Below are 56,498 nucleotides of genomic sequence, written 5' to 3'. Positions count from 1 at the left end.
TTCTGAGTGTGATGGAGCAGCCGATCGCCACTCGGTGGCTCCGCTGAGGCATTAGCTGTGTCAAGATGAGGCCCTGCCAGTGACTACCCACCTCCTGCTCACTGGGGCAGCACCTCTTGCTGGGAGAAGCTGCTACTGCCCAGCTGCTGACTCAGCCTTTGTCTGGATAACTTGGCTTTTCCTTCCTTCTGAGCAACAGTCCTGCAATTCCCTGTCACTCCCACAGCGACCCATGGAGCACTCGTGTTCTCCGCCACAGGCCCCAGCTCAGCCACATCCTCAGCGGCTGCTGGTGGAACCCAGGTGCCCCCTCCCTCTGGTTCCAGCCCGGCTGGGACCCTCCCCCAGCAGCTCTGAGCTTTCCCGTCCCAGGTCTCGATGCTCTTTCCTGGACTGCATCCCACACCTCCCTCTTCATTTGGCTTCACTGGCTATGACCCCTAAGCCGTACAAGTGACTGCCCTTCCCAGCAGCCTCTGTGTGACCAGCTTCCGTCCCTACTTACAGATCCATCTGCTCCTGCTGGCAATGAATTTCTCCTCCCTGCCTCTTCCTCCAGGTACGGCCTTGGCCGTGGTTGGGCCCAGTTGCCCACCTCACAAGCCTGTGTTGGGCAGATGCCCTGGCACAGTTTCCTTTTGGTTTCATTCATTCTGAGGACTGTAGCTTGTTCTGGTCTCTGAATGTGTTTTGTGGCTCTGACTGTTCAGTTCTTGATCTAGAATCTTTCCTGTGGCCAATCTGAGCAGCCGGGGACATGTCAGGCTGCAGTTCCAGGTAAGAAACCCCTCATCCTCCAGACCCTGGCCTCTCTGGGAGCCCCAAGGTAAACTCGTAAATGAGCCTTTTGGGGCAGAAGTCACTCCATGGACCTCTCATCCTTAAGGCCAGTTTCTAACCCCGGCTGTGGGGCTGGTGTTAGCCTGGCTCACTCATGTCTTGCTTTGGGGGCGTTGGGCCAATGGATGGGGCTCTGCAGCTGGGAACTGTCAGTGACTTTTCTGGGATGTGTTGGTCCTTTCTGCAGTCCCCACTGTGGTAGGGCATTGCCTGATCCTGGGCTGGGTTCTTTTCTGGGGCTTCCGGCAGCTCTGCCCCCTGCCGGTTGAATGTTTCCTGGTCAGAGGCACAGGCTCCTTCCTGTGCCTGGGGTGGGCCCTGATGCTGCTGGGTGAGCGTGATGAAGCCAAAGTGCTGTGAGCTCCATCTGAACCAAGTGGCCTTTGTGTGTGAGATTCCTGAGCCCCCTGGCTTTGGGCCTGGTTCTCCTGCCCAGCACAGGCCACTGTGAGCAGGGCCCTGCATATCTGTGATGTATTGTACCCTTGTGTGTTCAATGGGAACAGAACCCTGAGCTTTGCAGGCTGGGGACTGATCTCAGCTGAAGGATCGGTTTGCTCAGTGCTGGTACATTTGCAGAGGAAAAAGGTAAGTGTTTAAATCTATTTCAAACATCCAGGAAAATCCCCAAATGTACTGAAGATGAAAATATATTTCCCTTAAGACAACCATCTGTGAAGGAGCACCTGGGACTTCTTCAGCTGCAGTCAAATGCTCCACCACTAAGCTGTACTCTTTACCAGTGGTAAATGCTGTCGAGGCAACTGTACCTTTCTCAGAAGGAATGCGTGTTTGCCAGTATCAATAGCTAATCTCCAAGGAGTCACAGGTGACCAGAAATTGTTTATCTGCAGGTCCCATGGGGAGGGAAGCAGACAGGAGAGTTTGACAGAGGGTGTGTGAGAAAGGGAGTTATGGGGTCAGGTTAATGCCTTTGGCTCTTTCATGTCTTTTTTAGAGCCTCTGGAGGCCAATTTGGCATGTAGAAAATAATGCCAGGAACAGGATTTGAACCCATGCCTCCTCCGGGAGACCAGAACACCCAAAGGAGAGAAAGACAGTGCCTTGAGTCTGGCGCCTTAGACCACTCGGCCATCCTGACACAGCTGTAAGCAATGCTCTCCCCACACTAGTTTTGCTTTATACTTTATGAGTCAGGCAGGCTCAACTCTTTCTGTACTCATCTGGAGCACAACTCTTCCAACACCAAAGAGCCATTCTCCAGCACAGCTGGCTTTCATACTTAATAACCCCCGTATGACCTAATGCTTGGAGGTACTTTGTCCTTAGCTGAAAAGTAATGGATGAAGAAGGAACTGCCTGTGAAAAAACAGATCAACAGAGCCAGACGTGTGCCACGAAGCCTCTTGCTACAGGACAAGCCCAAGAGAGAAACCAGCAGAACACCACTAGCCATCACCTACAGTCTGTCCTCAGCTAAAACCTCTACAGCGCATCATCAGGGATTTACAACCCACCCTGGACAATGATCCCCCACTTTCACAGGCCTTGGGAGGCAGACCAGTCCTTGCCCACAGACAACCTGCCAACCTAAAACAAATCCTAACCTATACATCGCACCACAGTCACTCTAACTCAGGGACCCTTCCATGCAACAAACCTCGTTGCCAGCTCTGCCCACATATACACACCAGCAACATCATTACAGGACCTAACCAGATCAGCCACACCATCGTGGGTTCATTCAGCTGCACATCTACCAATATAATTTATGTCATCATGTGCCAGCAATGCCCCTCTGCTATATACATCGGACAAACTGGACAGTCTCTACGTAAAAGAATAAATGCACACAAATCAGAGATCAGAAATGGCAATATACAAAAACCTGTAGGAGAGCACTTCAATCTCCCAGGCCACACAGTAGGAGACTTAAAAGTAGCTATCCTACAGTAAAAAAATTTCAAGACCAGACTCCAAAGAGAAATTGCTGAGCTACAATTCATCTGCAAATTCAACACCCTCAGCTCAGGATGAAACAAAGACTGGGAATGGCTGGCTAAATACAAAAGCAGCTTCCCCTCCCTTGGTGTTCACACCTCCAGATCAACTGCTGGTAGTAAGCCTCATCCTTCCTGACTGAGCTAAGCTTGTTATCCCCAGCCTTGCTCAGGCTTATTTATACCTGGCCCTGCAGATTTCCATGACCAGCATCTGATGAAGTGAGTCTGTGCTCACGAAAGCTCACGCTCAAAACTTTTCTGTTAGTCTATAAGGTGCCACAGGACCCTTTGTTGCTGTTACAGATCCAGACTAACACAGCTACCCGTCTGATACTTAGGTTTTTTAGATAGCTCCTAACCTGTTCTTTCCCCACCAAAGGCTGTCCACCTTCATCCCACAATGCATCACTCATCGCATTTGTCCAGGAGCTGTCCTTGTCCGTGAAGAGAGGAGCAAAGAAAGCATTAAGTACTTCAGCTTTCCCTACATCATCTGTCACTGGGTTACCTCCCTCATTCAGTAGAGGCCCCACACCCTCTCTGATCACCTTCTTCTTGCTAACATGACTGTAGAAACTTTTCTCGTTATCCTTCACATTCCTTGCGAGTCACAATTCCAGTTGCGCTTTCGCCTTCCTGATAAATGTCCTATACTCTCAAGCTATACCTTTACGTCCCTCCCTAGACATCTGTCCAAGGTTCCACTTTTTGTAAGCTCCCTTTTTGTGCCAAAGTTTTCCAAGGATTTCCCCAGTAAGCCAGTCTGGTCTCCTGCCATATTTACCTCTCTTGCTGTGCATCAGGACGGTTTCTTTCTGCGCCTTCAATAGAGCTTCTTTAAAATACTGCCAGTTTTCCCTGGACTCCTTTTCCCTTCATGGTAGCACCCCAGGGGATTCTGCCCATCCGGTTCTTGAGGGAGTCAAAGTCTGCTTTTCTGAAGTCCGAGGAGTATAATTTACTGCACTCTTTCCTTCCGTATTAGTACAGCAGAAGCTCTACTATGCTTCACCCCCAGGGCACCAGGGTGCCAAATAATCAAATGTGCCAGACAGAGAAGTTACCTACCCTGATGTAAACCCAGCCACAGCTGAGCGGTGGGCTTATGTCTTTCTGTAGGTTTTCTCCTACTTCTTTATCTTAACTCATGAGGCTCCAAGCAGATGGGAGAGCTGTCCCACACATGCAGAAAATCTGTCTCCCTGAGTGATGGAGATGAACCATCAACATTTGCCAGAGCCATTGCATATAAACCTAGCAAACCCCTCCCAAAGCTGAAATCTGGCGACACAGGGAAACTGACAGTTGATACTGATATGAGGAGTTTTGTGTCTCATTTCTATAAAAAAGTGCTCATTCATGGTCTACCATATGTATCACACTCAGTGATGAGGTAGCTGCATACTTGGTAAATGTGTGTGTACAGAGGATGTCAGTTACTCTGGGACTTCACAGCCAGGGCCATTATGTGCTTCCTCAGCCAGATATTCATACGCAAGTTCCACCAAGCTCCCCAATCTCTGCATTTCTGTAAATTCTCTGCAGGCTGCTTTTCGTAAAAGAAAAATGAACCTGTTTGTTCACTCTGGAGGTTTCAGAGAAATGTTGCCCTCCAGCCAGGTGGAGTCGGCAGCAAGAAGGGCTGGGCTCAATGGCTGTGGCCACACTTGGCCAAAACTTCAAAATGGCCATGGCCATGCAAATGGCCATTTCGAAGATTACTAATGAGGCGCTCAATTGAATATTCAGAGCCTCATGAGCATTAAGACACTTCTGTCTGCGGTTCTTCGAAAGCGCCACTTTTGAACGCTCGTAGCTCAGCGCAGCTACATGGGGGTCCTTTTCGAAAGGACCCTGCACCTTTTGAAGTCCCCTTATTCCTCTCTAAAACGGCTAAACTTCTCTGATCCCGTTGTGTAAATGGTAGCACCCAGGACTCTGACTTCCGAAAACAAATCTCTGTGGGACTTCCTGGTGCTGTGGTGGTTTGTTGAAAATGTCCCTATCTCCAAGGGCTGGGCTTCTTTGCACACAGGTGTATCTGAGTTAGAGCTCTTTATCCTGCTAGATGAGTGAGGCCCGCTGGAGCTAGGCCTCTCGTTGGGCTGACTCACCAACATGCCTGTAACAGTTTGGGGCTCTGGAACTCATCAGACTTTGTGGAGATACAGGAGGACTGAGATTGTGCATTGTGGATGGAATTGAGGGGTGGGAAAGCAAAGTAGTAAGAGCGTCTGTAGTGTAGCTGTTATCTAACTGGCCTTCCACCCAAAAGGTCTCTGATTCAAAATGAGACAGAGGTGTTAAAGTTTTCATTATTGTGCATTCCCTTTGTGCCCAGGATGTCTCATTTCCTTCTGCCCTGGCCTGTCCCTCTAATGAGTCCAATTCCTTTGGGACAGAAGATGGTGACATCAGCTGAGCATTCCCTTTGCTGTCAGCATGGGGAAACTACACAAGTTAAACCAGTCATTTGTAGGAGGCTTGTGGCTTGGACCGCCTGCCCCTGGAGGTTGGCCCCAGGAGACCAGGTCTTTCTGCTGGCCTCCTTTGCTTGAGTTGCTGAAGGAAGAAGTAAGGCAGGAATGGGTCAGAAAAAGGAAGCCAAGAAGAGGAAGACAAGAGGAGAACAAAATGGGAAGAAGGGGGTTTCTTATTCGGGGGGGTCATTTTGAGGGGCCCCAGCTCCATGGGCAGTGTGTGTTTTGAATCTGGCACTTTTGAAGCACATGTGGCCACCATTATGCTAATGATGCGCTTCATATTGCTGGAAGCGTCTCTGTAGCATCTTCTGAAAGGAGGAGCTAGAGTGCCCACAGCCAGAGGATCTGCCCTATTGCTAGATTCTCCAAGAAGCACATTGTCCGCTCCTCTGAAAGAAGCACCCGCAAGCAGCTGTTTTCTATGACCTAATGGATAGGGAGTCTGATTTCATAGCAGCCAATTGCGGTGGGTTTGTTCAGAGACTTTCTTCTCACCTACCCTGACAAATGGTCTGGCTCCAGCTGAACTTCAGGAAGGAGTCACTGGTTGGTTGTTATCCCTGGATGCTCTCAGTGGCCCCTTTACTGTCCTCCACTTGCCAAAGGAAGAGGGTGGTGGATCCAGGCTGATGTGTAAGACACTTTCCCTCTTCCAAGTGGGCACCTGGCTCTTTTCTGAGCCCATCGAGTGGGAGCAGGGACAGAGGTGCCGAGGGCAGGCCTGGCTTTCCTGCCATCTCCCAACACCAGTCACAGAGCGGCAGCAGCTTCCCTGTGTGCTGGTCAGTGGGAGGCCTTAGGTCGCTGGTTGCTGTGCCAGAGGGTGGAAGTGAAGCAGGTGTGGTCTGTATGGCTGTCTGCAGCCCAGGCATAGGCTTGGTCCTCCCGTCCTGTTGCCCGGCCCTCCGCTGCTCTGTGGCTTTTAAGTCTCTCCTTGGAGCTGTCAGTTCCAGCTGCTCCCTGCTCCAGGTGCCTGGAGGAGGAAAGGTGTCTGGGCTCCAGCCTGGGGCCCTTTCTCCCTCTCACTTTCCCTGACTTTGGATTCTGGTCCTGGTCCTCCTTCGCTTTAGTGCCTGGGGGGGGGCAGGGGCAAAGGAACTCCCCCAGCCTCACCCCCCTTTTTGGACATAAATTCATCTTTTGCTTTATTTCTAAAGAAGTTTGGTAAAAAGATAAACCTCTTAATCTGTTTAATTATTTTTTATTTTTATTACTAATAACTCCTTTCATAGCAATTTTAACAAACCCCCCTTCTGTTGCACACCTAATAGCCTCATGTGAATAATTCAGTATTTAAGGTATTTTGAAGCAAAAAAGAAAAGGCGTTTGCCATCGGGGTGGTTGGCTGGTGGCCCAGGAGAAGGTTTGTGCTGAGTCGGCTGGGCCAGGAGTCAGAAAGTTCAACTTTCACTGAGTCAGATAGTCTCAGTGCTCTGTAGAGACAAGGACAGGGGAGGTGACCAACCCCTGGGTGGGTGATGTGGAACAGCCAGCACCAAATGGTCACCAGGCTCAAGGAGAAACTTGTATATGAATTCTATTCAAGCTGCAGCATGTTTGTCAGGATGACCGAGTGGTCTAAAGCAACCGACTTAAGATAGCCCTTCCTCAGTAATCTGGTCTCTGATTAGAGATGTGGGTTCAAATCCCCCTCCTGACACCTCCTTACTTTAGCCTCGTTGTGACCTGGGGGCTGATGGGCCCAGCAACAGTGGACATAGGGGAGTCAACATTGCACCCTCAGAGCCAGGGAGGCCAGGAGCATATTGGGGTGCCTGGGCAGGAGAGTTTCTTTCAGATCAAGACTTCATTATCCCCTGCTTGATTCAGAACTGGTGAGGCCACAGCTGGTGCTCATCTACAGGAGCCAGGTCCTGGGAAGGGGGCATGTAAATGAGGCAGATCTGTGAATTGCAATGAGGTGCTGTATTGCACATGCAGCACCTCATCGGCATAATTCTCACAGGGCAAACCCCAAAGTTCTCTCACTCCCAAAACATGGACTGAGCAGCAGGTTGTGGGGATGTGAGACGTGGGTGGTAATGAAAGACTCAAAGAGAAGGCGACTGGCCTTTGAGAGGAGTCGTAGCAGAAAGCTCCAGAGAACAGGATTGCTGCAGAAACTCCTGAAGGAGGAATTACACAGGAAGGTTCTGTTAGCCAATGGCCGGGTAACGAGTGGTCTGTGAGCCTTACCACAACCGAGTCTTTAACCGCTAGGACAGACCGTCCCTTCGCAGCGGGCAGCCAGTGTGGCTGACGGGTGCCCCCGAGATTGGTGCAGAGAGCTTATTCCATCTGAGTCTTTAACCGCTAGGACAGACTGTCCCTTCCCAGTGGGCAGCCAGGGAGGCTGATGGGTGCCCCAAGACTCTGCTCTGTGGAGGCAGCACGACTCAGCGCTCAGCTTTTACTGCACCTCACCACTGACCAGGCTGATGTAGCCAAGCAGCTGAGGTTCTTTGTTTGTGTTCGGCCGAGTTACAGCAACTGGAAGGAGTCAGGCTGAAAGCTTAAATGGTGGCTATTTATTAAAAGCAGAAACAAGAATGTTAATGGTTACAAGGTTATCGCTCTATCTTCCTAACGACCAGTAGGATGATATGTATGACATGCTAATTAGATTACAAGCGAAAAGTTACCCATTTGAGGACCAGACGCCTCAGCCTAAAGAGCTCCTACTATTAAATGTGCACAAAAAACTTTCCAGGTATAATTCTCCCGCCTGCGTCTTTCCACTCCCGGCGTAGCCAACGTCGTTCACTCAATCCCTTGGGAAGAACAGTGCGAGCAGGGTGTCCCCTGGGTCCTCGGGAGGCAAAGACCTTACCTGACCGGCAGGTACAGGTAGTTGGAGCTCAGTTAGAGTGGTCTGCCGGACGCTTCTTTATACCCCTTGGCTCACGCACATTCTTCCTTATCTAAAGGTACCACTTATGCTGGTTCGTCTTTGTGATGCCGGTTCTTTCAAGGCAGTTGCAATTTAATTTACACTTGTAAGACAGAGATCAAAAAATCATTAAAACAGGACATTCTTTTTGTATGGGCAGGAGATTCCTCTTCTGGGACAAAGTGTGGGAGCTTCAATTTTCAGTACCAGCCAAGGGCAAGTTGAGGCCCTGTGGTCAACAGCCAGCCTGTTAGCCCCCTTGTCTGTATTCTTCAGTCCAGGGTCATGCTGACACTGCACATCTGTGTTTTGAAGCATCACAAGACTGGGCTTGAGCGAAGTGCATCTGTGCTTTCAGACACTCTGAGACTGTGCTGTTTCTTTGTGCTTTGTGCTCAGAGGCACCTAAAAGGGGCAGGATAGAGTAGAGCACGGGGACTCTGTCTGGCTACAGGACCCCACGGGCTACAAGGGGGGAGAGCCACATGGACACCTGCCTCAGGCCCTGTGGCTGGTGCTCCAGACTGGTCTATTGCTTTCAGTGTCAGAGAGGGGACTGTGACATTCAACCCCACGGGCAAGTGTCTGCCCCTTTCCCAGCTGTGCACAGCCCAGCTCATCCCAGCTGCTGGGAGAGACCAGAGCCCCTGAGGCAGCCTTGGGGACAGGCCCTTCCCTCACAGGCAGCTGCCCATGACAGTGGCTGCAGCGGAGCCAGGGCTGCCCCCACCTTTTCCCTCTGCCTGGCTGGGGCACTGCACCCCGGCAGTGTTTGGGGCCCTGCTCAGCCCAGGAAGCAGCACTGCAGGGGACAGGAGTGAGCGTAGCCCTGTTGGGCCAAACCTGCCCCTCCTGTGTCCCTGGCCGACCAGCGAGGTGCAGAAAGGTTCCTGGCAGGGTTCACTTTGGGACTTATGGAAAAGTGGGGGCCAGAGCAGGTGAGGTGGCCAAGTGGTGAAGACAATAGGACTGCTAATCCCCTGCGCTCTGCGTGCATGGGTTCAAATCCCATCTTCATTGCATCTTTCTTGGTTGATTTTGAGCACTATTGTGGGATGCTACTTCCACCACACCTCAGCCTGCTGCCTCCCAGCTGCTGTGTTGGGCAGACTCCAAGCACAGGACACCTCTGTGAGGCTGAGCTGAGCTCTGGCTGCCAGAGGGGGGATGGGATGATTTCATTTGCCCTCAAAGTGCCAAGACTGACTCCAGAGTCAGCGGCACTCACCTCTGCTGCCTGGGGCTGAGCAGGGCCCCAAACACAGCCAGGGCTGTAGTTCCCTGGCAAGGAAGTGGCAGCCCTGGCTCAGCTGAGGTCAGACACAGGTGCAGCTGCCTCTGAGTGAAGAGCTGGTTCCCCAAGGCTTGATGCAGTGCTCTGGTCTCTCCCAGCTCCTTGGCCGGGCAGTGCACAGCTGGGAAAAAAAGCAGATCCTTGCCAAGGGGGAATGAATGTTTCTCTGCCCCTGACAGCAATAGATGCAGCCACAGGGCGTGGGGCAGGTCTCCATTCAACTGTGCCACCCTGAGCAAGTCCTGAGTTCTTCTGTGCTTCTCAGCAGCTGGACAAAAGCCTCTTTGGGACTCATCTCCTGCCCCACAGCTGAAAGGAGGACACAGGAGCTGCTGGGTTCAGCTCCCAGAGGTGCCAGGCTGCTGCCTTCTGAGGCACCTGGTGTTGGCCGTGACAGGACATGGGGCTGGAGGGACCTTTGTTCTGAGCCACTATGGATGTTCTGAAGGTTCACATGCTGGTGACAGGCCAGTGCTCCAGCCCTCCTGGACGCTCCTGTCCTTGTGGGAAAGGGGCAGCTCTGGGCTCTCAGCTCAAACCGCACGTGGCGGCTGCCACACTCTGGGGTGGCTCTTGCAGTGCTGCTGAGCCCGGCTTTGTGTGCTGTGTCTGAGACTGGAACCCCCCAGCCCCTTTGGGACAACGACTGCAGCAGGACAGGTCACTGTCCTGGCCCCAAAGCAGCCAGACCCACTGAAACGCCGGAGAGTCCAGGGAAACCCTGCACTGCCCTGGGCTGTTCTCACCGGCTAAACCCCCTTTCAGCATTGACCTGAGTGAGACACTGACACGGCCACTTCCCAGCCCCAGCCCTGGGCACTCAGCCACGAGCACTAGCAAATGTTCTACCCCTGGAGCCAATGACCCTCGGAATAAGCCAACGTCCTGACCCACGAGTCTCATTCCAGAGACCACAAACTCTCTGCAGCTGCCCATGGCTCCTTTCCATGGGGGCTGGTGAGCTGAACCGGTTATTGTGAGTCTCCTCATGCTCTGATGGTGGGTTCAAGTCCTGGGATGCCTTTTAGCTCATCTTTGCTACGTGTCCTGGCTGCAATGGACAAATAGGCTCTACTATGCCCAGGGGGCTGTGCAGGGGTCAGCCTGGGGGGTGGGGTTTATGGGTGTCACTGGTGGCATCACCGTAAGAATTCCAAATGCCTCTGTCCAGGGGTGCTGGTGACTGGCAGGAACCTGCTGTTACCGTTCTTGGCGTCCTCTGTGTTTCTACGTCTGTCACCTGCCTGGTCACACAGATTTGCTGAGCGACTTGGGCAGGTGAGATACATGCAACAGGGCTGGTGGTGCCAACGGCACAAGTCTGCCACTTGGGAGCATTTTGATGGATGCTCCATTTTCGGAGAGCAGCCGCAGTGGAGACGTCGTTGTCTCTGGCAGTGGGAGTTTAAACTGTGGCTCTGGGGTAGATTTTTACACTTACTAAACTGTGCTCTGCAGGGGCTGTGGCCCAAGGGGTCTGATCTCTCTGGGTGCCCAGAGCTTACCTCATAAATGAGCCTTTGGGAGAAGGAGTCACTCCCAGGAACTCTCGCCCCTTTAGTCCCTGGGCGAATTACTGACCCATGGCTGTGGGGCTGGCATCAGCCTGGCTCACTCATGTCTTGCTTCGGTAGCTCTGAGCCAATGTGTAAGACTCAGCAGTTGTGTCTCTTTGGGTGCTTTTCTCTGCTGCATTGGTCCCTTCTGCAGCTCTCTCTCTGGTAGGGCTCTGCCTGGCCCTCTGCCCAGCTCTGCCCCCAGCCTGGTGACTATTTACTGCTCAGAGCACAGGCTTGTTCCTGGGCCTGGGTCAGGCCCTGCTGCTGCTGCTGCTGCTGGCTGAGTGTGGAACGGCCTAGGTGTGTCAGCCTGCACCAAGGGAATTTCTGCATCAGACTCCTGAGCCCCCCGGCCGTGGGTCTGGTTCTCCTGCCCAATGCAGCCCATGGCAAGCAGAGCCCTGTGCATGTGCATCACACTGCACCTTTGTGTGATCGATGGGAACAGACACCTGAGCCTCGGAGGCTGGGAACTGAGGCAGCTGAGGGACGGGTTTGCTCCGTGTTCGGACATTTGCAGAGGAAAGTGTGAAGTGTTTAAATCCACTTCAAGCAGCCAGTGCAACCCCTCAACATACTGGAGCCAGAGATGAAAGTGGATTTCCATTCAGAAAACCATCCAAACAGGAGCACCTGGGATAGCTTCATCTGCAGTCACGTGTTCCACCACTGAGCCAGGCTCTCTGTGGCTGGACAACAGGGAGAGCTTTGTTACTGTGTAGAGGCCGCTCCACCTTTCCAAGCAGGAACATGCCTATGACAATATGACTGGAAAAGGGGTTGTTGGAAATTGTGCAGCCAGACCAGTTTAAAAGGTGTGTGACCTTGTGAAAGTCTTTAACCCCAAACTCTACATGGGTTAAATTTCACTGGTACGGGCACGTTCAATGCAGCCCAGCACCTTCCTGCTGAAAACAACACATCATATTGTCACTAGGGCTGACATTTTAGCAGTGTAGAAGCTCTGCTGTCCAGCACCTCAGGGAGCCAGGCCGCTGGATCACCACGTGTGCCAGAGAGAGGAGTTACTGCCACTGACGGCAAACCCAACAATATCTGATCGATTGGTGGGTGTTCTTCCGTAGGTTGTTTCCTGCTTCTTTGTAACCACTGATGTTGCTCCAAGTGGCTGGGAGAGAACTGCCCCACATATGCCGGAAATCTGCCTCCCTGAGGGGCTGTAGCTCTGTGAGTGGGAGAAGCCAGGTCAGCGGGGCACAAGCTGTTGTATGCACAGGGAGAAATAAAGTTTAATCAAACCCTGTTTGTAAAGCCGCTGTGGGTTCAGGAAGGGAAAGGAGCTGGGGAAACGGCTTGTCCTGTAGGCAGCTCAAGATCAGTGAATCAAAACTAAATTTGTGTGAGAGATGGTAGCTCAATGATTTAGCATGTGATGGTGGCTCCAGAGGCCCTTAGTTCAAATCCAAACCCTCCTCTCCAAAGGTAGTTACTGATCTCCCTTCCTCAAACACACTCTGGATTTCTCTTCTTTAAATGGAGCTGAGCTGTCAACATTTGCCAAGTGCCAAGGCACATAAACGTCATAAACCCATCCCTAAACAGGCAGTAGATAGTGACATGAGCAATGTTGGGTCTCATCTCTATTAAGAGGGGCTCTTCCCAAATCTGTCAAACGTGTCACATTCAGCCCCATGTATCCGTTTGCTTGTAAAGGTGGGTGTAGAGAGGATGTCAATTACTCTGTGAGTTCCCAGCCAGGGCTATTGTGTCCTGCCTCAGCCACATACTCCTCTACAATCACCACCAGCCTCTCCAGTCTCTGCTTCTCCCTTAGTTCTCTCCTGGCTGGTTATTTTCAAAGAAAAATGACCCTGTCTAGTCACTGGGGAGCTGCAGCAGGAAGGGTGGAGATGGACGTCTGGTGAGGAGAGCAGCAGAAGTGGAGCAGGAAGCAGTGTCGTGAGAGGTGACAGAGCTGGAGGGTGGGGAGGAGGGCAGGGTCGCAGCCTGCCAAGTTACATGTGCTCTGAGAAGCCAGAAAGTGCAGGTCCCCTGGTGTAATGGTCAGCACTCAGGACTCTAAATCCTGCGATCTGAGTTCAAATCTCAGTGGGACCTTTGTGTGGCTCATTGTGAATCTTTGCCAGTCCTGGGCTTTGTTCTCAACAGCTGCCTCCATGTGAGGGCTTCTCCCCTCTGCCTGTTGAATTAGTTCCCCTGCAGCTTGATCTCTGCTTGGGTGCCCCACTGACATGGGTGTAATGTATGGGGGGGCCTCAGAATTGTCCTGTCTGGTTTGAAATGCAGGAGGACCTGTGGCTGGTGCTGCAGACTTGACCTTCTGCTGTCAAGGCTGGGATGTTTAGTCCTTCAGGGCAATTATCTGCCCCTTCCAGAGCTCTACCCAACCCTCCCTCCTCAGCAGCTGGGAGAGACCAGAGCCCCTGAGTCAGCCTTAGGGACAGGCCCTTCCCTTACAAGCAATTGGCCATGTCCTGGTCTGCAGCTGAGTCACAGCTGCCCTTTTCCCTGGGCCTGGCTGAGGCACCACATCCGCCAGCTGTGTTTGAGTCCCTGCTCTGCTGAGGAGAGTGTGGCCCTGGGGGGCTGACACAGGGGACAGGCTGGGCCCTGTCAGGGATAATGAAACCAGCCCACCTCACCCTCACAGTTAGGACTGGCTCTGGGCTCTGGCCTGTACAGCTCTGCTGTCATTGTACAACCATTTACAGTCATATCATTAACTCCACTCGTACTTAAATCCTACTTCTGGGCACACGCGCACACCATGCGGCAGTCACAGTGCCGGGGAAGCTTGGTACGCCTTGCCCTCATGCATTGGCCCAGAACCTCCTAAAGCAAGACATGAGGGAGCCAGGCTAACACCAGCGCCACCGCCATGGGTGAGAAGGGGGCCCTGAGAATGAAGGGACCAGACACCCATGGGGTGACGCCTGCCCCAAAGGGCTTGGGGCTCCCAGGGCTGGGATAGATGCCTGCCAGGCCCCCTGCTGCTCTGCTTGGCCACAAAAAAGAACCTAGATCAAGAACCAAACCCTGAGAGCAAGAAAACACACGCAGAGACTGGAACAAATCAGAGTCCTCAGAATGACCCAAACAAAACGATAAACGTGTGAGGGCATCTGCCCAGCCCAGGCTTGCCTGAGGGCCAGGCCAAGTCACTGCCCAGGCTGCACCTGGAGGAAGAGGCAGGGAGCAGCTTTTGATTGCCAGCAGGAGCAGAAGGGGCTATAAGGCAGGGATGGAAGTTGGTAACACAGAGGCTCTGGGAAAGGGAGGCACTTGTGTGGCTGAGGGTTCAAAGCCAGTAGAGCCAAATGAAGGGGCAGTTGTAGGTGGCAGTCCAGGGAAGGAGCAGTGGGAGCTGGGAGGGAAAAGCCCAGAAGTGCTGAGTGTCGGGTCCCTGCTGGGCTGGAACCTGAGCGAAATGAGCCTGGGTGCCCCCAGCAGCCACTGCTGGAGTAGTACAGATGGGGCCTGTGGCAGGGGACAAGACTGCCAGAGTCGCTGTGGGAGTGACAGAGAATTGAAGGGCCATTAGCCCAAAAGAGGGGAAATATGAAGTTATCCAAAACACAGCTGAGTTGCAAGCTGGGCACTATTGGCTTCTGGCAGGAAGAGGTGCAACCACAGTTAAGAGGCGGGGTGTAGTCACTGACAGGGACTGCTCATCCTGGCAGAGTTAATGCCTAGGGTGAGCCATCCAGTGGAAAGCAATTGCTCCGTCACACTGAGCATATGCACAGAAGAAAAACACACTCCACAAGGCTCTCTGAGAAAGACAGAAGAAGGGTTTGCCTGGGACTTAAACCCAGGACACCTTCCAACCTAAGCAAGTGTTATATCCCTCAACCAAGAAGCCCCTTTGAGAAGAAATGTCCTGGATATGCTCCAGGACCTGGTGTGAACAAAGAGCCAGTGCTCTGATCAGTATCACACCTAACTTCACCTTTCCAAGGTCATTTCCAAGATCTCTTCACAGATCTGAAGCAAGAAACCAACTTCACACTCTGAACAGATCACAAACCACACTGTGTGGGAGAAAAACACCGAGAAACACGAAGTCAAGGAGAGCAGCAAACACACTCTTTGGGAGTAGTATAAGGAAGTTCAACTCAAGACTTCTTGTGCCCCAAGTAACACTTGGCCTTGAAAAACAAACATCTCTTCTCACAATACCTGCACCTGACCTCACCTCCCAAACCCTTCCCCACACTCCCTCCTGCCTAGAGTGAGATTCACACACCCTGATCTGGGTGGACTGGTGGTGCTGGGCTTAGTCCTTCCCAGCCCCTTTACCTGCCTGGTCTCTGTGGCTCTACCCAGCACAAACTGAGCTCGTCCTGGAACCCTACAGGATCCAAACACCAGCAAAGCTGGGCAGGCCCAGGTGTTGGGGCTGGCAGGGAGTCAGATGTGGGTTCTGGGTGTCCTCCGTGCTGCTGGGCCTGTCACCTACCTGCTCTCACAGATTTACTGAGCTACATGGGCAGGTGCTGAACATGCAACAGGGACGGTTCTCTGAACTGCAAAAGTCTGCAGCTTGCTCTTGTTTTGATGGACGATCAGTCAGAGTCTATCAAATGTCTCACATTCAGCCGCATGGTATCTCCACACATTGTACATGTGTGTGCAGAGAGGATGTCAGTTATTCTGTGAATTCACAGCCACGGCCATTATCTCCTCCCTCGGCCGGATATTCCTCAACAATCACCACCGACCTTTCCAGTCTCTGCATCTCCGTTACTTGTCTCCAGCTGGTTATTGTAAAAGAAGAATGGCCCTTTCTCGTCACTCTGGGGCGTCAGAGAAATGTGGCCCTGCAGCCAGGTGGAATCAGCAGCGAGAAGGGCTGGGGTTGATGTCTGGAGGAGGAGAGTGGCAGAGAAGGAGCAGGAAGTGAAGCAGCTGGAGGGAGGCAAGGAGCACAGGGCACCAGCCTGCCAAGAGTCACAGATTTCCAAGAAAAGTCCAACTGCAGGTCCCCTGGTGTAATGAGCAGGGCTCTGAATTTTGCAATCTGAGGTCAAATCTCAGTGGGATCTCTGAGGGCTGTGATGGTTCACTGCAAATCTCTGGCTCTCCCAGGCCTGTGCTACTCCATCCAGATGCACATTTAGGAGCGGGGCTTAGGCCTTATGTTGGATGAACGAGACAGACGGCAGTTCAGCCTCTGAGAGGTTTGGTTCACTGACATAAATGCAGTGTGTGGGAATGCAGGGGGGACCTTGACTGCCGGAGGGCCTCCATAAAGAGCCTGTGTGGGGCAGACCCCGCTCACCTAGGCCATCCCCAAACCAGCATGTGGCCACCACACCCATCTGACACTGTTCCCCTTAAAACTCTGGAGCCTTCACTTTCCATGGCTGGTGCCTCAAACTGCTTGCATATGTGGGGGGTTAGCTGGTGAGCTGGAGTCGGTTCCATGTCCATACTCTCCCACTGTCGGTTTTCCTCTCTCCCAAGAGCCCACTATTGTCAGCCTGCAAATGTCTCTCTTTTCTCCAACGTTGGTCTCCCTCTTCCTTCAGCCAGCACCACAAAATTGACCTGAACTTATTTAACCTAATTTTGTAGCACAGACATACCCAGAGGCACTTCACCTGGGCTGAATGGGATCTCGACGTGCCACAAGAGTCTCTGCTAAAGTGCGGCCATGCACGTTTGGCTGAGGTACTGGATTCCTGTTTCTATGACTTCCCCCCTTCCTACAGAGGGAGCCCTTGAGGCCAGAAGACGGGGCAAGGAAATGAGGAGCAGAGAAAGCCAATGGAGCTGCTGTTGAGGGCCCTTGGGAGAGTTCTCCTGCTGCTCCTTCCTGTGTGAGGAGTGCCGTGCAGTGTGGGCTGAGGGTGACTGTCTCTCAGCTTTGGGACGCTGGCTCCAGGGATCTCCAAGCCTCACCTGGCCCAGGTCCACTAAGAAGCCTCTACCTCAGGCTGAGGTCGTGACTATGAAGCCTTCATCTGCCACGTGGGCTGGAGAGCCTGCCAGTCATGGGGTGCACTTGGGCATCAAGAATTTGGGTCATGGGGTCAATGCAATGGGGCACAGAGGAGAACCCTCTGATCAACACCCTCTCTGGCCATTGGGGAAGGACTGGCTAGGCTGCGTGGAGGGCCTGGTCCTTCTCAGTCCCAGGGTGAAGGAAGTAGCTGAGTGACGGGAAGGAAGGAGGTGGCAAAGGCCGTTCCCAACGGCTGCCATCCACGCCCCTGTGCATGCTGGAGTCTCCTCCCATCAGGGCTCTAGTTTGCTCCCTGCCAGCCACTTGGCCTGTTTCCTTTCCCTCCTTGCCCCTCTGCCCATAGCAGCCAGGGAGGAGAGGACAGGCTACCTGCCCAAGGCTGCTGCCTGCTGTTTTTGTTTCCTTAACTCCAAACGTGTTCCCTTCCTCCTGGAAAGGCTCTCCAGGCTGTCTGCTGGTCAGCACTCAGAGGGGCAGGGAATGCTGGGGCACCGGCCAGCCAGAGAAGCAGCAACACCTGCCAGGATAGAAGGAGATATTGTGTTTCTTCCTGTTTTTAGCTGGGGAACATTTGCAGGCGAGACAGCTGGATAACCAGTGCACCCCAGAATGTCAGCTGGGTCCTTCTGTCCCTCCCCTGAAATGCAAAGCACCCGGGTGGCACTCACCCTGGCACACATGGATGGGCCACCCAGTCCCCAGCACCCCCAGCTCACAGCCTGGTTCTGACCCCCAGCCCAGCCCCTGCCCCACTGCTAGTCCCAGCACCTCCTTGCCAGGTCTCACCACTCTGCACCACGGGCTGGCAGGCTGCAGGCGCCCCCCACAGCAGGCTGCTCGCCATGGCCCGGGGGCTCACGGGGCAGGAAGAGGCTGCTCTATGTGGAGTGTGCAGTGACATGCAGAGATCTGGTCCGGGCCAGGCATGGGCAGTACCAGGGCTGGATCTGGGCCGCACATACCTGCCTGGATTAGGGTAGGGATTGGGCCTGGGGCTCCCCCACCAGCTTCTGCCCCTCATGTCCCCCCCACCTGGTCCCAGCCCAGGGGTGCTGACATCCCTTGGCTTTGGGGGCCATGGTGGAGAGATGGGCCTGGCCACCCCCACCGCCCCATAGACTCCCCCACCTGTCCCCTGTCACCCAGCCCCCCAGAACCCTTCACCTGCCCCCCACCGCCCCACAGATCTCACACCTGTCCCTTGCTCCCCAGCACCCCATAAACCCCCCTACCTCTCCCCTTCCCCTCAACAGTCCCATATACAACCACCTGCTCCCTGACCCCATTCTTAGCCGCTTCGGGCTAGATGTGCTTCCCTTGTCTCTCAGTTATAGGGGCAGTGCTCACCACGCACTCCAGGGCTGGAAGCGATTCCCTCCGTGGCATTCCCAGGGACCAGCTCTGGTGCCCTCTGACATGACATGCCATGTGCCATGGGAGAAGGGGGCTGTACACTCCCCAGCTGCAGCACCAGGGAGGCAGAGCAGGGCAAGCCCCTCACCCAGCCTGGCTTCCTGGATGCAGCATGGGGCTGAGTAGAGGACCCCAACCCTGGTCCCCAGCTGCAGCTCCAGGTGGGCCGAGAATACCCACCCTGCTCTGGGCAGCAGCGCCCAGCAGATGTGTTGCTGCCAGTGCCCAGAAACTGTGTCCCTGCCCTTACGTGCAGGTTTTTCCCTCACTGATACCGCTGGGCAGGAATTGCAGCAGAGCAGAGCATGGCCATGGGTGGGCTGTGCAGCTCCCAGGGCCGGGCACCACAGCCGGGGAACAGGGAGCTTTGGTGCAGACCTTGCCCAGGTCCTTGTCTCAGGGTTTTCCATTCCACCGCACAGAGGCAACTGGTGAAGGGGGATCGGGGCAGCACTGGCCACATGCACCACAGCCCTGGGAAGGGCTGGAACAGCTGCTCCTCTGCCTCCAGCCCCGTCCCCTCCTGCCTTGCTCTGCCCCTTCCCTGCCCTGTCTCTGCCCCTCCTCCTCCTCCCGCGTTTGACGGTGGGTGCAGTGGGAGTGGGTGCTGGGGGGTACAAGTGACCAGTGACAGATCCCCCAGAGCTACAGGTGGGTGAAGCCCTGGGACCGGCCATGGGCAGGAGGTCAGAGCAGGGCACAGCAGGGGCTGCCTGGCCTGACAGTGTGTGGGTCTGACAGGCTGAGGGGAGTCCAGGGGACAATCACTAACCCCTGGGCTGCAGGCAGTGAGGGAGCTGGGAGGGACACCCCACACTGCAGACGAGTTGTTCCCCCCCGGGGAGGAAGGGCTCGGGTGTGCACAGACCCACCGCCAGGGGAAGGGGGGTTGCTGGGCGTTCAGGCCATTACACCCCCAAAAGCTGCTGCTGCCGCTCTGGCCGAGTCCCTGGGAGCAGGAGGAGCGAGTGGGGCCGAGCTTTGGGCTCCAGGCCCTGTGTGTGTCTCTGCGCCCCAGGCACTTTCTCCCACCCCCGGGGTTCGTCTCCTCTCTCTGTGCCCAGCCCCAGGTGCTCCCCACGGGCGCTTTCTCAGGAGCTCCCCACACGGCATTTAAGGCGCCCAGGGGCCATGTTCTGCCTGTGCTCTTGTGCCAGGGGGAAGCGCCCAGCTCCCAACCAGGCAGCAGGAGAAAAAGGAACTTTCAATGGCCATTCTCTGGGCACCACTGAGCACGGGGCCCACAGGCTCCAGGGCGGGAGGGCCACAGGGAGATCTGCGGTGGGCCCTGTGGCTGGTGCTGCAGACTGATCTATTGCTGTGAGCGGCAGAGAGAGGGGAGTGTGACTTTCATACCCCCTGGGCAAGCGTCTGCTCCCTTCCTAGCTGTGCACAGCCCGGCCCAGCTGCTGGGAGAGACCAGGGCCCCTGAGCCAGCCTTGGGGACAGGCCCTGCTCACCCCAGGAAGCAGCACTGCAGGGGCAGGAGTGAGCACAGCCCTGTTGGGCCAAACCTGCCCATCCTGTGTCCCCAGCCAGCCAGCCAGCGAGTGGCAGAAAAGTTCCTGGCAGGGTTGACTGTGGGACATAGGAAAAGCTGGTAACCAGAGAAGATGAGGTGGTCGAGTGGTGAAGGTGATGGATTGTTCATTCCTTGTGCTCTACATACCTGGGTTCAAATCCCCTCCTCATCGACTCTTTATATTCTGCTTAGCTTTGTTGAGTTTCACCCCATTGTGCAATGTCACTTCCTGCTCACCCCTCCCTGAGCCTGTTGCCTCCCAGCTCCTGTCCTGGGCAGGCTTCAAGCACAGGCCAACCCTGTGAGGCTGAGCTGAGCTCTGGCTGCCAGAGGTGGCAGTGGGATGATTTCATTTACCCTCACAGGGCCCAACCAATCTCCCATGTCAGCCCAACAGTGCGACACTCACCTGTCTCCCCTGCAGTGCTGCTCCCTGGTGCTGAGCAGGGCCCCAAACACAGCCAGGGGTGTCGTGCAATGGCAAGGAGGGGGCAGCCCTGGCTCAGCTGCCTCTGAGGGAAGGGCCTGGAACCAAGGCTGGCTCAGGGACGCGGGTCTCTCCCAGATTCTTGGCTGGGCACTGCACATCAGGGAAAGGAGCAGATCCCCTGTGATGCTGGTGGCAGAACACATGCTGGTTTCGGGGTGGCCTAAGTGATGGCTTTGTTGGTGAGAGCAGCCAGGCTGGGGGGTCTTCATAGAAGTCCACATGTGGTCATGGTCCCCCCCTCCTCATTCATTGTTCTCCGGTGCTCTGTGGCATTCGCACCATCCCACAGAGGTGTCAGTACCAGGAGCCCCACCTCCAGGTGCCCAGAGGAGGACGGGTGAGCTGGGCTCCAGCCTGGGACTCTTCCTCTCACCTGCTGGGCCCGGACTTTTTTAGCCTGTTCTTGATGCTCCTTCCTTTAAGTGCCATGTGTGCAGTAGGAACAGCCTGGAGCTCCAGGAACAGGCACTAATCGTGTGGGCATCAGGAGAAGCTGTGAGACACACAACCTCAGAACTCATGTGTCTCTACACAGATTGGTAACCCTGACCTATTGCAGCTGTGTTGATGAGCCAGCCCAACCAGAGACCTAGCTAGCTCCAGTGGGCCTCACTCATCCAGCAGGAGGAGAAAACACTTACTCAGGTGCACCTGTGGATAAAGAAGCCCAAGCACTGGAGAGACAGAGATTTACAGCAAACCACCACAACACCAGGAGGTCCCACTAAAATTTTCACTCCAATTACAGAATTCAGAGTCCTGAGTGCAGCCATTTACACCACGGGACCTGCAAGTTTTAGCTCTTCTGGGCACCTGTGACTCTTGGCTGGCTGGCACCCTACACTCCACGCCACCTCCAGCTGTTTCACCTCTCAGGACACTCCCTCCTGCCCCATCTCTACCACTCTTCTCCCTTAGACATTGAGCCCAGCCCTTCTTGCTGCTGACTCCAGCTGGCTGAAAGGTGACATTTCTCTGAACCCTCCAGAGTAAAGATAAGAGCTCAATTTACTTTTACTTTAACCAGCCTGCAGAGAATTAACAGAAAGAAGCTTGGCCGTGATTGTGAATGAATATCTAGCCAAGGGAGGACATAATGGCCCTGCCTGTGAATTCCCAGAGTAATTGACATCCTGTGTGTGCACACATTACAAAGTGTGTGGAGACCTTGCTGCTGAATGTGATGTATCTGATAGGCTCTGAATGAGCACGTTTTTTATAGAAATGAGACCTAAAATTACTCACATCAGTATCAACTGTCAGTTTTTCTGTGTAGCCAGATTTCCACTGAGGGAAGGGTTTACCTGCATTGGCAGATGTTGAGGGTTCATCTCCATTTTAAGGATCCCCAGAGAACAGAAATTCAGAGTGTGTTGGGAAAGGTGAGACAACCATTTTCATACAAATGTCTGTCTTTTAAAGTGGGGGGCATGGATTTGAAAGAAGATCACTAGGTCTGAAGTTTAATAATCTACCACTGACCTCCACCCACATTTCACTCTTGCTCGATTCACCGATCTTTAGGCCCCTGTGTAGGACAAACCCTCTTCCTCAATCTCCTTTTTCTGTCCCAACCCAGAGTGGTTTTACAAATGGGTGGAGATTTAACTTTCTCCCTGATTGCACACACAGCTTCCCTCACTGACCTGGCTTGTCCCACTCACAGAGCTACTGTCACTCAGAGAGGCAGATTTCCTCTGTGTGGGAGACATTTCCCTGCCTTCAGCTGGGAGAATCATCAGTAATTGTAAAGAAGTAGGAGAAAATCTACTGAAGGACATCAGCCCATGAATCAGGTGTGGCTGGGTTTGCATTCAGGGTAGCTAAGCCCTCTCTCTGGCACATATGAATATTGACCACCCCAGTGCCCTGTAAGTGAAGGATAACAGAGCTTCTATGATATTAATATGTCACAGATAATGAAAAAAGAACCATGAGTGGCAGAACACATGCTCGGAAATTCATATTTCTGGGTGTTGCCCATTTTGACCAGAAAGCTGCTGGTGGTGTAGTGGTTAGCATGGCTGCTTCCCATGCAGTTGGCCTGGGTTCAATTCCCAGCTAGCACAGCTTTGCTTTTTACTTCCTCTTCCCCCAGCAAGTCCTCTGTTGGAACTAGAGATGGGATGATTTGCTCCTTGGTGAGATGGGGGGTGGTGGTAGTCGTAGGCATCCTTCAGTCAGCATAGACGATGGATCGCGCCCTTTAAAGTTTCAATTGAGGACTTCATTTACAGTGTCTACTGTGACTCTGAAGAACCACATGAGAGTGACAGTCCCTGCTGCATCTCTTGCAGAGCTGGTCGGTGTCTGGTAAGTCCTTATTGTGCTTTCTGTGCACTCGCTTCTCCTCTGCTAGCTGTCTGATCCTCATCTCGCCCTTCTGAAGACCCTTGTGTAACCCCTGCCTCCATCTGCTGCGGTCATCTGCTAGTTCTTCCCAGTTGTCCAGCTCGATGTCTACCTCTCTGAGGTCTCTCTTGCAGACATCTTTGTAGTGCAGCTGGGGGGCATCCGGGAGGTCTTTTGCCAGAGGTTAGCTCACCATACAGGATGTCTTTTGGAATCCTTCCATCGTTCATCCTGTGGACGTGGCCAAGCCAGCAGAGCCGACGCTGCCTGAGGAGGGTGTGCATGGCTGGGATTACAGCTTGCTCGAGGATGGCGGTGTTGGTCACTCTGTCCTTCCATGATATTCCAAGGATGCGCCTGAGGCAGCGCAAGTGGAGGATGTTCAGCCTCTTTTCCTGGCGGGCGTACAGGGTCCAAGTCTCGCTGCCATAAAGGAGGGTGCTGAGGATGCAGGCTCTGTAGACTTGAATTTTGGTGTGAGTGTACAGCTTTTTGTTATTCCACACTCTCTTGCTGAGTCTGGACAGAGTTGTGGCCGCTTTTCCGATCCTCCTATTTAGCTCAGTGTCCGACGACAGGGTGTCAGTAATGGTGGACCCGAGGTAAACGAACTCGTGGACGACCTCTAACGTATAGTTGTCAATGCTGATTGATGGGGATTCAGCAACATCCTGACCGAGTACGTTTGTCTTCTTTAGGCTGATGGTAAGCCCAAAGTCCTTAAAAAACTGCTGGATCAGTTCTTCCCAGGTTAAAGGGCTTATATTATCCACATACCATTGGGCATCTGACAACTCCCTTCTTTTTTGTCTAAAATTACAGAGGCGCTTTCACGGGAGGGATTGAAGCACATGGAATTGCGGGAAAAGCTGAGCATGATAACAGATACCCTACCAGAAAGCTGGTAACGTGCAAAAAGCTTTTGTGCCACACACCCAATGATGCCCTATTAAAGCCGGGAATGGCTGGCTGCACCTCTCTGACATATAGGCATCTATAAAAGACGAGTAGTATCCCTCAAAGGGCACAGGATAATCTTCCTTGTGGGGAGCGGCAACATTTGCATGGCATTGAAAGATTGCCCTGTTTTTCTCAGGGAGGCTGTAAGGGGAGTAAGAAATTGATTTTCCTGTTTGATCCCAGGTTGAGAAAAAAATCATATCCCCATACCCGGTTCGCCATTCGCCAATCTTATTTGAATAGGGCCACACACCATGGGTCACAATCTATTGGAGACAGCTGCTTCCCCCTAAATTCAGCCCTGTCCCATTACAAACCCAGCACCAGTGGCCCTTTCCCTCCACCACACTTAGCCATTTGGAAGCATTTGTTCTCACCATTCCCCAAGTGTCATTTCTTTTCCACGTCCTTTCAAGTGGATGAGGTCCTCTGGTTAGGTCTGAGGAATTAAGAGGAATTGCCATGATGGGGACGCTAGCTCGTGAGTGAGCTGGGATGTGGCTGCAGACCCAACAATTAGAGACCTTGAGAGTCTGAGCTATCCACACTTGCTGCTGAATAAAAGAATTGTCATTGTCACTTCAGATTTCCCAGACCTTAAGACACCTGTAGCTGAGGATTAGGCTCCACCAGGGACACATTTTGGAGGCAAGACCCTTTCTGGTTGTGACAACCTCTCTCGAGGGAACTGCCGTCATGGTTTTATGTCCACCAGGCAGCTGGCGCTAGGCTCACTACTGCTTCTTCTCAGGTCCTGCTAGCTGCTTACTGTCTGCTTCTGGAAACCTTTATGGGGCGTAGGTTGTAAGGTATTGCAGGCTGTTCCTCTGCGTCTTCTTCTGGAGCCAAAATTGGCTCTGCAGGGTCCTGAGGTGGTGCTTGGTCCGCTGGTGACGGTGCTTTCTGACACTGTGAAGCGTGAATCCATGCTGCCATGCCGGATAGCTTTACAGCTGTCTGGGTAATGAGCAGTTCCTGGCCTGGACCCTTCCAGCGGGGTTCCAAGGTGTGCTTTCAAAAGTGGTGTCACACGTACACCCAATCACCTGGCTCAAGGGTGTGACAGGTGTCAGAGGTGGGTTTCCTTGGCCAGGCTGCTCGTACCTGTGAATGGAGGTGACTCAGCTTGCATCAGCCCCTTGCAATACTGTAGGAGTGTGCTGTGAGTCAAGTTTAGGTCTGAGACTGGGGTAATGGTAGCCATTGTTCACATAGGGCGTCCCGTAACGATTTCAAAGGGACTTAATTTGTGCCTTTGAGATGGGGATGATCGAATTTCCAGAAGGGCCAGAGGTAAGGCTATCTTGACGATGTGGCTGTATTTTCTGATTCATCGGCAGAGCACCTAGAACATCTCCAAGCTGTTTTCCAACGCATAAAGGAGGCAGGGATAACAGTTAAGGCAAAAAAATGTCAAATTGGCTTGAACAGGGTGACCTACCTTGGGCACCAGGTGGGTCAAGGCACGATCAACCCTCTGCAGGCCAAGATAGAGGCTATAATAAAGTGGCCTGTCCCAAAGTCAAAAAAACAGGTTCTGTCCTTCTTAGGGTTGGCCGGGTATTACAGGCAATTGGTACCACATCACAGTGAGGTCGCTGCACCTCTAACAGATCTAACCAAGAAAAACCCACCCAACGGGGTCAAGTGGACTGACCAGTGCCAGGAAGCTTTTAACCAGCTCAAGACGGCTCTTATGACTGAGCCTATGCTGAGGACCCCAGACTACGACAAGCCTTTCCTCGTCACCACAGATGCTTCTGAGTGGGGCGTAGGAGCAGTTCTGATGCCGGAAGGACCAAATCAACAATTTCACCCTGTTGTATTTCTCAGCAAAAAAAATGTCTGAAAGAGAGAGCCACTGGTCTGTCTCAGAGAGAGAGTGCCATGCGATTGTATGTGCTCCGGAGAAGCTAAGACCATATGTGTGGGGGCGACGCTTCCACCTTCACACTGACCACTCTGCTCTTCGATGGCTTCATTCAGTCAAAAGAACCAACAAGAAACTGCTTCGGTGGAGTTTGGCACTCCCAGACTTTGACTTTGATGTGCAGCACATTTCAGGAGCCTCTAACAAGGCAGCTGACGCCCCCTCCAAAAAGGAATTTCTGGACTCAAGTACATAGGACATTCCCTATATCTGTGTTGGTACTCGGAGCATTTTGTTATTTCTCATGTAGTTGCTAAGAACGTAATGTGTGCATGTATTTATTTTCTATGTCTTATCTCAGACCTCCAGGTAGAAATCACAGCCAGTGTGGCCAGAGGCTTTCCAGCAATGTCTGTGATTTGGGGGGCGCGTCATGATGATGAGGGTTCGCCAGCAGCCTGGGAGTAAAAGGGTTAACCTCCTCAGCCAGGTGGGGTTGGCCTGTAGGAATGGGGGGTAAGAATTGAATTTTGGCTCCTCCCTCTTCTGTTCTCTGTCTTTTCTTGTTTCTTCTTCCCAGCCATGAGGGAGAGACACAGAAAGGTCCCTCCAAGAACAGCCCCTCCCATCTTCTGTGAGTGGGGAAAGTTCAGACAGATCCGTTCAGCTTTATTGTTTGCTGGTGTGGGAAGTGGGATCTGATGTCTGGGCACTTGTTAGAAATGGTCTTTTCCTCTCCTTGTAACTCAGTTCCAGGCCCAGGGTGGAGACTTCCCATGTGTTTTACTTTGTGACTCTTCCATCTAGTCATGAGGCTCGCAGCACGAATATTGTTGGAACAAAATAAAAGTTCTCTCTTTTTCTTCTTGTTACCCTGGTATTGGTTATGCTGCTGCTGCCTTTAGGTAGCATGGACCAAAGCTCCAGGCAAGTGGGCCTGCCCAGGGCTGGCAGGGAGTCAGGTGTGGGTTCTTGGTATCCTCCGCTCTGCAGAGGCAATGGGCAGCATCTCAGCGTGGGGATTTCTCCGGCGGGATGAAGGCACAACAGAAAGTTCCTCACTGGATGGGAACTCTGATCTAAAGCCCAAGTGAATTGCAGGCAGACAAAATCTGCCGGCCCTGCCCAACACAGCGCTGGAGGCTGGAGTGGCGGCAGTCGGATGGGGAACAAGGGGAATAAACCGAGGGACAGGGATTTTGTGCAAGTAGCAAACCCAGGCAGCAGTCAGGCCCTGCTGGGTGTGCCCTGTACCTTGCTGCAGCGATAGGAGATGATTTGGACCATGTAACAGCCACAGACATTCTGGATGGAGCCAGCCATGCTGGACATGTTGACGATGGCCACCTTGCTGCAGCGCAGCCCTCTCTGGGGGCTTCCCTGGGCAGCCTGCTCCAGCAAGGGCAGGAAGGCCTGGGCAGGGGGGAGAGCAGAGCAGCCGTGGGGTCAGAAAAGGAACCAGAGTTCTGCTTGTGAGGCTGGCACCAGAATGGGGGGGGGTCTCTGCTCTTCCCACTGATGCCCGGCCCCCGGCCAGGACAGAAGCAGGAGCCTCACCCAGGAAGGTGTTTGGAGCCATGGATCCTACTCATACCCTGGAGAGGCCAACAATGATCCCCAGTTCAGCTCCCTGCATTCACAGTCTTCATCCAAGGCAGATGGGGGGGGGTCTGTGGCTCCCCACTGATGCCCACATGGGTCTTGCCATGGTCCACCTGCAGGTCTTCAGCAAGGAGGATTTGCCCAGGCAAGGGTACCCCCGACCGCGGCACTGGATGGTCAGGAAAACACCCCACACGGCACAAACATCCGTGACATGGGGAGGGGCACCAGACACGAGCAGGAGCCCCACGACCCCAGCGGACCCTGACCTGCAACTGCCCAGTCACAGCCCCCGGCCCTGCTCAAAGGTTTCACACAGGGAAAGCTGTAAAGTCAGCCCCACCCCCAGGGCACAGGGATTTGCACTGGGCTGGTAACAGAGCAAAGGGGTTGTGTGGAGGGTCACAAGTGGGACTGAAGGGCAGAAGGAGACAGAAAGGCAAAATGTTCTTCTCGTTACGCTGCATCAAACACTCCCCCTGACGAGCTCCAGCTGGGGCAGCGCAGCCCATCCCCCCTCCGTGAGAGACAGGAGATAACTGTGCCCCACAGCTGGGCCCTCCTCGCCCCACCCCTGGGGTGTGAACAGGGAGAAAGGAGGGAGTGGGGAGCACAGAGTGAAAGTGAGGGGGGGACTCAGGCTGAGGGAGCAGAGGACGGGCAGGACTCCAGGCTCTGCTGGTGGGATCCTGCACTGGGGCAGGTGGGGAGAGAGGAGGCTTCCCTCAGGCACAATGTCTGTGCTGGGGAGTGGGAAGGGCTGGTTGTGGGCAGTTCATCACAGTGGTTCAGCCCCACAAAAGCTCAGCACTTGATAAATTGGGTTAATAACCTTTAAAGTGCTCCAGGGCTGCTTTCTGGTTGAAGACACAGATTAACACAGACACCCCTTTGTCAGGACCCACAGCTCAAACAAGGGGGACACCAGGGCTCAGCTGGCTAAAGCACCTGTTTAGTAAACAGAAGATCCTGGGTTCAGTTCCCAGTGGTACCTTGGGGAACGTCTTCAACAACATTTTCCTGCCTGTGTCTGGGGAACAGAAGAGCCCTCCCTTGGCAATCCCAGCCATTGGTGGGGAAGGTAAAGGCTGATGGGAGAGGGGCATTAGGAAAGCATCCAGTCACAGAGCAGAGCTCAGGCAAAGGGAGCTGGGACTGGTGTTGGGAAGGTGACTCCTCTGGCTGCAAGAGCAGAGTCTGATCCTCCCAGCGCTGGGGCTCTCTGGGGCTGTCTGTGCACACAGAAGGTGGCAGTGGGGCAGGGCAGGAGAGGGAGAGTTACTCTCCTCTCACATCCCTTTGTTTGTCACTGACAAAACCCAAACGAGTGAGGAGAAAAGTCCCAGAGAGGCTCTGTGGCTCCCCTGGCCATGGACCTCCCAGGTACATGGGGATGAGGAAAGCAGCACCCAGTGGTGCCTGGCCAAATATTTCTGGCTGCCTCTCACCTGCTTTGCAGCACCTCTGGGCTGTGCTGGAGAGTTCAGAGCTGCAGGAGGCGGCTGCCGTCCTTCTGGAGGAAGAAGTAACAGACACTGACAGGTGGACGGCTGAGGTGGCTGCAGAGGGGGCGTGGGGAGCATGGGAGGAACCCCAAAGCCCTTTGTCTGTTACTAAGGCAGGGAGGTGATGCCCTTGATTCTTGTTATTCACCACCAGGTCTGTGCAGCCCAGTGCTCAGCACTAAGTCCTGGGCCACTGAGCACGAGGGAATCCCGGTCACAGTGTGTGCTGCCTCCTGGCCCTCTCCAGACAGGTCGGTGCTAACCAGCTCCTGCAGCACATTTGTAACACACACACAGTTGCCTGAGCCGGCAGGAGCTACGTTCTGCCCTGTCTGCGGGAGCAGCTCCTGCCCCAGCCCTGCCACTGCAGAGACACCCCACGCTAGTGAGCGACAGGGAGAGTCTCACTCCCAGGTGCTCACACCCAGCTCTGCCCCCCCAGTGGTAATTCCCCCTCCCCCAGCTGCCCCCAGTGCTGAACTGATGCACCCGCACTGCCGGGGAGCAGCCTGGGACCCCTCCTGTGGCTTCCCTTTGCTTCCCCTCGAAATGTCCTTGTCCTGCTGGGAGCAAAACCCCTGCAGGGACATGAATGGTGCAGGTGGGAGCGGGGCAGGATCCCCCCAGGCAGGGGCTGCACCCACAGGCTGTCTCTGTTCTCACCCAGCCCCTGGGCAGGGCCAAGGTCTCAGTGTGTGACGGTGCAGGGCAGAGGGAGGGGGAGGGCGGCTGCCAGTGGGGAGGGGTGGCAGGTGTGGGGGGAACCCGGCTGGGCTTGTGGCTGAGGGAGGAGGGGAAAAGAGCAGTGGGGGGTCGGCAGAGTCTGAGGGGACAAGGGGATCAGGGCAGTGGGGAGGGGTGGGAGAGACAGGGTCTGAGGGACACACTGCAGGGCCCAGGACAGCTGGCAAGGGGCAGCCGGGGCTGAGGGGACCCCCCTAGCTGGGCTCAGAGCAGTGGGGGATGGGTGACAGAGGGAGAAAGGGGAGGCCAGGCTGGTGGGGGAGGGGAGAAAATCTCATTCAGGGGCCAGGGGCCCTGCAGCTGCCTGTTGCTCATTTCCAGAAGGCCCCTTGGGAGGCCCTTCTCTGCAGGCTGGAGAGCTCAGCTGGCCAGGGCCTGGTACTCAGAGCACCAAACTCGTGAGTCCCAGCCCCATGCCGGCCACTGAAGGGTGTTTCCTGTTGTCCTTCCCCTGACCCCTCTGGGCAGGAGAGCAACAGAGCTGAGGGAAACAGGCTGAGTGGCTGGCAGGGAGCAGGCCAGAGTCACCACCCCCGGCTAAGGGAGGGGCTGCAGCTGGGGTGTGGGCCAGGAGAGGATTCCCCAGTTCTTCAACACGGCAACACCCACCTCACACAGGAAGAGACACCAGCAACGCAAGGCCAAGGGAACCAGCCGTCCCCAACAGCTGCTGCACTGGCTTTCTCTGCTCTCCATCACCTCCCCAGGCCTTCCAGCCTCACATCAGACTGTCAGGCAAAGCCTGAGAAAGGAAAGTGCTCCCTATAGCCCTCCTGTAGCCACCTGCGATCACACAGCGGTTAGTGCTCTGCATTGTGGCTATTACGATCTTGGTTCCAATCCAATCCAAAGCAGCAATAGCCCAGTGTTTGGGTCGTGCTGCTTTTAGTTCACCAGGAGGATGGTGAAATACTGCAGTGCTTTACATAGACAGGTGGTGCAATCTTCATCCCTAGAGGTTTTCAAGTCCTGGCTTGAGCAAGCCCTGGCTGGGATGATTTCGTTGGGGTTGGTCCTCCTTTAGGCAGGGGTCTGGAGTGGATGACCTCCTGAGGTCCCTCCCAGCTCTAGGATTCAATGATTCAAATCTCGTCTCCACAGGAATGGGCCTGGACAGCTCAGTGTCTGACTGGAGGAAGTGCCATGGGCCACATGCTAAGGAAGCCCAGGGCGGACAGAGGGGTCCTGGGAGAAAGAGCAGCTCCAGGGAAGCAATGAGGGCAGAGTGCATGCTGCCAGCTGAGGGTGAGAGGTGCCCAGTGTGCAATACCAGCCTGTTCAGAAGTGGAAGGGTCATCTCAAGAGGGGTGAAGACCACCACCCAGGGCTCTGCTTCCTGCAGTCAGAGGCTACGTCTACACGTGCACCCAACTTCGAAATAGCTTATTTCGATGTTGCGACATCGAAATAGGCTATTTCGATGAATAACGTCTACACGTCCTCCAGGGCTGGCAACGTCGATGTTCAACTTCGACGTTGCTCAGCCCAACATCGAAATAGGCACAGCGAGGGAACGTCTACACGCCAAAGTAGCACACATCGAAATAAGGGAGCCAGGCACAGCTGCAGACAGGGTCACGGGGCAGACTCAACAGCAAGTCGCTCCCTTAAAGGTGCACATGTAAGTTATGAGAGGAAGGCAGAAGAAGGGATTGTTTGGGATTTGAACCTAGGACCTCTCTCAGCCAAAGTAAGAATCATACCCCTAGGTCTACAAGCCACCCTGGAAAAGGCCTCCTCCAGAAACAGGTTTGAACAAACAGCCAGTGCTCAGCTAAGTGCTGCTTCCGAATTCACCTTTCCAAGGTCTCTTCACAGTCCTGAAGCAAGAAACCAACTTCACACTCTGGACAGTTCACAAACAAGACCGTGTGGGAGAAACACATGGGGACTTATCCAGGAATTATACAGGAAGATACCCCCAAGAGACCCTGCTCCAGGAGGTTACACAACGGAAGTTACAGCTGTTTGGGTGGATCTGCAGAATGAACGATGAACCAGCAATCACGCCCCTGGTATTTGCAGTAACAGACTGTTTCTGTAGGAGAAGCAGAGCCCACAGAGATTGGGTAGATGACACAGTAGATGGGTGCAGAGGTCGTTACGCAAACTGAGCCACTCCGCACTGAACAGGGAAAGATGGAAGGAAATCGTGAGGGAGGCGTCGGGCAGCAACGGGCGCTGAGCTCATGGCTGTTGCTGATGATGACGGGCTCTATGAATTAGCTGGTTAAAGCAGGTGCCTTGTAAAGAGGAGACCCTACGTTCCACTCCCAGTGCTGCCTGGGTGTTGGGCTTTGCTGCACTTGGCTTTGGCCACTATAAGGCCACTTGCCTTTATGATCCTTTTCTGTGACCCATAAGGGCTGTTCTGATGGTTTACATCAGGCAGGAGCAAACTTTCGACATCAGGACCCATTTTTTCTCCCTACAATCAGCTGAGACCCCCACCCTGGAAGGGATGAGCTGCGCTCCCTTGTTGAGCACAGGGGGGCTGGCGGGGGAGGCGGAGGACACCGGCTGTGTGTGATTGCCTGGGTCAGTGTTTCCCAATTTCACTTGGCCACAGAAACTTTTAAACTTGAAAGATTTTCACAGAATCCCAAATAACCCTTTAACCCCTCTCAGCCCCAAATCTGCCCCCCCATCCCCAGTCTTAGTCCCTCTCAGACCAAATCTGCCCCCCCAATCCCCAGGCTTAACCCCTCTCAGCCCCAAATCTGCCCCCCACATCCCCAGGCTTAACTCCTCTCAGACCAAATCTGCCCCCCCACCCCCAGGCTTAACCCCTCTCAGCCCCAAATCTGCCGCCCCATCCCCAGGCTTAACCTCTCTCAGCCCAAATCTGCCCCCTCATCCCCAGGTTTAACCCCTCTCAGCACAAATCTGCCCCCCTCATCTCCAGGCTTAATCCCTCCCAGCTAATATCTACCCCCTCATCCCCAGGCTAAATCACTCTCAGCCCAAATCTGACACCCTCACCCCCAGGCTTAACCTCTCTAAGCCCCAAACCCTCCCAAATACCTCACCCAATCTGAGGCTTGAATGTACCTCTGCTCCTCCAACTCTAGTCCGGAGGGCCCGACAGGACAACGCAGAACCTGCCTGACTCCCCTTCCAGCAGTGGCAGAGGAGTCAGCAGTGGCAGCACCCAGACCTGCAAATGATGCATTAAGCCCCGTGCAGCTCTGGAGCCACAGGTTGCTGAACCCGACCGGGAAACCCTGACTGTCACTTTGGGGAACACCGATTGGGGAACACTGGCTGTGTGAGAGGTGACAAATAAAGACACGTCAGTGACAAGACTGGAGCTGAACTGAGATCTTCGGGAAGTGGGTGGAAGACGTCTCTGGTGAGCCCCAAAGTAGCCGTACTGGGACTTGAAGCCTTTCATCGGAGCAGGTGTTTACTCCCTGGTGTGTGGGGGTTGCAACCTGGCACTTAGGGAACTCGCCTTGGGAGGGATAAAAGGTCTCAGTGTGCGGAAGTTGGTGTCACGCTGGAGAAGTGGTTCCATCTAAGGTTGGGCAGTTTGGACTCCCCAGAGACGGAGGAGAGGGAAACTGGGACAATGTAGAAAGGGAACTCCAAAGAGTGACCACATGGCCCTCTGGCAAACACCAGACACCAGTCTCTGGGGATAGGGGAGCTTCTCTCCTGTGTCAGGGCTTTTCCACGATAGGGGGCTGCTTCCTCATGATGAGGCCCCAGAGATGGATGTACCACAGCGAGATGAAGGGGAGCAGAGAATGGGGGATCCACAGCCCCCTAGTAGGCGTGTGTGCTGAGAATAGGGGCTGTGAAACATCCCAGGAGGGGGGCCAGGGAATGCAGCAGCCACCCCATGGCAGGGGTCCCTGGAAGTGGAGCTGTCATGTTGGGTAAAGGTGCAGCTGTCCCATGGAGGAGACTCCCCATAGCAGGAGCTGCCCCCTGAGTTGTGACATGCTGGTGAATGAGGCAGCTGCCCCATGGTGGGGGGTTCCTGGCAGCAGAGTGACTGGCGGAAATAACAGCCTAAACAGGTGACAACTGTGGCAGCACCAGTGAGGGAGTGGACAGAGCTGAGGTCTCTGGAGAGTAGATCCCTGCTGTGTGGAGGACCTGCCCTTCCATCTTCCCCAGCCCTCCCAACAGGCCATGCACATTACAGTGACTCTGGTGGCATTTCAACCCACAGCCTTTGAATGACTGTCCTTAACTCCACACAGCCATGGCAGCTTAGCAGTCCAACTTGTTTTCCATTGCACCACAGAGCCCTGTGTGCTATACAGCACATCATCTCCTCTGGCACTCAGATGCCAGGGGCACCCAGCATATGGGGTCTCCTCCCTGACAGTCCTGGCTAAAGAGCCATCAACGCACCTCTCCTCCAGGGACTTAGCTCATTCTTTCATGCACCCAGCTGGGGTTGTGACCTTCACAGCACAGTGACACACCTCTAAGACCCCAGAATTTAGGAAAACTATTCAAAAATGAGATTGATCCATGCAGGGCATAAGATTTTCAAGAGACAGACAGACAGACAGATTATTTTTTATGTTCCTTTATTGTTCCAGAGTCTTAGGGTGGATGACTTCTTTGTTTTGGTCTTCACTGACAAGTCTGAGGAAGGATTGCCTAACACAGTGAATGCTAGAGGGAAAGGGGTAGGGTTAGAAGTTGAAATATAAAAAGAACAAATTAAAAATCGATTAAAAAAGGAGATGTCTGCAAGTCAACAGGGCCTGATGAAATGCATCCCAGAATACTCAAGGAGCTGATAGAGGAGGTATCTGACCTTTAGCTATCATCTTTGGAAAATCATGGGAGACAGGAGAGATTCCAGAAGACTGGGAAAGGGCAAATATAGTGCCCATCTATAAAAAGGGGAATAAGAATAACCCAGGAAACTAAAGGCCAGTCAGATTAAATTCTGTTCCAGGAAAGATAATGGAGCAGGAAATTAAAGAAATAATCTGCAAGCACTTGGAAGGTGGTAATGTGGTAGGAAACAGTCAGCATGGATTTGTAGAGAACAAATCACGTCAAACCAATCTGATAGCTTTCTTTGATAGGATAATGAGCTTTGTGGGTAGGGGAGAAGGGGTAGATGTGGTATACCTAGACTTTAGTAAAGCATTGATACGGTCTCATATGATATTCTTATAAAAAAGCTGGGCAAATACAACTTCGATGAGGCTTCTATAAGGTGGGTGCATAACTGGCTGGAGAATTGTACTCAGAGAGTAGTTCTTAATGGTTCTCAATCCTGCTGGAAAAGTATAACAAGTGGGGTTCCGCAGGGGTCTGTCCTAGGACCGGTTCTGTTCAATATCTTCATCAATGATTTAGATATTGGCATTGAAAATACACTTATTATGTTTGCAGATGATACCGAGCTGGGAGGGGTTGCAGCTGCTTTGGGGGACAGGGTCATAATTCAAAATGATCTGGATAAACTGGAGAAATGGTCTGAGGTAAACAGGATGAAGTTTAATAAGGACAAATGCAAAGTGCTCCACTTGGGAAGGAACAATCAGTGTCACACACACAGAATGGGGAGAGACTGTCTGGGAACGACTACAGCACAAAGGGATCTAGGGGTTCGAGTGGACCACAAGCTAAATATGAGTCAACAGTGTGATGCTGTTGCAAAAAAAAAAAAACACACATGATTCTGGGATGTGTGAACAGGCGTGTTGTGAACAAGGCAGGAGGAGTCATTCTGTTCCTCTGCTCTGCGCTGGTTAGGCCTCAGCTGGAGTATTGTGTCCAGTTCTGGGCACTGCAGTTCAGGAAAGATGTGGAGAAATAGGAAAGGGTCAAGAAAAGAGCAACAAGAATGACCAAAGGTCTAGAGAACATGAGCTATGAAGAAAGGCTGAAAGAATTGGGCTTGTTTGGTTTGGAAAAAAGAAGATTAAGGGGAGACATGATAGCGGTTTTCAGGTATCTAAAAGGATGTTATAAGGAGGAGGGAGAAAACTTGTACTTGTTAACCTCTGAGGATAGAAAAAGAGGCAATGGGCTTAAACTGCAGCGAGGGAGGTCTAGGTTGGACATTCGGAAAAAGTTCCTAACTGTCAGGGTGGTCAAACACTGAAATAAATTGCCAAGGGAGGTTGCATAATCCCCATCTCTGGAGATATTTAAGAACAGGTTGGATAGATATATATCAGGGATGGTCTAGACAGTACTTGGTCCTGCCACGAGGGCAGGGGGCTGGACTCAATGACCTCTCAAGGTCCCTTCCTGTCCTAGCACTCTATGATTCTGTGATCAATAGATGCCAGTAAATATCCATTTCACTCCAGAAACTGAAATTCCAGTTTGGAATTACTGAAGGGCACAGACAGGGCCCAGAGGAATGAGGCGACGGGAGCCCTTGGCAGAGTTGGATGTCAGGCTGTGGAGTTCTGAGGGTTCCAGATGTGCTCTTGACAGTTTTGGTTTTAACGGTTACGAAGTTTGGAGTTTGGAATGGATGTCTGCTGCCGTTCAGTAACTACTGTCTGAGCACCGTATTGTCTCACCTCCTACCATGCAGAGCTTCCCACGGCTCTGCCCATTGAAATGGATAAAACCTTTGCAGCTGGGAGTGTGTCAGGAGATAAATGTAAAATACTATAAATATTAATTCTGTCAGAACTTTGTATTAAATTCACTGAATTCTCCCTAGGGTTGAATATCACCCCTTAGACACACCCAGTTCTGGCAGCTTATCAGGAGTGGGGGATTCTGGTGTCCACGTGCAGCCCCAGTGACCTGCCACAGCAGCACAAGTGGCAGATTGCAGGCTGGGCGCCCAAGTGTGGTCGGCTTTTCCCCAAAGCCCCCAGGGCTGCAATGACACCAGCTGGCTCTGCCCACTTCAGCCAAGAGCCGAGTCAGTTCCGGGAAGGGGAATGCCCAGTATTTGCTGCAGACCGGGCCTAGTCTGAACTGAGGAAGCTGAAACTAGCCCTGTTCCCCAGCCCAGAGGGAGCCAGGGCTGCAGTGAGCCCTGTGAAAAGTCTCCAGGAGGAAGCGACGTGTCCCGTCTGTCTGGAGCATTTCAAGGACCCCGTGATTACAGATCGTGGGTACAACTTCTGCCCAGCCTGCCTCAGCCAGTGCTGGGGGGGGCCCGATCCAGCCCCCTCCTGCCCTCAGTGCAGAGAGACTGTGTGGCAGAGACACCTCCGGCCCAACAGGCAGCTGCAAACGTAGTGGAACTGCTCAGAGGGCTGAGTTTGCTGGCAGTGAAGGGAGCCGGAGGGGACGGGGTGTGTGGGGAGCATCAGAAGGCTCTGAAACTGTTCTGTGTAAAGGATCAAAGCCCCATCTGTGTAGTCTGTGATGGACCCTGGGCTCACCGCGCTCACACGGTGCTGCCCACAGAGGAGGCTGCCCAGGAGCACAAGGGCGGGAAATTCAGTCTTACATTTAAATTGAATCACTGGCTGGTTTGATTGGCACTTTCCTGACACACTCGTCATTCAGCCCGTGAAACCTTCCTGGCACAGGAGAGGCTGTAAGGAAATAACGGATCTCTCAGTGCGGGAACAGAGGCAAACTCTCCAGTGTCAAATGAGAGCTGGTGTGGGGCACTTCCTGTGAGGTACTAAACCCTTCTGCAGGGCAGCCCCCGTTGGGGAACTGGGGCCGCTTGGGACCGAGGGGAAGGGGTTAAGGGACAGTGAGGCTAAATCCTAAGGGCGGGGGGGTGGTTTACGCCAGAATGCTGCCTTTGGGCTGGAGGAGAGGGAATTGGGAACTGGAGTTGCTATCAGTGACTTATATCATAGAATTTCCTGATATTAACTGTGTTTCCATCTCAGTAGTTGTGAGAGACCCTGAGGAGACCTGGACTTTGTGCAACACACTTATACACACTTATACACACCTACACTTATACACCCTTGACTCCATCTGCTGGGCAGCAGACTGTGAGGTAAATTGGGGTAGTGACTGCAACCTCTGGTACATGGTGAGAAGGCTTCCACCCTCCCCCAGTGTCATGGGTTCCCATCACATCCCCTCCTAGGCAGTTTCTTTCTTGCATTGATATTGATTTTCTCAGCCAATACAGCAGGTGTCTCCCAGCTTGCACTGGTGTCTTGGCCTTTGGTAGCACACGGCTGTTCTTGTTCTCCGATTTGGTGGAAGCAAAGACAGTACAAATGGATAATTCCATCCTCTTTGGAGTGTGGCAGAGGATTTTCTTCTCTTCATTTCTGTCCTCACCTGCCCAAGGAGGAGAGAAGAAAACTTTTCCCCAGCTGACTGTCCCCCTTCAGTGCTCTGCAGCTTCAGGGCTTTCTGCATTCGCTCCAGCTGTGCACTGGGCATGTACATGAGCTATGATTATCCAGGGGACGGTGAGAAATGTGGAGCTCGGTGCTCATCCGACTCACTTACACAAGGACAAGAGATGGAGAGTTCAAAAGTGTGATGGGAAAAGTGTCATTGAGAAGGGGAAGGTGATGGTTTGTGTTAAATAAACCTGGGGCTGCCGGAGGGGAGGTGGCAGCCTGGCTGGGGTGTCTGTGGCTGTCTGCAGGGCAGGCATGACGGTGACCCCCTGAACAGTATGGAACATACGTGCTATTGGGAGAAAGCTTTTGCACATGCTGGGGACAGGAGCGGAGCAGTCACTGAAGCAGGCAGCTTGTGCGCCATTACCTGTGCAGGGGCTCAGAGCTGGGTAGAGCAGTAAAGGTGGAACAAGCCTGCACTGCTGTGAGGAAGGGACACTGAGGCAGTCCTACTGAGGAGTTTAACTCAGATTGCAAGAGGCAGAGTCCTGAGCTCTGTGCTTTACACCAGAGGACCGGCTGCTTGTGTATCACTGACTCTTCTCTCCCCCAGCTTACACGCTGCACTCTGCCTTTAGGGCTTGTTTCCATCTGCTCCCTCTCCTGGGCCTGGCAGGGCTGTGACTGTGCTGCTGGGCCTCCTGTGCACTGGGGCTGGAGCCTGGGAACACCACGTCTGCCTCTCCTAAGTGCTGTGGGTGCAACCAATGGCAAGAAGAGAATCCATTGAGGGTCTTGCATTTTGCTGTCCTGGTTTTTGAAGGGGTCCCTGGGCGGTGGCAGGAAACACTGAGCAGATATGAACATTGTTGGTTGGAAGGTTTGTCTCTGTTTCTCCTCCTTGTGAGAAAGGCGAATTGGAGAAGCTGTTGCACCACTGCTACTGATGAAGTTTTTAGAAGTTCTTCGTACCCTTTGCTTGCCCGTTCTTCGAAGGGAAACTTGCTGATGCACTGGCTCCCGAGAACACTTCAGAAAAGCACCAAAACACCAGTGTGTATTTTCTGCAGTGTACTGGTTAGCACATGGGTCTAACTTGTAACTAGTCGCTTGTTCTAAGCCAGGTAGAAACAGTCCTGCTACCTCTTCTGTGGGGCCAGCTCATTTCTGGAAGAATCCTTAAGAGCTCTGCCTTCTTCCTCATTGGTTATTTTTTTCCTTTCATGAAACTTTAATATCTAAGGATGGGGGAGAATAGGAGACAATAAGATCTCCCATCACCTGGGTGCTTGGTTGCCACCTATTTTGCAAAGATGATGATAGAAGAATTCCAACCCTCAAGGTGGCAAACTGGCAGTTTCTCCTTCATCCATTTCTTTTCAGCTAAAGTCAAAGCACGTCCCAGCGTTAGGTCAGGGTGACTGTGTATAAAAACCTGCTGTGCTGAAGAATTGCTGTTTGGTGTTGAAAGAGTTGTGCTACAGTTGTGTATGGAAACTGTCCGCCTGACTCATAAAATATTAAAGAAAATTAGTGGCTCAAGAGCATTCTTTCCAGCAGTGTCGAGATGGCTGCGTGGTCTAAGGTGCCAGATGTAAGATACTGTCTTTCCTTTCCCTGGATGTTCTGGCCTCCAGAAGGAAAGGTGGGTTCAAATCCATTTCCTGAGGCGAGTGGCTTTCTCCACATGCTGAACTGGCCTTGATTCAATGCCTCACCGAACAGCGCACCAGTGGTTGCTTTGGATTTCTGTTAGAGCAGGGGCAAGACTGAGGCAGAATTCAGATATGAACCTCTCGGGAGAGTGAAGGTGAACCTCCCACTCTGGCAGTGAGACCACACAGTCAAGGGGCCAACACCCACCATCTGCACCAGGCTTCTCTTCTCTGCTCTGAGAACTGCATGAATACCAGCTCTGTAATGCAGCACAGGAGCTGTGTCACCAGCCCCACCGGGTAGCTGAGCCTTGGGTTAGTTGGCTGGTCTCAGCCTGTGGCCAGAAGGATGCCCCGGGAAGGGGAGGGAGACACACACCTGTCTGTGGTGCCTGCAGCGCCCTGGGGGTGTGGAAGGGAAGGGAGAAAAGAAAACAGGCTGAGTCCCTCTCTGCTCACACAGGGGATGGGAACTGCTGTGGAGATTTCAATAGCATCAAGGGGCTCAGAAAGAGCCAAAGGCATTAACTTGAGCCCATCAAACTCCCTTTTACACTTCCCTGTTTCCTTCTCTCCCCTATTGCTCTGCCTCTGGCTTTTAAAGCTGCTCACCCAGCTCAGGCCTTCCCCCTCCTTAGCCACACAGGGGCAGGCTGAGCCTCAGGCTGATCAAAGGCAACCAAGGGAACAAGGGATCAAACCCTCCCAGACACACAATCCCACCTGACACCATCACAGAATCCACCTGCAATCAGCATCAAACAGCAAACACCCAGCGAACTCACTTCACTGCCACCAAACCACAGTGCACCCACTGGCACCTCTCCAGCAGCGCCTTCTGCTGCTCCCCATCTTACGGTCCCCAGTCTCAGGCCCCTGGCCAAGACTCCATGTTAAGTCACCAAAATTGTTCTGTCCCAAATCAGGCCTAGTTGGCAGACAAACGAGTGGGGGGTCCCAGCCACCGTTCCCTTTTTGCTGCCTTACAAAAAGAGACTTGGGGAGAAAAATCACCTACTTGAGCAAGTTCCATCTTTGTGCTGCAGCCGCCGTCGGTCTTCCCTGTAAGCTGTGGGCTCGTGCGAGTGCTCAGCAGAGTTTCCAATGCTCCCCAGCCCGTTAGCAGAGCATCCCCAGCTTGGTTTCTTGTTTCTACTGATGGTGCACATTTGCTCAGTCACGAGTGTGCATAAAATGCATTCCACACCTGCATGGAAAAGGTCAGAGGGAACATTGACCCCCAGCTCCTGGGACCCGACACCATTTTCATCCCAGCCCTGAAAAATGTCCTCATCAGATTGGGTTGGGCCAGAAAGAGCCGGATCATCGCTTAATAAATAATATTTCCAGCCCAAGGCAAAGGGCACAGACCAGGCTTTCACCATGTGGGGCCGGAAGACCATGAGCATCAGGATGCCTGAGCTGGGTCCACAAGAGCCTAAAAGATGAGTTGCCTTGATTTTAGCCAAATACGACCACCACCACCAGCTTCGGCTGAACTGGAAACACCACCTGGGAAGTGAGACTAAGACCTTGTCTATATTACACCATTAGGTTAATGTCAGCTGCCCTGCACTGACCTAGCTGTGGAAGTGACAACGATTCCTCAGCTTTCATCCCCTATTAGCCCTCCTCTATTTGTGATACCTTGATGACATCTTTATGATTTGGACTCATGGTATAGAGATTCTAGAAAAATTCCACAGAGACTTTTACAATCTACACCCCACCTTCAACTCATGCCTCGATTACTCCACGCAAGAGATACATTTCCTGGACATTACAATACTAATCAAGGATGGTCTGATCAGGACCACACTATACCGGAAACCCACTGATCGCTATACTTACCTACACGCTTCTAGCTTCCATCCTGCACACATAAAGAGAGCCATTGTTTACAGTCAAGCCCTTAGATTCAATTGCATTTGCTCTGATCCAACTGACAGATTCCAAAAACTACAAGATCTCTACAAAATATTCATAAACTTGAATTACCCACCAGGAGAAATAAAAAAAACAAATTGACAGGACCAGACGAATACCCAGAGACCAGCAGCTCCAAGACAGGCCCTAAAAAGCCAAGAACAGAACACCACTGGTCATCACCTACAGCCCCCAACTCAAACCACTGCAATGCATTATCAAAGACTTACAACCTATCCTTAATCGAGATGCCACACTCCAGAAGGCCCTTGGTGACAGGCCTGTTCTCTTCTCCAGACAACTTCCCAACGTTACGAGGATTCTGACCAATATCTACAGTCTAGCCCGCAGGAACACCAGTTTTGGGACTTTTCCTTGCAACAAAGCCCGCTACCAGCTTTATCCACATATCTATTCTGGAGATACCATCACTAGACCAAACCAGATTATTCACAGAATCCCAGGCACATTCTCATGTTCCTCTGCTAACATCATTTATGCCATCATGTGCCAACAATGCCCAGATGCTTTGTATATTGAATAGACTTCAAACTCTGTGCGACAAAGAGTTAAAGGGCACAAAACAGACATCAAAACACTCCTGATCCACAAAACAGTTAGTCCACATTTTAATGGAGTGGGCCATTCTGTTAATGACTGAAGAGTTTGCGTTTTATTGAAGAAGAATTTTCAGTCTGCTTTGGAAAGAGAAACTGCTGAACTCTCTTTCATATTCTAATTCCACACAGTAACACTTGGTTTCAACCAGGATGCGAATTTTCTGGGACTTTATAGGGGCTCTTTCGCATACTTGGTTTAATCTAATTCTTGACCCTCGCCCCGCCCTGCCACTCTGCTCTCTTATTTGCTCACATTGATAATTTTTTTCTGATTTGTCAACCTTGATTTCTGTTTTTGTTTCTCTGTGTCTAAAATATTGAGTCTGTTCTGGGCTGGCTCTGGTCTGAAGAAGTGGGTCTGTCCCACCAAAGCTCACCTCATAAATTATTTTGTTAGTCTTTAAAGTGCTACTTGACTGCTTTTTTGTTGTCATTTCAATTGGTGCCTGTTGATTTCAGTGCCTCTCTACTTTCCTTTTACATCACCTGCACAGCTGGCCAGAAGGAACTAACCTGTCAGAGTCCTCTGTGCCTGATACCTGTCACATGACAGCCTGTAAGAAAAGTGGCAGATTGGGGAAGTAAAAGTGAGAGGGTTTGATTGACTCCAAAGGGCGCTGTATGCTAATCAGGAGAGGTGTGTCTGCAAACAGCCACATGCAACCACCTCTGATACGCTGCGTCCCAAAGCGGGTGAATTGGGCTTCAGCGAAAGGGGTGGTTGGTTTTAGACTTTTGTCCCTTAGTTCGAGGAGGGTGGAAGCAGCTGTTTGAAAATGTTCCCCATGGGCAGGAAGCTTGTGCCTGTTCTGCTGGGTGTGCAGCTGAGGAGTATTTGGTTAAGACTGTACTTTTTGGGATCATTTCTGTAGTGTGTAGCTAGAGAAGTGCATGTGGGTGTTCTTGGTCTTACCAACCATGATGATGAATTGAAGTGTTCTCTTCTGAGCATGAGGTAAGCAGGCAGTGCTGCTGTTTGCTTTTGATGACTGTTCTTGTTTTCTCTTGGAAGCAAGAAGAAGAGAACCTAGTCTGAGTGGTTGGTTCTTATTGTAAAGTTTAAAAGAAGTTTTTAGAATGAGGAAAATTGCGTTAGCAGCTTTTACATGAAATGTTCAGAAACAGATAGAATGAAAATGGTGTTTAAGAGTTTCTGTTTCTTAATTGTTAAAAAAATTTTATCCTTTTTTGAGGTACACACACATTTCCTTTGTTACACTATGCTGCAATCTTCATGTGGGGATCTGGTTCTGCTTTTCTACCCTTTTCTCCGTGGCTGGCTGAGTCTACACCACAGTGTGATGTCAAAAGACAAACTTTCCAAAGCCACCTTCTGACAGATCAGCGTTCGAAAGTGAGCGTCCACACGCCCCAAGCGAAAGGAGATTGTGAGCTGCTCTTTGAAAAGACCAGGCCCTTGGTTTGCAAGGAAGAAGCCACATGTGCTCTTTTGGGAGAAAAGGGCCAGAAAATGCTGTGGCTGCGCTAGCAAGGCAGATAAGCCTTTCTGGGGGCTGCAGCCTGGTCTTCCTTTAAAGGGCTCCTCCAAAACACACTCATTCTGCACTTGCCAAGGGCTGGCTTGTACCCAGAGCACCGAGAACTCAACTACATGGAGAAGCCACTTGGTGGCACACAATGGCCCCCAGAGACTCCCTGGTGCCTGACCCATCCAGGCCATGGTCAGCCTGTAGGCACTGCTCCGAGCTGCCACCCTCCAGCAGCGAGTGATGGGACAGGCTGGTTCTGGGGGACTGGAATGACACCCGCTGGCCCCACAACTTCAGTATGACAAAGAGGCGATTTCTGGAGCTAAGTCATTGGCCCTCCCCGGCCCCCCAGCACCATGACACACAGGTGCCGCCCACACTCCCCTTGCACAAGTGGGTAGCCATTGCTACTTGGAGGCTCACTACCCTGGACAGCCACCAGTCATTTGGCCATCAATTGGGGGCGGGCAGGGCCACCATTGTGGCTGTTCTGCTGGAGGTAGAGCATGCTTGGGGCACCTCCCCACCATGGGGAGGAGGGCTACCAGGCAAGGGGGACCCTCAGAGACAGGGGAGAGGGACAGGGTGGGGTGGCTGGGACCTGGTGGGGGGAGGGGAAGGGGATGCATGGAGCACCCCACCACGCACACATGGACATGTTCCCGCCACACACCATTCAGGTCTTCTGGGCAATCAAAAACAACCTACTTTACTGGGTTGTCCATGTCTGGGATCTGCAAGTCACCCTAATGGGGGCTGAGAAGCTGGACTTCCCCAAGTGCTTCAGAGCTCTGGATGGGACCCACATTGCTATCCAGGCCCCAGAATGCAGCACAGGCATCTTCATCAATTGCAAGGGGTACCATTTTGGGGTGCTCCAGACCTGCGTGGACACCAAGGGGCAATTTATGGCATTCTGTGTGGGTTTGTCTGGGTGAGCCCACAATGCAGGTATCTTCCAACTCATGGCTCTGCTGCAGCATGCAGGAGAAGACATCCATCCCAACCTGGGAACTACCAAATGGGGACACCACTAGCCCCCCGATATAATGCCCAATGCCATTTACCCCTTGCATGAGTGGCTGATGTGGCCCTACATGGGACACACTGAGCCCATCCAGGACATTTTTATTTAGTTCCTAAACTGGGCTTGCAATATTAGGTGGCTGAAGGGCACGTTCAGGGCCCCCTCAGGATACTGGAGGTCATCCCACGCAATGTACCAGATGTGGTGGGTGCATGCTGCTCCCTCCACAACACCGTGGAGGTAAAGCAAGAGCCGTTCATGCAGGGGTGGGTTTTGGGTCTGGCCATGGCTCCAAGCAGCTGGCTGCTTTCCCATGCTGTCAGGCACAGAGTGTCAGGGTGCAGGTCAGTAAGTTCCTCTGGGAGGCCTTTGTCCGGGGTACCATGTGACCCCCCAACATACAGCCACCACCACAACTCCCTTCCCACGCACCCACCTCTTACTATGAACCCCACCCCCCCAACACTCCCATACCCTCCCGGCCTCCCAATAGACACCAGGGACACGGGAGTGTTGCTAAAGAAAGTATTTCATGAAACTCTGGCAATGGATTCCAAACTGCATAAAGAGACCTGTAAACGATTGACAAGAGGGATGGGGGACTATAGACAATGGGGTCCTGGGGTGGGCAGTGGGGGCAATGGAACTTAGAGGAGGTCTTGGAGAGGGGGTGGGGTAACAGAAGTCAGAAAGGGCTCTGGGGAGCAGGTGGGAGGCCACAGTCCATATTCTCACAAGGGCTGGGTTGGAGCTGGGACCATCAGGAGGTAGGGACAAGGAACGGGTCCAGTGGGCTCAGGCTTGGGCTCACTGGGGGCTACAGGAAGGGAGGGAGGGGATGGGGGAAGGTTGGGTGGGAGCAGGGCACCAATGTCAGGGTCTGTGGGTGGATGGGTGGGGGGAACTGTGGGACACTGTGAGGGACGTGTGGAGGGAGGAGCTGCAGGGGCTGTGGGAGGGACTGGTGATGGGGTGGGAGGCTGAGCCAGGCACGTGGTCACAGCCTGTGTGAGGGTGTCCAGGCTGCCTGCCACCCAACCCCAGGCCTCCTGCTCCATCACCAGCCTCTCCTGCATGACAGCAGTCACGTCCTGCAGGGGGGTGGTGTGAGCAGTGACAGCAGCAGCTTCCTCCTCCCCACAGTGGCACCAGCACATGCCCCAGCACTGGCCCCATGTGGGCGCTCTTAGGGGTGCAGTTCCAGCCCCCTCGCCCTCTGGTGTGGGCCTTTCTGGCTTGTGTACAGGCCTTGTCTGGCCCCTGGATGGTGCAGCTCTGGAGACAGAAGGGGACCCAAGGAAAGGCCATCAGTACCATGACCTGGCCCTGGGGGCTGTGAGCCCCCCTCCACCTTGTCCCCCCATCTGGCCCGGGGTCCCTGAGGGATCTGTGTGGCTGGGGGGTCCCTGCGAGGGTGGGACATACGCAGTGTAGGTCAGCCTCCCTCCCTGGGCATGCAGCCTGTGGTGCTGTCCTCAGGGGCAGGTGCTGAGTGTTGCATGAGGCCCCCATTGAGGCTGAGGGAGCACAGCCATGTGGGGTGCATCCAGACTGGAGCTGGTGGCTGTGTGAGTGGGCCACTGCTGGCCTCCCCTCCCCTTGTGCCAGGCATCCAACATGCACGAAATCGACCTTGGTGTCCCTAGAGGAACTCAGGGGAGGCCCAGGTGGAGGGGGCCCAGATGGAGACCTCTGAGGACACAGAGATGATGAGGGCCCCATTGCTGGAACCCCTGTCATGGCTCTGGGCTTCTGTTCCTGTGCCTGTTGGGTGGGAGCTGCTGCCTGCTACTGGTCCTGACACCTCCTGCAGCCCCCTGGCAAGCGCCATCTGAGCTGGTGGTTTGTAGGACATGGGTGGTCAGTGTTGCCTCCTTGGGTCCCAGGAGGCCGTTGAGCTCCTGGAAGTGGGGCAGGTAGCGGCCACTGCCCCTCGGGTGGCTGGCCTCATCCTGGGCCTGGCAGTCGGCCTGCCACAGTTCCTTCACTTTTCTCCGCAGTAGTTCAGCTGTTCAGGTGGGGTGACCCTCGGAGCTCAGGCCAGAGAACAGGTGGCTGAAGGCTGCAGCATCCTGGCACCAGCCAGTCATGTGGAGCAGCAGCTCCTCATTCCCCAGAGTGTCAGAAGTCCTTATACTCAGTCTCACTCCAGGAGGGGCCCTCGTCTGCGTCCCCTGGCTGGGCTCCTGACACACCTCAGATGGCTTGAAGGTGGCTGGGGCTGAAGAAAGGGGAGGGCAGTAAACCCCACCAGCTGTCTGGCAGTGTTTCTCACCAGCCTCGGCCCACCGAGCATTCACCAGGGTCTCTGGCCTGGGTGGGGGGCAGAAGTGACCTCACAGTTGTGATGGTCAAGTGGTTAAGGTATTGGACTAGAAATCCCATAGGGTTTCCCTGTGCAGGTTCAAATCCTGCTCACAGCGAGGCCTGTGTTGTAGCCACATCCTGGAACTGGGACACTACAGCAGCACAGACCCTGAGACACTGCCCAGGGGCTGTCTGTGACCAGTGTGTGGAAGAGGCCAGGGGAGTCTGTGCCTGGGGGAAATGCTGACCCTGGGATGTGGTCGCTGCTCTGGCTGCTGCTGGGCCCAGCTTGTCTCCTGTGTCAGCCCAACAATGTGATGCTCACCTGTGTAATGCCTGGGCAAGGAGTGGGCAGTCCTGGTTCAGCTGCAGCCAGAGATAGGGCAGCTGCCTCTAAGGGAAGGGCCTGTTCCCAAGGCTGGCTCAGGGGCTCTGGTCTCTGCCAGCTCCTGAGCTGTGCAGTACACAGCTGGGAAAGGGACGGACACTTGCCCAAGGGGGAATGAAAGTCACAATCTCCTCTCTGCCCCAACAGCAATAGACTCATCTACAGAACCAGACACAGGCCAGCATCCCTTCCTATGGTTCTCCCACAGGTTGTGGGGACCAGCTCAGTGCAGGGCCAAAAAGGGGGCACAGCATAAAAACTGTCATCACCCCTGTTCTGGGGCAGCTGCCACAGCTGGGAGACCCCGGCTCCTCTGCTCTCTGGGGCAGAGTCAGTGATGCTCCTTTGCATACCCACAATGCATTGCGTGGTGTGTCCAGAGTCCCTCATCCACGCGCTGCCTTTGCTCCTGGAGCCTCTGGTTCTGGGGCCGAAATTCAGCTGGAAGCACCTCTGGACAATGGGCTGCACAAAGGGGAGGCTTTCTGGGTTGTCTGTGTCATCACTGTGATGTGAGAAGAATTTGCTTCTCCCTGCTCCAGCTCCTTCAGTTGGTTTGGTGTGTAATTTTCCTTGTAATTTTTTTCTTGCTTGTTTAATTTTTAATTTTTGTCTGTTTGTTTATAAAGCTGTCTGTGCAAAGAGGCATGTGAGAATTTTTATCCAGTTTGTGGTTGATGTGTGTTAATAGCTTGATTTTTTTGTGTATTTCCTTGAATGTTTCTTGCTGTTTCACACCATTTTTTTCAAATGTACTTGCTGTGCTGTGTGGATGGTGCTGTGATTTTGTTAAACTTTTTGTGTGTTGTATAATTTTTGCCTTTTTAAGCTGTGGGTCACTGTATTCTGGAGTAGCAGGGAGGGTAGGTAGTAGGCTGAAGGCTTTGTTTGCGTCAAAGGAGACACATTGTAAAAAGCTCGAGGGTTCTCACTTTCCAAAAGAATGAGGCGCTTTCTAGCATACAGAACGCGTGTTATGTAGAAGTGCAGCAAAAGACAGAACCATCTGCTTCCCACCTGAGGCAACTCCCCCAGCCTTTTCCAATGTGGGCATCTTTAACATTGTACATTCCTCTAATGCTGCCCTGATGGCACTTGTGTCGAGGGCCAAAAGGAAAAGCCCCTTTTACCAGCACGAGTTGGATGAGAATCAGGCTCTTTATCTGGCAGTGCCGGGCTCAAGCCCTTCTCTGGGCAGCTGGCTGTTAATTTGCTTTGTGCCCTGGAGCCCAACAAAACCTGCCTACAGCTGGAATAGTGGCCCAGGCTCCAGACTGTGGGGTGATGCCCTCGAATGGAAAGCTCACTAGAAAGCTTCCCCAACTGGCCATGATTGTACAGTGGTTAGTACTCTGCACTGTAGCTGCAGAAACCTTGGTTCAAATCCAAGTCATGGCAGTGATAGCCCAGCACAGGGCTGCTACTACTTTTATTTTCACCAAAAGGGCGGTGAAGCACTGCAAGGCGTCACCTGAAGAGGTGGTGAAATCTACATCCCTGGAGGTTTTTAAGCCCGGGCTTGACGAAGCCCTGGCTGGGACGATTTAGTTGGGGTTGCTCCTGCTTTGGGGAGGAGGCTGGACTCAATGATCTCCTGAGGTCCCTTCCAGCCCCAGGATTCTGTGGTTCTAAGCCCATAGCCACAGGAATGGGCCTGGAAAACACAGGGTCTGTCTGGTGGAAGCTTTGTAGGGCCAGGTGCTGAGAAAGCCCCGGGCAGAGAGAGGGAGTCCTGGGAGACACAGGATCTCCAGAGAAACAATGAGGACACAGTCCATGCTGCCAGCTGAGGGTGAGAGGTGTCCAGAGGGCAATGCCAGCCAGCCCCAAAGGGTGAGGGGCAGGTGGGGAGGGCTGGAGCCATTGTTCAGGGCTCTGCTTCCTGCAGTCTGAGTTCAATGTCAGAGGCACCTCCTGGGGCTGCCTTACTGAGGCACAGCCCTAAAGCTCTCTGAGCTGCTTCCCTCTCCTGTCCTGCACGAGAGTGAGTGGGGTGACTGGCGCCTGGTGGAGCCAGGTCTTTGGCCCAGCCAGATGGAAGGGTTCAGGCGATCGGTTGGTGCGCTGGAACTTGGCAGTGTGCCCAGAGCTCCCTGGAGTCCTGAGGCTGGTCTGATCTTGTGAGCCTGGGGCAGCCCTCCCTGGAAATGCCGTGTCTCTCCTGCTGAAGGCTCTGGTGCAGTGAGAAGTGATTTAAACTCCCCACTCGCATGTCCACAGTGCTCTTCTGACCCCAATAGGCCCCCTGCCGCCCACCCCTGCAGTGTGGGAAACAAAAGTTTGTGACCAAGAGAAAACAAAGGAACAGGACGGGAGGTGTTACAAGGCAGCTCACAGGCATACAAAGCTTTCAGAAGCCTTCTTCCACGCCGTGCTGGGGAGTGTGCAGGCCTGATATTCCCTCTGCAGCACACCCCCAGCTGGGGCAGGTCATTCAGTGCTTTTCTCAGAGCTCTGATTGTACAAAGGTGACCCCAGAGGGGAGGAGCAGGAACCTGGGAGAGGTGCAGCCTCCCTCTGACCTTCCTGGTGCCATGTGGCTTGTGTTTTCTCTGTCCCAGCCACAAGCTGCCCAACATGTAACCTGGAAGCCTCAGGGTTATGTGCATGGGCACTGCCAAACCCACCTGCTGAGCCTTCAGCTGGGCCCAGCAGCAGCCAGAGCAGTGACCCAACCACAGTCTCCCCAGCCCTATTATACACACTGGTCACAGACAGCCCCTGGGCAGTGTCTCAGGGTGTGTGCTGCTCTGTTGTCCTGGTTCCAGGATGTGGCTAAAACACAGCCCTCGCTGTGAGCAGGATTTGAACCTGCGCAGGGAAACCCTATTGGATTTCTAATCCAACGCCTTAACCACTCGGCCATCACAGCTCCAAGACTGTTTTTTTCTGAAGGCCAGAGACCCTGGTGAATGCTCGGTGGGGGAGAAGGAGGTTCACTGGCCCGGGGGCAACTTGTCACTTGATAGCTGTGTTTTGAGCACACTGCTGTACGCCGGTGAAACATGGACTTTGCACTCAAAACAAGAGCAGCGGCTCAACACATTCCACATGCGCTGCCTTAGGCGCATACTCGGTATCTCATGGCAGGACAAGGTCCCCAGTAGCACAGTGCTTGAGAGGGCACCGCCTCCACGTTCACCCTTCTCAAACAGAGGCGTATGCGCTGGCTGGGCCATGTCTCACGCATGACGGATGGCCGAATACCGAAGCGCCTCCTCTTCGGCCAACTGGCGTCTGGAAAGAGGCCGAAAGGGCCACCTAAATTGCGCTACAAGGACACGTGCAAGTGTGACCTCAGTGCTCTCTCTATCAGTGCGAACACCTGGCATTCGCTCGCCTCAGACACGCATGTCTGGAAACAGGGAGTGAAGGAAGCGCTTGTTATGTATGAAACTGCCTTGGTGAAGGAAGCGGAAGGCAGGAGAGCCCTCAGAGAGGTCCGTGCCCGTGACCCCAGAGCGACGTCTGCCTCCTGCTGCTCACTGTGCGGAAAGGACTGCCACTCCCGCCTTGGATTGCACAGCCACAGGAGACACTGCGCGGATCAGTCCAGCTGGGGCGCAAACCCAGGATCCCTTGGGATCGAAGGATGCCTACAACTAATGAAAAAAGAGCCGGGGTGGGGTGGAAACCACATGCGCAGTAATTCATATTTCTGCATGTTGCCCTTTTAGCCCCCCTCCCACCCTTAAAGAGGTGCTGGTGGTGTAGTGGTTAGCATGGCTGCTTCCCATGCAGTTGGCCTGGGTGAGATGGGGGGTGTTGTAGTTCTAACTTGTGGTGCTTGGTGTGAGCAAAGATCTGTTGGCCAAAGCTTTCAGACAGCTTAAGTGCAACCCCTTTACTGTGGTCAAAGGGGCCCAGAACAAGGGGAGAGCAAAGCAGCTGGTCACCAGGAGCTTTAGGTGTCTCCAAAACAGACCTTCCCACATGGAAATGAGAAGTGGGAGGGGAAAAGTCAAGTCGAGCTGCTCTGCTCCATTGGAGTAGTGGTAGAAATGCCGTCACCACCAGGCTGTGGGTGTTTGCCGGCTTCTCAAGAAAACTGGCAGCAGAAAACTCCTGAATATTTAATACCCAGCCAGCAGTTCCCCTCTTTCTGTTCTTTCCAAATACCTACAGAGAGCCTCTGGTGCCCTTTCATGTGAGACCAATCTCGTAACTGATGCTCACCTGCCTCGACTGCCCCGGCTAGACAAGTGTCAGGTGTGAAGAATCAGAACTCTCCAAGCAGAAATCTCCATCCAGCCCTTCAACATGCACCATCCCCTCCCCCGTCTCAGTAACACTTTTCCCATCACCTTTTTGACCCTCCATCTCTTGTCCTTGTGTAAGTGAGGAACAGGAATGCTGAGCTCCCCATTTCCTTACCATCCCCTGGATATACGTAATTCATGTCTAGGCCCAGTGCACAGATGGAGCTGATGTGGAAAGACTTAAGATATAAGAACGGCCATACTGAGTCAGACTAAAGTCTCATCGAGCCCAGTGTCCTGTCTGCTGACAGTAGCCAATGCCAGGTGCCCCAGAGGTGCTGAGGGGGACAGTCAGCTGGGGAAGGGTTATTCTCTCTCCTCTCTGGGCAGGTGGGGATAGAACTGAAGAGAAGAAAATCCACTTCCACTCTCTGAGGATGAAGGAAACAGAGAGAGAGAGAGCAGAGCCCTGGCTGAGTGTGTCTTGGGGTCATGACTACAGCTATTTTGAATATTTCAAAAAGCTCTTTTGACATAGGGACTGTGTAGAGAGGGAATAGCGCCTCGTTCAAAATAAGCCACAGTCCTTCCAATGACTGTATTCAAAATAGGCTTCGGTGTCTGCAGCTGCTGTATGTCAAAATAGCTGAGCCATATTTTGAAATCCATATTATGTGTAGTAAAAGGGAGTAAGCCGAGCTAGTCTATACACTATCAAAACAAAAAGCAGTCAAGTAGCACTTTAAACTATTTTGCTAGTCTTTAAAGTGCTACTTGACTGCTTTTTGTTTTGATATTGTGTGTAGCTGTGCTATGTTGGAATCGGCTATTCTGGAATACCTCTTCTGGAATACCTCACTCAGGAATAATGCTGCTGTGCAGACATAGCCTTTGGCTGTGTCGACACGTGCCGCTTCTTCTGGAAGCCTCAGGCTAATGAGTTATCTGGAAAATGCTAATGAGGCATGGATGCAAATTTTCCACACCTCATTAGCATATCAGCACATGGTTCGGAGTCCAGAAGAAGCTCTTCCTGACTCCGAAGTACATGTGCAGACGTGTGGCCTGCGGGGATCTTCTGGAAGGAAACCCACCTGTGCCCCAAACTCGCTCACCCGTGCCCCCAGAGCCCTGAAGTCGCTCTTGACCTGCTCAGCATCACACCTTGCCGTATCATTAGTGCCCACGTGGATAAGAAGCACAGGATAGTAGTCAGAGGGACGGATTATCCTTGACAACACCTCTGCAATGTCTTGGATACGGGCCCCCGGCAGGCAGCTCACCTCCCGAGATGAACTGTCAGGGTGACAGATGGGCACCTTCTTCCCTCTTAGGAGAGAGTCCCTGAGCACCACTAATCTGCACTTCCTCCTCGCAGTGGTGGCAGCAGACTTCCCAGCTGTGGGGGCACAAGGCTTCTCCTCTGCTGTGTGGGGCGATTCTTTGTCTCCTGTATCAAGTACAGCGCGTAACGGTTTCCTAGTACCACGGCGGGAGGGTTCGGAGCAGGGGTGGAACACTGCCTGCTGCCAGCAGTAACCAGCTGCCAGTGTCCCCCCGATCTGTCTCCTCCGCCACCAGTGGTTTATCAGCCGTCCTGTGTCCTGGGACAGTCACCTCAGCTGTCTCCACATGAATACTATCCAGGAGCTGCTCGTGGAGTCAGGTACTCCTCAACCTGGCCACCTCCTCCTGTAGCTCTCCCACCTGCCCCCTGAGAGATTCCACCAGCAGGCACCTTTCACGCTGGATGGTGCCCCCAGCCTGGGTATCAGTGAGTGGGAATTGCAAGCCACAGTCCCTGCAAAGCTGCACCAGCATCTGGGCAGAGGCATCCATGGCCAGGCAGTCTGTCTGGCTACAGGCGCAGGTGGAGGAGACAGGAGTCGTGTTCGCACAGGTGTTGGGGGTCTTCCTAGCCATCATTAGCCTCCCTCTGTCACACTCCCTCTTCAAGTCCCCGTCTGCAGCTCCCTGTCCATGTCTCTCCCCTGGTCGCCCTTGCCTCTGACTTTGAAAGCCGACTGGCCTGGGTCAGGCTCTCCCCCCTGGGAGTCACACAGGGGAAGGCTGATGAAGGCAATCAAGGGAACAAAGGTGAGACAGGCATCCCACCCGCCTCAGAAACTGAAACTGAAACTCACCCACTGAAATCAAAATGGCAGTTCAAATTCAAACAGTTAAGCACACGCACTCACTCACTCACTCACTCACCCGCCCCAAAAGCCAGCGCTCTCACCTGGTAGCTTCTGCAGCGGCAGGATCACTTGCTCTGCCTCCGAAACTCCCCTGTCTGCAGCGCCCTGTCCGCTTCCCCATGGTGTCTAGCCCCGAGCTGAGACTCCTTTCTGCAGCCCTATTGGCAGCGTCCCAGAGCAGTTGATTGACTGGCTGACCCTGCTTTAGGCAGCGGCAAAAACAAAAAGTTGTGTCAACAACCAGGGTGAACTTGCAAACGTTACAGCTTCTTACCAAGGGCGCTGATGAGCTCTGTCCCTGAACAACTTGCAGGAGAGAGAAGAACCAGGCAGAAGTTCTCTGTCTGAGCTGGAGCTCACAGAAGCAATGGATGCCGGTTTCCCTCCCATGCGACTCAGCAGGCGCAGTTACAGTCCCCTCGAACTGACACACCAGTGTGAATCTGATACACTCTTGCTCGAGCTGGAGCTGCTGAGCTGTCAGCCGGCACTTTAATGGAGTGGGCCATTTTGTTAATGACCATTTGCATGGCCATTTCGAAGTGTTTGGCTTGTGCAGACGTAGCCTTAGAAAGACGAAGTTTTCACAGCTCAGAAGAGAAAAATTGTTCTCTGTTGTTGAAATATATCGTAAAGCTTCCCACAGAGCTGTCACTAAGAGCAGTGGGGGTTCATCTGGGTAAACGTGTGAGTGTAGGAGGCTCTGAGTGTGTGTGGTCGTAGAATCACAGAATCGTAGAACAAAAGAGCTGGAAGAGACCTAAAAAAATCATCGAGTCCAGCCCCCTGCCCGAGGCAGGACCAAATCCATCAGACCAGCCCCGCCAGGGCTTTGTCAAGGCGAGACTTAAACACCTGCAGGGATGGAGACTCCACGACTTCCCTGGGGAGACCATTCCAATGCTTCACCACCCTCCGAGTGGAAAAAGTTTTTCCTAATGTTCAACCTGGACCTTCCCAACCGCAACTTGAGTCCATTGTTCCATGTTCTGCCATCCGTGACCACTGTGAACAGCCTCTCGCCAACCTCTTTGCAGTCTCCCATCAATAAGCTGAAGGCTCTTATCAAGTCCCCCCTCAGTCTTTTCTTCTGCAGACTAAACAGTCCCAATTCCCTCAACCTTTCTTCAAAAGTCATTTGCTCCAGCCCCCGAATTATTTTGGTCGCCCTCCGCTGGACCCTCTCCAGTGTATCCACATCCTTCCTCTAAAAGGGGGCCCAGAACTGGACACAGTCCTCCAGATGCGGCCTCACCAAAGCCGAATAAAGAGGAATAATCAGGTCTCTGAATCTACTGGCAACGCTCCTCTTGACGCAACCTAATATGGCATTAGCTTTCTTGGCTACAAGGGCACACTGTTGACTCTTGGCCAGCATCTCATCCACTCCAACTCCCAGATCCTTTTCGGCTGTTATTCCCCACTTTCCCTCAAGTGTTAAAGTTTCATGAAAGGGAAAAAAAAACCCAATGAGGAAGAAAGCAGAGCAGGTGAGGGTTGGACATCCCTGGACCCAGCCTCCCAGAGCTACCAGCCCTCACTGCACAGTACTCCTTACTCAAGTAGGAGCAGCAGGATCACTCTCCCAAGGGCACCAGAACTCCACAGCAGCTCCAGTGGCTTTCTCTGCTTCTCATTTCCTTGCCAGGTCTTCTGACCTCAAGAACTCCCTCTCTAGGAAGCGAGAAAGTTATAGAAACAGGAATCCACTACCAAAGCCAAACAAACACAGACACACTTTAGCAGAGACTTGCGTGGCACCCGAGAAATCCCATTCAGCCTGGTTCAAATGCCTCTGGCTATGTCTGTAGGACAAAATTAGGTTGAAGAAGTTTGTTGTGGCTGATGTTAGTAAGAGGGAGGCCAATGTTGCAGAAGAGAGAGACATTTGCAGGCTGACAATTCTGGGCTCCTGGGAAAGGAAAACCAGCAGTGGGAGGATATGGACATGGAACCGACTCTCGCCGCACCTGAAAGGGAAGGAGGTACCGCTTGAGCTAACCCCCCACATCTGCAAGCCGTTTGAGGCACCAGCCAGGGAAAGTGAAGGCTGCAGAGTCTGAAGTGGAACAGTGTCAGATGTGTGTGGTGGGAGGGGAATATGTACATTTGGGAAAGGGTCCTGAGTCCTGGATCCCAGCCACATGCCTTGGCACAAAGAGCAACGGCTCCTCCATGAGGTGTGTCATGGGGATAAAAGTTCCCCCCACAAAAAGCACCACACCTCAGAAGAGAAAACCACTGTGATGTAACCCAACAAACCCAGCCACACACCGAGCTCGGAAGCCCCATCTGGCCTTCCCAAAATTCCCACTGAGGTCCATCACACTATGACCAGCCCTCCCTTCACCTTGCTGGACAACCACAGACAATGTCCCATCCAGACTTTTCCATCGAGACCTGGATTCTGCCCTGGAGCTTGAGCGGAGGTGACAGGAGAGCAACAGAGGCTCAGCTGCAGCTTTGGCGCTGGGTCTTGAGCCGAAAGCCACCCCATCTTTCTTAGTGGCACTTGCTTCTTTCCTCTAGTTCCTCTTTGGCAAGTATAGGAAAACAGGCCGGGGGAAAAGCTGGCCTCCAAGGGCAGAGGAGGCCAAGGCTGAAAGCTGTTAGGAAGAGCTGATTGGCCTTTTGCCTCTAGTTTGCCCCCGATGGCACCAAGGGGCGTTCTCTTGGGCCGGGAGGTGATGGTAGAGCACAGGCCAGCGGGAGAAACAGAAGCGCCTGCCAGAAGAGAAAGGGGATGAGCAAGGATGAGATGCCGTGTTTCTGTCTGCTTTCAAGCGGGAGCCATTTTGCAGGCCTGGCTAACACGAGAGCCCAGTGGGCTACAGAATCTCCACTTTCTTCTTTTGCCTGTTCCCTGAAATGCCGTCCGCTCGGGAGGCGCTCGCCCCAACGCATGCAGACGGGCCTAGCTGGGCAGAGTGGCGGCTCCCCTCTCCCCCACTTTCGATAGCTCAGCTGGTAGAGCGCAGGACTGTGGGGAAGGTGAAGCATCTTCTCCTGAGGTGGCTGGTTGAATTCCAAC

The 56,498-nt window shown here is 53.3% G+C and overlaps 5 non-coding genes and 1 pseudogene across 5 annotated transcripts; 4 read left to right on the top strand and 2 right to left on the bottom strand.

Moving 5' to 3' along the window:
- Nucleotides 1-1,833: 1,833 nt before the first annotated feature.
- Nucleotides 1,834-1,942, bottom strand: TRNAL-CAA (transfer RNA leucine (anticodon CAA)). Its single transcript has 2 exons — nt 1,905-1,942; nt 1,834-1,879 (listed from the first exon to the last, which is right to left on the bottom strand). It is a non-coding gene; the product is annotated as a tRNA-Leu (tRNA).
- Nucleotides 1,943-22,402: 20,460 nt separating this feature from the next.
- TRNAG-CCC (transfer RNA glycine (anticodon CCC)) lies at nt 22,403-22,474 on the top strand. Its single transcript has one exon. It is a non-coding gene; the product is annotated as a tRNA-Gly (tRNA).
- Nucleotides 22,475-42,699: 20,225 nt separating this feature from the next.
- On the top strand, nt 42,700-42,899 carry LOC142016249 (small nucleolar RNA U3; annotated as a pseudogene).
- Nucleotides 42,900-46,716: 3,817 nt separating this feature from the next.
- On the top strand, nt 46,717-46,798 carry TRNAS-AGA (transfer RNA serine (anticodon AGA)). Its single transcript has one exon. It is a non-coding gene; the product is annotated as a tRNA-Ser (tRNA).
- A 1,598-nt stretch (nt 46,799-48,396) lies between these two features.
- Nucleotides 48,397-48,468, top strand: TRNAY-GUA (transfer RNA tyrosine (anticodon GUA)). The gene has a single exon. It is a non-coding gene; the product is annotated as a tRNA-Tyr (tRNA).
- A 1,392-nt stretch (nt 48,469-49,860) lies between these two features.
- Nucleotides 49,861-49,942, bottom strand: TRNAS-AGA (transfer RNA serine (anticodon AGA)). Its single transcript has one exon. It is a non-coding gene; the product is annotated as a tRNA-Ser (tRNA).
- Between the last annotated feature and the right edge of the window lie 6,556 nt (nt 49,943-56,498).

The sequence above is a fragment of the Carettochelys insculpta genome, chromosome 7, assembly GCF_033958435.1.
Source record: "Carettochelys insculpta isolate YL-2023 chromosome 7, ASM3395843v1, whole genome shotgun sequence".
Lineage (NCBI taxonomy): Eukaryota > Metazoa > Chordata > Testudines > Carettochelyidae > Carettochelys > Carettochelys insculpta.
This window is presented reverse-complemented; position numbering and strand designations above follow the sequence as displayed.